The sequence below is a fragment of the Salmo trutta genome, chromosome 9 (genome assembly GCF_901001165.1).
Source record: "Salmo trutta chromosome 9, fSalTru1.1, whole genome shotgun sequence".
Taxonomy (NCBI): Eukaryota; Metazoa; Chordata; class Actinopteri; order Salmoniformes; family Salmonidae; genus Salmo; species Salmo trutta.
Window position 1 is genome coordinate 34,979,608 of NC_042965.1, and position 71,941 is coordinate 35,051,548.

The 71,941-nt window shown below is 44.1% G+C and overlaps 3 protein-coding genes across 5 annotated transcripts; 2 read left to right on the top strand and 1 right to left on the bottom strand.

Annotated features, from left to right (window-relative positions):
- Positions 1-4,342: 4,342 nt before the first annotated feature.
- LOC115200467 (regulator of G-protein signaling 7-binding protein A) lies at positions 4,343-11,508 on the bottom strand. 3 transcript variants are annotated; one of them, XM_029763562.1, is made up of 6 exons: positions 10,560-11,508; positions 9,215-9,381; positions 6,717-6,847; positions 6,353-6,494; positions 6,078-6,148; positions 4,343-5,952 (listed from the first exon to the last, which is right to left on the bottom strand). In XM_029763562.1, the coding sequence occupies exons 1-6, from the start codon at positions 10,707-10,709 to the stop codon at positions 5,861-5,863; spliced, it is 753 nt and encodes a 250-aa protein (XP_029619422.1). In that variant the 5' UTR covers positions 10,710-11,508; the 3' UTR covers positions 4,343-5,860. The 3 variants fall into 3 exon arrangements, with proteins under 3 accessions (XP_029619422.1, XP_029619423.1, XP_029619424.1); XM_029763563.1 differs by lacking the exon at positions 9,215-9,381 and having other exon boundaries at positions 10,560-11,500; XM_029763564.1 differs by lacking the exons at positions 9,215-9,381; positions 10,560-11,508 and adding an exon at positions 7,584-7,941.
- On the top strand, positions 11,483-16,823 carry LOC115200466 (trifunctional nucleotide phosphoesterase protein YfkN-like). The gene is made up of 8 exons (XM_029763561.1): positions 11,483-11,591; positions 13,171-13,261; positions 13,472-13,964; positions 14,081-14,228; positions 14,408-14,573; positions 14,705-14,852; positions 15,101-15,284; positions 15,426-16,823. Exons 2-8 carry the CDS (start codon positions 13,224-13,226, stop codon positions 15,545-15,547), a joined length of 1,299 nt encoding a protein of 432 aa, XP_029619421.1. The 5' UTR covers positions 11,483-11,591; positions 13,171-13,223; the 3' UTR covers positions 15,548-16,823.
- A 37,019-nt stretch (positions 16,824-53,842) lies between these two features.
- On the top strand, positions 53,843-56,080 carry LOC115200468 (5-hydroxytryptamine receptor 1A-alpha-like). The gene has a single exon (XM_029763565.1). It carries the CDS (start codon positions 54,158-54,160, stop codon positions 55,436-55,438), a length of 1,281 nt encoding a protein of 426 aa, XP_029619425.1. The 5' UTR covers positions 53,843-54,157; the 3' UTR covers positions 55,439-56,080.
- Positions 56,081-71,941: the final 15,861 nt, after the last annotated feature.

The following is a 71,941-nucleotide window of genomic DNA, read 5'->3' on the forward strand; positions in this document are numbered from 1 at the left end:
GAAAATATCCGAAACTTTGAACATCCCATGGAGCGCCACTAAATCCATTATTAAAAAATTGAAAGAATATGGCACCTGCAAAGAGAGGGCCGCCCACCAAAACTCATGGACCAGGCAAGGAGGGTTTTAATCAGAGAGGCAACAAAGAGACCAAAGATAACCCTGAAGGAGCTGCAACACTCCACAGCTGAGATTGGAGTACCTGTCCATAGGACCACTTTAAGCTGTACACTCCACACAGCTGGGCTTTACAGAAGAGTGGCAAGAAAAAAGCCAATGCTTCAAGAAAAAAATAAGCAAACATGTTTGGTGTTCACCAAAAAGCATGTAGGAGACTCCCAAACATATGGAAGAAGGTAGTCTGGTCAGATGAGAATAAAATTGAGATTTATGAACATAATGGAAAACGCAATGTCTGACGCAAACCCAACACCTCTAATCACCCCGAGAATACCATCCCCACAGTGAAGCATGGTGGCAGCATCATGCTGTGGGGATGTTTTACATCAGCAGGGACTGGGAAACTCGTCAGAACTGAAGGAATGATGGTGCTAAAGACAGGGAAATTCTTGAGGGAAACCTGTTTCAGTCTTCCAGAGATTTGAGACTGGGACACGGAGGTTCACCTTCCAGCAGGACAATGACCATAAGCATACTGCTAAAGCAACACTTGAGTGGTTTAAGGGGAAACATTTAAATGTCTCGGAATGGCCTAATCAAAGCCCAGACCTCAATCCAATTGAAAATCTGTGGTATGACTTAAAGATTGCTGTACACCAGCAGAACCCATCCAACTTGAAGGAGCTGGAACAGTTTTGCCTTGAAGAATGGGCAAAAATCCCAGTGGCTAGATGTGCCAAACTTATAAAGACATACCCCAAGAGAGTTTCAGCTGTAATTTCGGCAAAAGGTGGCTTTACAAAGTATTGACTTGGGGGGGGGGGGGGGGGGGGGGGGGGTGAATAGTTACGCATGGTCAAGTTTTCTGTTTATTTTTTCACAGTAAAAAATATTTTGCATCTTCAAAGTGGTAGGCATGTGGTGTAAATAAAATGTTGTAAGGCATCAAAATAGGAAAAAAGCCAACGGGGTGAATACTTTCGCAAGCCACTGTATATTTACATTGCCAAAGGAAATGGAATAGACAATAAACAAAAGGGAAATAAACAATCTGTAAATATTACACTCACAATAGTTTTAAAGCATATAGACATTTAATATTATTGGCTATCTAGTGTTGTACAAATTACCTGGACTAACCTGTACCTCCGCTCATTGAGTGTCACATCCTGACCAGTATAAGGGTTAATTGTTATTGTAGTTTGGTCAGGACGTGGCAGAGGGTATTTGTTTTATGTGGTTCGGGGTGGTGGTTGTTGTAGAAGGGCATTTGATTTATGTATTCCGGGGTTTTTGGGCACTGTGTCATATTCATGTATTTCTATGTTTAGTCTAGTGAATCTGTTTCTATGTTTAGTTAATTGGGGTTGGGACTCTCAATTGAAGGCAGGTGTTGTCTCTTTGCCTTTGATTGAGAGTCCTATATATTAGGGTGTGTTTGGGTTTGTATTTTGTGGGAGATTGTTTCTTGTTTTGCCTGTTTCTTGTTTTGCGTGAGTAAGCCTTACAAGACTGTTTCGTTGATCGTGAGTTCGTTCTTTTGTTATTTTGGTGTTCACTGCGTTATTTCAAGAAACGTAAAGATGAGCATCCACATTCCTGCTGCTGTAACGCCCTGGCCATAGAGAGGGGTTTTTGTTCTTTATTTTTGGTTAGGCCAGGGTGTTACATTGGGTGGGCGTTCTATGTTCCTTTTTCTATGTTTTTGTATTTCTTTGTTTTGGGCCGTGTGTGTGGCTCCCAATCAGGCACAGCTGAAGCTCGTTGCTGCTGATTGGGAGTCACACATAAGGAGCATGTTTTTCCTTTGGGTTTGTGGGTAATTGTTTCTGTTTGAGTATTTTCCTAACAGGACTGTTTGCTGTCGTTTTGGGCATTTTGTAGTGTTCTCTTGTTTATTTGAATTAAAATTCTAATGATGAGCACATCCTCTGCTGCACCTTGGTTCCCTCTTACAGACAGCCGTTACAGCTGCATTTTGGTCCTCCTTTCCCGACGACAACCGTGACATTGACTCGGTACAGGTAGCCCCTGTAATAGCCTCGTTACTGTTTTTTTATTGCGTTACTTTTTTTACTTTAGTTTATTTGGTAAATATTTTCTTAACTCTTATTTTCTTTCAACTGCATTGTTGGTTAAGGGCTTATAAGTCACCATTTCACGGTAAGGTTGTATTCGGTGCATGTGACAAATAAAAATTGATTTGATTTGAATCAGAAAGTGGTTTGTTAACATCGAAATAAATACAATCCCGTCTGACTTCAGATGCAGCTCATGCAAGTTAGCATAAATGTAATCAGATGGTTATCGTCCACAACATTGCAGATGTCATCGCAGGATTTATTACCAAGCAATGTGAACATGATGTTTTCTTGTAAACATAAAATGTCTCTATTCTGCATGACTGGCATGGCAAAATGGAGAAACTGCATACTAAAGGATTGAATACAAAAAGTTATTCATACTGAAGTCATTGGGTGCAGGTTTGTAAATGCATAATAATAGATGACAATAGTCTTTTAATTTATGTAGTAGCTAAATGAGGGTATTCCCAATAGGTTTGCCAGTGTTTAATTTGAACTGGATGTCCCATGTTTTTTCTCCAAATACAGTGTATTTTTGTCCTGTAATTCACCAAGCCAGATGGTCCTTCTCAGGGGGCTTGGCTGTGATGTCCTCGGGCAGCACTTTCTCTCACTCAGACTTTTGCGTGTGTGTGCGTATGTGGGTGTGTGTGTGTGGATGCGTGTGCGTGTGTAAGGATGCGTCTGTGTGGATGCGTGTGTGTGTGTATGCGTGTGTGTGTGTGGATGCCTGTGTGTGGATGCGTGTGGGTGTGGATACGTGTGTGTGTGGATGCCTGTGTATGGATGCGTGTGTGTGTGTGTGGATGCGTGTGTGTGTGCATGCATGTGTGTGTGTCTGGATGTGTATGTATGGATGCGTATGTGTGCGGATGCTTGCGTGTGTGTGTGGATACGTGTGTGTGGGTGTGTGTGTGTGTGTGTGTGTGGATTCGTGTGTGTGTCTTTGTGTGTGTTTGGATGCGTGTGTGTGTTTGGATGTGTGTGTGTATGTGTGGATGCATGTGTGTGTGTGTGTGTTTGGATGCGTGTGTGTGTGGATGCGTGTGTGTGTGTGTGTGTGTGTGGATGCGTGCGTGTGTGTATGGATATGTGCATGCGTGTGTGTGTGCGTGTGTGTGTGTGTGCGTGCGTGTGTGTGTGTGTGGATGCGTGTGTGTGTGTATGGATATGTGCATGCGTGTGTGTGTGCGTGTGTGTGTGTGTGTGTGGGTTGCATCATCTCTACACTTGCACTCTTTCTCATAACATCCATTGAATTGTTATTCAAATTGATCATCTCTAGATGTTAACATGACATTACATTGCATGTTCACATTTTGCTGGCTAAATCTAAACTGAGCCTTTGAATATGGACGAGAATGATCTTGCTGATACTGAGATGTATGAGTCTGTCTCCACCCAGTGGATAGAACACTAACTTACAGGAACTTGGGCTTCGGCACCGTTTGGGGGAATTGGTGCATCATGGGACAATGCTCTAGGCAACAGGGAAACAATATCACAATGTTAATAATCTCATTGAGACATGGAACTAGACTGAAAATTGGTTCAAATGTGTATGGAAACTTCTAGACATGAAGCATTCCTATCAATTGATTTGAGCCAGTTGATCATTGTAGTATCATTTATGAATACTGCTATACTACTAGGAATTCTGTCTACAAAAAATGATTTGTCTAGGGCCGATTCAGATTTAGAATATTTGTATTACTTAAATCCATGTTAAGTCAAATTATCTCAAGTCTGAGTAGGGCCTATAGAGAACTAAGACAGAGACAAAAAAAAACACATCAGTCGGATTAAATAAAAAAGTTTATTAACAATGTAAAATGACATATAGCTTTTTATTTCAGCTTTGACTACAGTACTGTACCTTCTCCATGCCCTACACATATATCACTATTACTAATAAGCAAGACCCATGCTGAGTCCCCACTAACCGCACAGACTGTGCCTTACAAAGGGAGACATCACCTGCTTATGCCAACCAAGACTTCACCAATCTATCTCAACTTCGAAGATTTTCCAGAGCTCATCGATTGGAGAATATGTGTATATACATACATAGAGTATGTCTAATGTCTTAATTTATAGATAGATATTGTATGTGCAAAGAAGTTTATATTTTTTTAGTATTGTATAGTATATTCCTCCTTGAAGATGGAAATAAAAGTCGGGTACAGGTGTTTGGTTCATGGAAGACTAAATAAAGGTCAGTACAGGAAGTACAGGGTCAGCTAGAAATGGAAAACAGAGAGCGAAACACACAACAGACGTAGTGCACAGACTTTCTCTGCTCTGGAAAAACAGCTCTATACCTTTTATCTAGTAGTGTACATATACAGATCTGCTATCTTAATTTGACTAGTTTTTCACAGCAGGAAAATAATCCTGCAGCAACAGGTCATGTAAATTATTATGTGGATTATAATGAATGGCCATTTTTTTGTAGGGGTTGACACATTTTACATTAGGGTAAGTCAAGTCTGACATTTTAAACTGGAAATTACAAACTTTAGAATACTTAAAAAAATGTGAATACACTACAAGTTTTCAATTCCTGCGGAGCAGGAAAATTATCTGTGACAACAGATTATCAAATTAAGGGCTTTATTCAATTCGTATCGCGGAAGTTCAGCTTTAAAGCGTGATTGAAAAATCAAAGGCAATGTTAGCGGAGACGGCATTCACAGTAAACGCTGCGTATGTCAGTTCAATCGGAAATTACCTTTACATTTAAATTGTGCAATCTTTAACGCTTCAGCGATACAGATTGAATGGAACCCTAAAATAGCATATCTGTTTACTGCAAGTGTCTAACTTCAATGACCGGTCATATTGGAAAAGTATTGCCACATGGCAAGTGTCGTACTTGGTAATATTGTTTTTGAAACAAACTTAAAAATCAAATTGTGTCCTACACACAATTCATTAATTCATCAATTCAGCTTTATGGAAGAAACTAAATGTTGACATTGTTTCAAATGGTCTCTCTCTCCCAAAAACCTTTGACAAACGAAAAGGTTTGACTTCTGTACCAAACGAAAAGGTTGGACGTCTGTACCAAACAAAAAGGTTGGACTTCTGTACCAAATGAAAAGAAAAGCAGTTGCAATACATTTAAAATATATGTTTTGACTATTGGTTTCCTCTCAGTATTGTCTATTACATTGCAATTACAATTTATCTTTGTATTACAAAATAAAATGATAAAATGGGGTAGCCTTTTCAACAAAGAGAGAACTGTATTGGATATTGGAAATGGCAGTAATATAGTGGTGGGAGACACAAGTGGTGAAGGACTGTGGTTAATGGTGTCTTTGTTGCCACAGTAGCACTTTACATGCAGTGTTGTCCATGACACATTACAAAACATTTCATTCTATGCTCATTCCTTTATGGGGCACTGTTATGATAACTGTCAATATCTTATGACACCATGTCATAATGCAAATAAATACATTGGTCATGACATGCAAATACTGAATGTCATTCCAGTTGACAAAGCTTTTATAACTTTTGTGTCTTTTTTTTTTACATGTCTTATGACACTTGAATTATGATGTGCATAGGACACTTTTATGGATGTGCCATGAACAACACTTCAACTTAAGCATTACCGTTCCTGCCTTCAACCCAGGAGGGTAGGCCCCTTAGCTGGTTACCAGGCAACAGAGCCCAAAGAACCGTCTCTTCCTCTGTCGGACCAGTGGGTAGGGAGTTAGGTTCAGCAAGCTGCTGTCATCTGGGTACAAACAGAGATAAGCCCATTACATGTCCAAATTAATCTCGAAGTCATTTTAACTATGTATCTAACTCACATAAGATCCAAGCATAGAAACCATGTGAGCGCCCCTGTGGAGGCCCTACCTTGGTTCTTCAGTGGTAAAGGCATCGCCTCCCTGAGTTTACTGAGAAGATTCTTCATCTCTCTCATGTCCCTATGAAATCATATTCACTTGGTGTTCATGTGTGTTTTGCTAATGCACACAGAATTATAATAATAACACACGCGCGCACACTCAAGAACGTACACACACACACTCACAAACACACACACACACACACACACACACACACACACACACACACACACACACACACACACACACACACACACACACACACACACACAGTGGGCTCACCTCTCAGTATTGTCTATGTCTGTGGTGACCAGCCAGCAGAGCTGATGACAGTCCATGGGGGAGGACGTGTCTTCTAGAATGGGGATGTCTGAGCTCTCATCCACCTTACTGTCAATCCTGGGAGGCCCACAGCAATCCTTCCCTGGAACACACACACACACACACACACACACACACACACACACACACTATTAATAATAGTAATGTAATAGTCATTACATGTAAAACACAATAAACAGTGAATTGTAGCTCAAAATAGCTCAGTTAGGATTGTTTTTGATCCCATCAGGCTTCCTGTCTCTGGCTATAATTGTGATGTCAGGTTATAATGTTGCTATGTCATTTTATGTCAGGCATTCCCTACCTTTCCTGTGGAGCTGCAGGGATCCCAGCAGACAGACAGACTTGAGCATCTCTGTGATGTACATCTCCAGACAGCACTGCAGCTGGATGAAGAGCCTGCAGATCTCTGGGTGAATCTCTCCGTCCTCAGGCCTGTGGGGCCAACACAAAAATGTCAGTCAACATTGGGATTACCCATGAGATGGCATAATACTCTGTCTGCTTGCACAAAACTTTGCTTTACATCTACAATATTGCTTTACCACAAGGATGTGCATAAAAGTCCTACACAATTAAAAACTAGATGACATTTTTTCAATTGAAATAAGGTGACAGTACAACTACAACAACGTCTGGGAAGCCATGTTGAGTTCCTAAGGTTCAGCCAAAACGACAGACCTGAGGGAACAGAGAGAGTATTTCCACCTCTTCACACATAGCATCAGTCCATTTTCTACATGAAGATTCAAAATTGTTTGGATTAAGCTTGGGAAATGTGGGGACGTAGTTCTTTTTCTTGTTTTTTAGTCTTCAAAGGCCTAAAAAAAGCTATTTTTGTTGATTTTAGACTATTTTAATGGACTTTGATTACGGTAATGTACTGAATTGATTTTTAAAAAAAGGCTGCATTGGACCTTTAAGTCTTTTTCACATGAGACTTCTCCAATCAAGCTGACTTTTTGTTCCAAAAGCCTTATACTCCTATCTGTAACTAGCATGGTCCCAGATCGGTTTGTGCCATCATGCCACTCCTTGCCACTCAGCATGAAAAGGAGTGGCAAGGAGTAGCATGATGGCGCAAACAAACTGGTACCCAGACTAATCTGTAACTGCTGAGATAATGTTTTTGTGTGTTAATTGAATTTTTCATGCATTTAATGCTTCTTACATTTCTCACAAAAAGCAACTTTGCTCTCTCAATCAGCTTTGTGTTTCCTGCCAGAGTGCTGCTAGCTGGCTAAAGTACTGCTGTCATCAATACCATCCTTCTGCTTATCGGATTTCCTCTGGCATATTGGAGAGGTCCGGCATCACTCAGACAGACAGACAAACAGACAGACAATGGTGAGACTAGGGTTGTAGTTTGGGAGGGGGGGTCTAAAAAGGTATAGCTTTATGGGGAGGGGTCCAGTCATGCTGTATGATTCATGCTAACACAGCCATGTTAACAGTGTCTCTGAGTGTCTCCATGTGTCTGTGATCTCTGAGAGGGGCCCAGGCTGTCACAGGTGTCACTCACTACCCCAGCCAAGATGCACAGGCCCTGTCATGCGTGTGACACGCAATGAAAGATACACATTCTGAAATCACTTAAAAGACACTGCAAGAGGATTCATTATTAAATGGATAGGTTAAAGCAAGGGGTAGTACAAACATCCACATTTAACCACACAATTTTATCATATCGTAATAAAATGATGGGGAAGCTGAAGAGGCAATGCTTTATTTAGAGCTAGTTCATGCAGGTTAACATATAAATTGAGCCAGTTTGCTATAGCAGGAATACAATCCTGCAGCAAAAGTAAATGTGAATTATTATGTGGATTATAATTAATGAACAAAATAATGTAGGGGTTGATACAGTACATTTACCGTACGGGAAAATCAAGTCTGAAACTTCAAAGTGGAAATTACAAACTTCAGAAGCCTTAAACCTCAAATACACTACAAGTTTATTTGATCATTCTGTCGCAATTCCCCTGCGACAGAGTGATAAAAATCAAATTAAGATCTTACATCTGTAGGAAGACTAGAAACCTTCCACAGAGATCTATGTATAAGAGAAGTAGGATCTATATAATGGGTACTGAAAATATCTGAAAAGCTGGTCAATAACCTGTAATGGTAACAAGTCATGTTGTTAACAGCAGGTTTACAAAGTAAAATTAAAGCTAAATCCTCAAAAGAGGTAATACTGCTTTCTCTCAAAAATGTCCTTGGTCTGGCACTGCCCCAAGATCCACAGACCAACTCCATTAGTGTCTGAATCAACTCCAAGCTCAGTGGGACTCTTCTGCAATACTGTAGCCAAATATCCAACTCCCAAGCAGCAGGATTAAGTATAGCAGGTCAATATCACACTCAGAGACTAGGACAGCCCACTAAACTGTAGAAGTGCATGATTTAAAATGCTCTCACCAGCCTCTCTCTCTCTCTCTCTCTCTCTCTCTCTGTCTCTCTCTCTCTCTCGCTCTCTCTCTCTCTCTCTCTCTCACCAGTCTCTCTGTCTCTCTCTCTCTCTCTCTCTCTCTCTCTCTGTCTCTCTCTCTCACCACTCTCTCTCTCTCTCTCTCTGTAGCCTATTACTCCACGTTTCTCTGTTATATCCTTCATAAGAAAACAGAAAAAGACATGCAAATTACAACCCTGTACAGACCAAAAGATCAAAGCTCACACAGGCCACTCTAGACTGAAAGCAGAGGCTGAAACCTAAGTTAGTATTTATAGAAGCCTGTGGCCCATGTCTGTGAAATTGCCCAACGCTGTCTTTCAGCACCAAGGACAGCGACCGCTACTTACCCTGAAATGACTGACAGGCTCTGGTTTGCGGCTCTCGCCATCTCGCAGCCTTTTGTTCGGGTCTTGTGCATCTCGGCCCGTAACGACGGGCAGTCGACAGAGATCTCGCCAATGGAGATGACTAGCTCACGATACAGCGCCACAAGCGTGTTAAACTCCTGCACAATCTGAGAAATAAAAAGGAAACCAACATGATCTGGACCACCAATTTTCTCTGCCGCGAGCCCCAGCGAGACCTTGCGATGTTCTTCCATATAGGTTAACTAATGCGGGCTATTGCAAACATATGTGCCTTTCTGTTTGGGAATTGTTAGAATATCACAAGCAGACACATTTGCAATATAGGCCTATTTGTGACAGCAGTTGCCAGAACAACATAGGTTATCCGATACATTGTCATCTTATATTCACAGGTAGGCTGTCAATTTAGCAGCTTTAGTTTTTTTCATTGGTGCCACAATTAATATTTCGGCACTGCAAGTTCAAGAACGAGGCTACCCTAGCCATTCAGCAACATCCTGCTATGGACATCAACCATCTTTCAGTCGATCATTTCTCTATACTAGAGCTTGAATAAATTGACTGCCATTTCCAAAAAAGCATTGATCCCTGGACAGGGGTATTAGGCTATTCTAACCTCCACGATACAAAAGATAGGCTTTTCAATATTGATGCCTAAAAACATTACGATATGCATAGGATATGAAATGACAACTAGAATGTCTATTTTAAAACGAATCAATTAGTCATTGACGACAACCCCGTATGATAAATTCGGCTATGTGCATCGAAATAGAGCATAGGATCCTTTGGATGGGACAACGCTCGAGACTCAGACACGTTCTGCTGTTCTTCCCGTGATGAGACTTAGTGACGTTTACTGATGTATGTGAGGGGAGAGAATGTATTATGGACGTTTCTGCCAGCACCTGTCAAATCAGTGGCCGTCTTCGTCCATCAAACAGAGCCCGTTAGACAACTTTGTAATGTGAGCGATACTGGAGATCATCGCAAATCACCGTCAGCCAGGCTTTCAACACTTGATGCTCCAAAATGCAAATCGCACTATCGCAATCAGTGACAAAGAAGGGGTAAAAAAACATGAGCAGGTCAATTTGTCTTCTCTGCAACAACAGCAACGCAAGTGGATATAATTTTCCCTAGACAATTCATAGAAAGGTGGAGGGGGGGGGGGTCAGTTTGTTAACGTTTAAACAGCCAACATCAGTGCAAATTGATGAAATTAGTTAAAGAAAGAAAGGGTGAATGAATACACGACTAGCTGCATCATTTCCTGCAGAGGAAATACGCACTGTGGGCTACATGTCACAAGTTCCATACCCACCATTCTGCAGTCCGCCACGGCGCGCTGGGCTTTGCGGGTGCTCTCCGTGCTCTCCCTTCTCTCCGGGTCTCGGTAGGGAGCCTTGCCGATCTGGAAGATGTTCCCGGCGGATCTGGGGCGGTTCTTGCGCCCATTCGGTGCAGAACTCATGCATACACATCCACTAATAAAACAGCTCTAATACAGAACGTTGTTTATCTACGTCCCCCTAAACTCCACCACCACCTATTCGCCGATATCCTGTTCTATCTATCGTTTGTGGTGTCGAAACCTCTCCAGTAGGATATATCCTAAAACGGATAGGATATATAGTTTATCTGTGGTGTATTACTGCTCTATCTCTCTCTCTCTCTCTCTCTCTCTCTTGCCCTCTCTCTACTGTCTAAGAAGAAGAATATATTTTTGCAGGCAGCCGTCGGAGTGCAGAAGTACCGGATGAGCGCTTGCGACTCCACTCCGCATTGCCTCGACTGCAAAGGGGGCTCGAGTCACCTTCACTCCAGCAGTCCAACTGATGGTATACGGTAACCGTAGCCTATACACACACGCGACCCGGGGTCCAGCAAGCTGAGGCGTCCTTCCTCGCGCACCGCAGCTGTGATGGTCCGTAGAAAGCAATCACTGGTATTCACAAAATGTAACCATTTCTTATAATTGTGCGTTTCCATTAAACACGGAAAATGCGGCTTGAGGAGGGTATTCGGCAATGTAGCTATGCAAACATTCCCTTTTGGAAAAGCAAAAATGTTGCGAAACGTACAAATAAAAAAAGCTATGTCACTTCAGGCAATGATAACACTTGCTTCATTTCCAGGCCTACTTGGAACAGAGAGGAAAGCAATTCCCGGATGCCAAGATGCTGAATTTGTTCCCAAGGTCTTTTTCTTCGAGTGTCTCCAGCCGAGTGTATCTAACCTTGCCTTGGTGAGGCAGGAGACAAGCAGTTTCTACAGGCCTGACGTGGCTGGCAACACTGCACACCCATAGGACAGGAATACTAATAGGACCCAGCAAACCAGAGCCTAGACTCGGGTAAAATTCTCATTAAATGTATTCTCATTAAATAGCCTAGGCATAGCCTAGTCTAGCACTACCATGGGAAATGGTTACACTATGAAACAATTAATTATATTTGCAAAAACTCGTCAAAGGTATTAGATAAAATTGCGGTGTCCACAGTGTTACAATGCCGCTTGGACGTGGAGCTGTCCAGGTGCTGAAATCCCACGCCCAGTTTTTCGTAGGATAATTAGTCGTTTCTAATTTCTTATGTAACATATAATTAAACAAATTTAAACAAGACTCGCAATAGCCTAAACCTTTGCTATTTTGTAATATTGGATTACCGAGACCTGCTGTAGCCCTTTCCTGCAGTCAGTGACCAAAAGCGCCCTCTTTGGCCTCATGGGTGGAATGTTATTAATATATTTCATTATTTCATAATTAATAAATCATATTTTTTTTACTTCGAAAATCTGGTGTTTCTATGTCAAAGAGTTTTGTTATATTTCAGTCTTCTGTGATGTATATAAAGTGTAATATTGGGATGCAAACTCAAAATGTAATATATTTCAACTCAACAATTTGTTTACGCCAACAACCATGTGTGTGAGGTGTAAACTTTTGTTTAAGACTACCAATAATGACTCTATGTGACCCTGATTTAGCCCACTGCAGTAATTAACCAAATGGTAGAAATGCCCAAGGTTAGTTGTTCTTTGCGTTCGTGCTCTCCTCTTCAGGGTGCGCGACCGTTTATCTCCAAGGAGATACGTTCGAGTTCGAGTTCGCTTAACTGTGTCAACTGAGCAAAAAGGCGAAAGACAGCAAGTTCTGCAACAATCACTAACAGTAGCCTAATAAAACATGGATCAATATCTTTTACGTTTGGAAACAAATGTGACTTGTAACAAACCAGAAGTAGTTCTCACTATTTTACACTTTAATGATGTGTACGAAATAGAAGCAAGACCAGAAGAACCCGCTGGCGGTGCTGCAAGGTAAAGGTTAGCTAATCCTAGCAAGCTAACGTTAGTTAGCGAGTCTCGAAAGGAAATGTAGGCTTAACATTAACTTTAACGTCAGTTGCCTTGAGCCAGCCTTGTTGAAACTTCACTTTGTCTAGCTTTGGGCAATCTAACTAGTCTTTGTATAGGATACATTAGAATTTCACAAAACGAAATGTTGGCTATGGTTTTCTCCCCCCAGGTTTGCCACTGCTCTAAAAGTATTCGAGTCGCTGAATCCTTTACTAGTTTTCAGTGGTGACTGTTTGAGCCCTTCTTTGCTAAGCACAGTCACCAAGGGAAAGCACATGGTAGATGTTCTAAATAAATTAGGAGTCCATTGTGCGGTGTATGGTAAGTGCGTCTCTCCAACCATGCATTACCATTTCATTGTATACACACAAATAATCCAGAGAACATCCATTTATCCAAGTGCAAAACACATAGAGAACTCTCTCTTTTATGACCTTCTCTTTCTCTCTCTCTTTCTCTCACACATGTACACACACACACACACACACACACACACACACACACACACACACACACACACACACACACACACACACACACAACTTTATGTATTTTCATTGTCTTCTTCTCAGGAAATCATGAGTTTGATTTCGGCGTGGACCACTTGGAAGAGCAGACAAAAAACATGACCTTCCCATGGTTCCTCAGCAATGTGTACGACAGGTCAGTTTCACCTTGCAATACTATATGACGGTGGATTAACACACCGTCATATAGCACTATACTTCTCAATTTTCAATACATCTTCTGATGTACTTGAAGGACTATTGGTTTGCAGGACAATGAGAAGCAACACTACTTTTGTTCTATGTTGTTTTGCTTCTAGTGTACTATTTCAATGTGAACAAACAAATTTAAATTGTTCTCTCAAAGGTTCACCCATGAAACGTTGGGCCATGGCATGGTCAGCAGCATCCTGGAGTGGAACAGCCTAAAGATCGGTGTCATGGGCCTGGTAGAGGAGGACTGGCTGGATACCCTGGGCACTGTGGACAAGAACAACATCCACTACACAGACTATGTGGAGACAGCTGATCGCCTTTCTGCTGAGCTGAGGGACAAAGGGGCTGACCTGGTCATCGCAGTCACACACATGAGGTGGCGTAATGACATCAGGCTAGCATCCGAGTCCAACGGTGTGGATCTCATCCTGGGAGGACATGACCATGAGTACGGGGTTCTGGAGGTCAATGGGATTCTGATCGTAAAGAGTGGCTCAGAGTTCAGGTACCTGTCAAAGATTGACGTTGTGAAGGACCAGGATGGGACGTTCAAGTACACCTGTGAAAAGAGAGCTACAACGACAGACCTTGAGGAAGATGCAGAAATCAAACAGATTGTGAAAGGATACACTGATAATATGCAGGTGAGTATTCGCTTACAGCTTGATTAGCTTACAGTAGCCTAGTGTGTGTTTGTTTTAGTAGCCAGCCCAGATGCCACTAAGATTATGTTTTATGAATTTATGTCACTCTGTCTCAGCATATGCTTGGAGAGGTCCTGTGCCACACAGACGTGACCTTGGATGGACGCTGCGCCACCGTGAGACGAGCAGAGTGCAACCTGGGTAATCTGATCACCAACGCTATGCTGGAGGCCACTCATGCTGAGGCGGCGATTTTAAACTCAGGTTATTACACCTTCCATTCATTTTTTGTTTCATTCATCAGCATATTTTAGTTTTTTTAAATTAAATATTGCCTCCATATTTGATTTCAGAATTTAAAAAAAATTGTGCAGACATGTTCAATTCTGAAAAAGTTTGGCACCCAGGTTTGTCTGTTGAATCATGATTCTGTCCCTGTATAGGTACTCTGCGTTCTGACCGCTTGCACCCGGCAGGTCCCCTGACCATGCATGACCTGCTGCAGATCCTGCCACTAAAGGACCCAGTGCTGGTGGTGGAGGCCACGGGGCAGCAGCTCTACGAAGGCCTGGAGAACGGGGTCAGCATCTACCCTGATTTAGATGGAAGGTACCGCACTGGAACACACTGAAAAGGCATCAAAACCACATTATGAGTGAACTGGTTTTATTGTAGTTACTGCTTTATTCTCACAGGAAAAGCAATCGCAATAGTTTTTTACACAAGATGCCTTTTTCCAGATTTCCCCAGGTTTCAGGGATCCAGTTTGGCTTTGATCCCAATGGAAAACCTGGCCACAGAGTCATCGCTAAGACAGTGAAGGTTCAAGGCAAGAGTCTAGATAGAGACAGAAAGTATGCGGTGGCCATGAAAGAATTCTTAACTAAGGTAGGGTATAGTCTTCAGCTTCATATTAGCACACTCAGCCACAGCTACTGGAATAGTGCTGTACATTTTCCCTACGTTATATACAACAAATAAAGTCATCCATTAGTTAGCAGTGGAGGATGCAGTGTTTTTAAGTGGACAAGTAAAACTTTCTCCTCACAACAGTATAGCAAGCAGCCATGTTGGCATCAGAGCGAAATAAACATTGACAATATTCTCCTTTATATCCTCTCTTGTTTTGTCCTCAGGGCAAAGATGGCTACACTATGTTCAGTAGCTGTCCTCACAGGCACGACATAGAGAATGCTCAGATCCTGTCGACCATCCTCATCAACCACTTTGAGTCTGGCCAGATCGTCAGAGGCACCAAGAGGTGCATGTCTGGCCACAGGATGGGCCTCATCAAGGTGTCCAGCAGCCCCTCTGTGTCTGGTGAGCACAGCTGCCTCATTCATTCGTTAATTCATTCAGATAAGGAATCTCTTATTCAATATGTCCTGCTTTTCATTGTTGTGCTGATCACATCTGTGAATGACAGCTAACCTGGAGTATGTATTGATGGTGTTTCGGCAGCCATTGAAAGTACCAAGAGTGAGAATCTGGAGGGAGAGGAGGTGGGAGTGGCTGTGGTGCCCGGAGTGGAGGGCAGGATATTCCATGTCCACCCTGAGGGCCAATCAGAAACAGAAGGCTAACAGTGGGTAGGGCTGTTCCTCATCAGAGAATTTCACAGAGCAACTCAGCCATGACTCTATAGTCACAGTGTAAGCCAAGGGAAATTACATCAAGTTTCACCTCTCTCATCTGCCTCTTGCTTTTTATCAGCCTTATAAACAGGCGGACTGTCAATGAACGCTCAGACAGCAACATGAGATTAAGTAATCCATTACTTGTAGTACTGTTGAAGCAATCCAGCAGCAAGCAGTCCTTGAAGTTGTAAATACAATTTATTAACATGACTCAAAATTACACCACATTTTATCCCCTTGTCAATACAGTTGAATATTGACAACTAATATATTACAGAATCTTTATTTATTTTGAATGATCATTTGTGGCATATATGGTGGCGATGTATAAGGATTTGAACGGAGAAGGAGGAATAGTGTATATGTGTTCATGACAATATTATAGTAAAAAGGAAATGAATTGAAGAAAACTCACCACTGTGTTTTTGTGTTAAAACCACCCCTGACTTGACGTTTTCCTTTTAAATGAGATAGTCTCAGTCAATGTGGAAGGCCAATGTTCTTCATAGCCAATTCAATCTTGACAACATCCCAGTGTTGGGTGAATGAATCAGTGATTCCCTGCTTCTACTGTTGAAAGAACCCTGCTGTAACGGAGGCTAATGTGGGGTATTATATGGCCTATACTGTTTGGGGACTTTCTGTTCATGCTCCAGGGCTTGACATTATTTCTTTTTGCCACTTGTCCTTTGGACAAGTAGGACATAATTTGTAGTTGTCCAAAAGCTCAAGGGACTTGTCCAAAAATAAAAATACATCTGTAACACCATATTAATTGTTTATAAATACAAATAATTCCGTCAACATTTCTATGGTGGTATTTTGGCTAGGCTAGGCTACTTTGAAACAAGGAAAGACATGCTTCATAAAATTACATAAAACATCCAGGTTTTAAACAATCAAGTTTATGGTTAAGTAGTTTCAAAATGCTGACCGTCTTTGCTCAGATTCAAGGTGGGTGATGTGCAGCTTGCAACAGGCCCTGTTCTTCACTCTCTGGTTTTGTGACAATTTGATCTGAAGGAACCGTGTCTCAAGTATGTCGACAGAATCAAGCCTTTAGACGTTAATGCTAATTATCCTTTATTATATTTGTCAAACATGACTGGCCTTCTGACTATATTTCTGTATCATTAAAGTTGAATGACTTTTTCTGGCATTGGTTTGGACAATATGCATATCTAAACCTTGACATGTAGGCATTTTTATTTATGTACATGAAAAAAAATGTATTTAAATATTATTCCAATGTTGTCCTCTGATGTTGTCAATTTTGTGTTTGTTTTTTTACTTGTCCATTCGAACAACTTAAATCTATATTCTTGTCAGAAATGTTTTTGTTACTTGTCCTGGACAAGAGGACAAGCGTTAATGTCCATCCCTGGTTAGTCTTTACATTTAGGGACTCTGTGACATTCGTCTTTTTATTCTTTTGAATAAAATAAAACCCAGGAAAACCATGTGGCTGGTACAAATCAGCTGTACAATACTCTTAACAGCGCAATAGATGATTTCAACTGTACAATACTCTTAACAGCACAGTAGCTGATTTCAAGCAATGCCACTGTGAATACTTTGAATTGGAACGACTACAGACCCAAGGAGTGCTCTGATGCTGGAACTAAATAGTAAAAATTACACAATTACCATGAGAGGCATTCAGAGCAGAAGTGAATGAATTGGATTCACAATTCACTTCAAAGACACACTGCTGAGCAACCCATTTTCTAAATGGAGGAGTAGAGGAAACGCAGAATTCTATGTTTAAAAAAAGATATAATAATACAGTTTTCTGTAGATATCAGTGAAACAAACCATTAGAAAGGCTTGAGCAGAGTTCTACTTCTGTCAGGAGTGAAGGCGGCTTACAAATTATTTCTATTGCCAATCACACTGAAGACTTAGAATCAATCCAGGTACCTTTTTGTTGTTGCTTATTTCCATCAAACTTGAAGCAGTGCCTTAATGATATTATAGGTCGACTGTGTACAGATCATGTGATTCCCCAATGCCCATATATGGTACCATGTTTCCTCAATTCAATAGGGATCAGCTGGAACGCTGTTGGTTGTATTCTACCAAGCACATCTCCAATGTGTCTGTGAATTACTCTGCCTCCTCTCCTTCTTTAACCCCCTCCCTTCCTCTCTCCATCCATCTACCCATCTATCCATCCATTTTCAGAAGGCAGGGAAAAAGAAGTAGCAGAGAAAGTAGAAGATGATGAAGCCGATGACCCAGTTGACAGAGTAGATATACTGTATATAATGACCATGTCCATGTCGAAGCGCCAGCCGCGAGAATCGTTCTCAAAGTCCGTGGTGTCCCTCAGTTCCATGGGGGAACTGATGCCTGGCTATCACACTAGCCTTCCTTTGGAAACCTGGAGAGGGGTTGGAATGACAGGAGAAAATCTGGTTATTCCAACTTTTGGTCACACTTTATTCGGATAGTCCGGATTTCTATACTATCAACAAACTATCTGTTGATAATCAACTGCTTGGTAAGGTTAGGGATAGGTTTAGGGTTAGGGTAAGGATTAAGTTTAGGGTTAGGATAAGGGTTAAGATTAGGGTTAGAGCTAGGATTAGTAGCTCAGTCCTGTGTAGCTCTGTAACGATTGGCGTCGGGTGATGAGGAAGCGGACCAAAACGCAGCTGGGAGCGAACACATGTTTATTCTTACACTGAATTAAACACGTACACAAAACCAAGAAAATGCCTGATCATTAACTGCTCAAACAAAAGAGACACCAACCCACAAACATCGTGGGGGGAAAGGAACTTAAATGTGATTCCCAATCAGACATAACTAGCGACAGCTGTCTGATTGGAAATCACCCCGAGCCCAACATAGAAATAAACCACAAAGAAAGGCTATAACAAAACATAGAAAATAAACCATAGAAATACCACACCCTGACAAAAATAGCAGAGTTCCCCTGGTCAGGGCGTGACAGATATGTTCGTCAAGAGAGATCAGGGTCCAGAGTAACGCCGAGGTCCTTCACAGTTTTATTTGAGAAAAATGTACAACCATCAAGAATAATTGTCAGATTCAACAGAAGATCTCTTTGTTTCTTGGGACCTAGAACAAGCATCTCTGTTTTGTCAAAGTTTAAAAGTAGAACGTTTGCTGCCATCCACTTCCTTATGTCGGAAACGCAGGCTTCCAGCGAGGGCAATTTTGGGGCTTCACCATGTTTCATTGAAATGTACAGCTGTGTGTCATCCACATAGCAGTGAAGGTTAACATTATGTTTTCGAATGACATCCCCAAGAGGTAAAATATGCATTTGGCTTAGGTGTATGTAAATTTCCGACTTCAACTGTACATACATACATACAGTGGGGGAAAAAAGTATTTGATCCCCTGCTGATTTGTACGTTTGCCCACTGACAAAGAAATGATCAGTCTATAATTTTAATAGTGGTTTATTTGAACAGTGAGAGACAGAATAACAACAAAAAAATCCAGAAAAACGCATGTCAAAAATGTTATAAAAGGATTTATATTTTAATGAGGGAAATAAGTATTTGACCCCTCTGCAAAACATGACTTAGTACTTGGTGGCAAAACCCTTGTTGGCAATCACAGAGGTCAGATGTTTCTTGTAGTTGGCCACTCAGGAGGGATTTTGTTCCACTCCTCTTTGCAGATCTTCTCCAAGTCATTAAGGTTTCAAGGCTGACGTTTGGCAACTCGAACCTTCAGCTCCCTCCACAGATTTTCTATGGGATTAAGGTCTGGAGACTGGCTAGGCCACTCCAGGACCTTAATGTACTTCTTCTTGAGCCATTCCTTTGTTGCCTTGGCTGTGTGTTTTGGGTCATTGTCATGCTGGAATACCCATCCACTACCCATTTTCAATGCCCTGGCTGAGGGAAGGAGGTTCTCACCCAAGATTTGACGGTACATGGCCCCGTCCATCGTCCCTTTGATACGGGGTGTCCCCTTAGCAGAAAAACACCCTCAAAGCATAATGTTTCCACCTCCATGTTTGACGGTGGAGATGGTGTTCTTGGGGTCATAGGCAGCATTCCTCCTCCTCCAAACACGGCGAGTTGAGTTGATGTCAAAGAGCTCCATTTTGGTCTCATCTGACCACAACACTTTCACCAGTTGTCCTGAGTCATTCAGATGTTCATTGGCAAAATTCAGACGGGCATGTATATGTATTCTTGAGCAGGGGGACCTTGCGGGCGCTGCAGGATTTCAGTCCTTCACGACGTAGTGTGTTACCAATTGTTTTCTTGGTGACTATGGTCCCAGCTGCCTTGAGATCATTGACAAGATCCTCCCGTGTAGTTCTGGGCTGATTCCTCATGATCATTGCAACTCCACGAGGTGAGATCTTGCATGGAGACCCAGGCCAAGGGATATTGACAGTTCTTTTGGGTTTCTTCCATTTGCAAATAATCGCACCAAATATTGTCACCTTCTCACCAAACTGATTGGCGATGGTCTTGTAGCCCATTTCAGCCTTGTGTAGGTCTACAATCTTGTCCCTGACATCCTTGGAGAGCTCTTTGGTCTTGGCCATGGTGGAGAGTTTGGAATCTGATTGATTGATTGCTTCTGTGGACAGGTGTCTTTTTTACAGGTAACAAGCTGCGGTTAGGAGCACTCCCTTTAAGAGTGTGCTCCTAATCTCAGCTCGTTACCTGTATAAAAGAAACCTGGGAGCCAGAAATCTTTCTGATTGAGAGGGGGTCAAATACTTATTTCCCTCATTAAAATGCAAATAAATTTATAACATTTCTGGCATGCGTTTTTCTGGATATACACTGCTCAAAAAAATAAAGGGAACACTAAAATAACACATCCTAGATCTGAATGAATGAAATATTCTTATTAAATACTTTTTTCTTTACATAGTTGACTGTGCTGACAACAAAATCACACACAAATAATCAATGGAAATCCAATTTATCAACCCATGGAGGTCTGGATTTGGAGTCACACTGAAAATTAAAGTGGAAAACCATACTACAGGCTGATCCAACTTTGATGTAATGTCCTTAAAACAAGTTAAAATGAGGCTCAGTAGTGTTTGTGGCCTCCACGTGCCTGTATGACCTCCCTACAACGCCTGGGCATGCTCCTGATGAGGTGGCGGATGGTCTCCTGAGGGATCTCCTCCCAGACCTGGACTAAAGCATCCGCCAACTCCTGAACAGTCTGTGGTGCAACGTGGCGTTGGTGGATGGAGCGAGACATGATGTCCCAGATGTGCTCAATTGGATTCAGGTCTGGGGAACGGGCGGGCCAGTCCTTAGCATCAATGCCTTCCTCTTGCAGGAACTGATGACACACTCCAGCCACATGAGGTCTAGCATTGTCTTGCATTAGGAGGAACCCAGGGCCAACCGCACCAGCATATGGTCTCACAAGGGGTCTGAGGATCTCATCTCGGTACCTAATGGCAGTCAGGCTACCTCTGGCGAGTACATGGAGGGCTGTGCGGCCCCCCAAAGAAATGCCACCCCACACCATGACTGACCCACCGCCAAACCGGTCATGCTGGAGGATGTTGCAGGCAGCAGAACGTTCTCCACAGTGTCTCCAGACTGTCACGTCTGTCACATGTGCTCAATGTGAACCTGCTTTCATCTGTGAAGAGCACAGGTCGCCAGTGGCGAATTTGCCAATCTTGGTGTTCTCTGGCAAATGCCAAACGTCCTGCACGGTGTGGGCTGTAAGCACAACCCCCACCTGTGGATGTCGGGCCCTCATACTACCCTCATGGAGTCTGTTTCTGACCATTTGAGCAGACACATGCACATTTGTGGCCTGCTGGAGGTCATTTTGCAGGGCTCTGGCAGTGCTCCTCCTGCTCCTCCTTGCACAAAGGCGGAGGTAGCGGTCCTGCTGCTGGGTTGTTGCCCTCCTACGGCCTCCTCCACGTCTCCTGATATACTGGCCTGTCTCCTGGTAGCGCCTCCATGCTCTGGACACTACGCTGACAGACACAGCAAACCTTCTTGCCACAGCTCGCATTGATGTGCCATGCTGGATGAGCTGCACTACCTGAGCCACTTGTGTGGGTTGTAGACTCCGTCTCATGCTACCACTAGAGTGAAAGCACTGCCAGCATTCAAAAGTGACCAAAACATCAGCCAGGAAGCATAGGAACTGAGAAGTGGTCTGTGGTCACCACCTGCAGAACCACTCCTTTATTGGGGGTGTCTTGCTAATTGCCGATAATTTCCACCTGTTGTCTATTCCATTTGCACAACAGCATGTGAAATTTATTGACAATCAGTGTTGCTTCCTAAGTGGACAGTTTGATTTCACAGAAGTGTGATTGACTTGGAGTTACATTGTGTTGTTTTAGTGTTCCCTTTATTTTTTTGAGCAGTATATTTGTTGTTATTCTGTCTCTCACTGTTCAAATAAACCTACCATTAAAATTATAGACATATCCTTTCTTTGTCAGTGGGCAAACTTACAAAATCAGCAGGGGATCAAATACTTTTTCCCCCAACTGTACATACCATAAACAGACAAATAAATACAGAAGAAAAAAAAGCAACAGATGTCACTTGAACCCAGTCTGACACAAAGAAACAATTCATATGGGAAACAAGCCTATACACATTCTATATACACACACCATTAACCACATAGAAGATAAATATTTGTACTATTTAGTTAGAGTTAGCCGTTTTTCTATTATTCCAGGCTTTATGTAAATATTCTGCAAACGGAAATACACAATGGACCATTTTCTGTCCAAGAGTTTTTGTCCAAGAGTTCCACAGGAACCCAACTGATTATCTTTTTTTATCCTGTTCTTTTGAAATAATGATACAATGATACAACCCTCATGTTCTGTGTCCCAGAGTTCAACAGAGAACCCATCGAGCAGCAGTGTGGAGGAGGATGTGAGTTCTGGGGGCTAGGGGCAGAGAGGGCTTCGTCTGTGCTGTGTGTCTGGACACTTACTTCAGCCCTTACATGTGCCACCCCTGTAACCACATCTTCTGTGAGCCTTGTCTCCGTACCTTTGCCAAGAACAGCCTAACCACTGCCCACTCTGCAGGGACCACCATCACCCATGTCTTCTTCCAGAAGTGTGAGCACATTATCCAAACACTTTTCTCCGTGTCTCTCTCATGACCCCTGCTCTATAAAATACTGCTGTTGGAAGAGCCGTGGTGGACCCATCTAGCAGGCACGTGAACAGATAGGGGTCTCCTTCGCACTCCCACAGAAGTCACTCAATTAGCCCGTGAGCTTTTTTTTTTTTTATCGGTAAATTAGTCTAGTGGCCAACTATCTAAACTTGTAGCAAGCATGGTTGAATTACCGACCGGGGTGGGGCCCCTTGATAATCAGTTATAAACTGCAAACATTTGCCTCCACCCTGTGGCACAATGTGTGGAATTGCAGGAAATTTGCTGTAAAACTGCAAATTTTTCTCTACAGCCCATGGCAAAATTAGTACAATTGCATGAAATTAGTTAGAAAAATGCTAAATCTTCTCTCTGCCACATGGCAAAATGTATAAGTTCTGTTTTTTCTGTGGCCCCCAACCCCCATCAAAGTTGCCCATCCCTGATTTAAATACATTTGCCAAAGTTATAGAATTACTGCCGTCTGTTCAGAAATGAATTATTCAGAATACTACACCATGAGAAGGCCTATAATTTAGCCACAGAGGATCAATAGCGTCCTTTAAAAAATTGCCTAGCTGTGTTATTGTAGCCCAATAGCAAGGGCATAGCCTGCAGTCGGGAATACACGGCAAATCGGTCAGTGAACAGCACGCAGACAAAATACACCTTTCGCAATATTTCAAATACAATCGTGGAAAAACACAGGCTGAAAGCAAATGGCTACTGCTGAAAAGAGAAGACTCTAATCTGACTGCTGTAGGCTACCAACATATTTTATCAACTTCCAAATAGGCCTATTGAGAGAACATTGCTTTTTAACGTTAAACAAGAGAGATAGGCTTTTTGTCACTAGCGCATCGGCTGCAGTCAGTGAAACTGGAACGCTTTTATTTAGGACTATAATTTTCGACTCATATTGTACAATGTGTGTGTCTCCACAGAACTAAGCCAAGGCTATTGATGGATTCAAGACGGGGTTGCTTTTATTTGTCTCAGATTCCCAGTTTGGCAGTGTCAAAGAAGCCTGTCCTTTCAATGATTTGTGTGGCATGACAAATATTCTGCCAATGTCTCTTGTCATGTACAGTAAAATGACCTGGAATTGCATGAAATGTGTTTATAAAAGGACACGTTTTTGTATCCAAGTTCTGTAAGCGACTCTACTCTACTGTTCTATACCACTACGCAAATGTGATTATATGCATGCAATGCCTTATTATAGAGGGGAATTTTTTGTATCTGTACCTCAGAGCTCCCCAGGTCACCCCCCTCTCATGCTCACGTTTTGCTCCGGCGCCTCCCGATTTACAAATTTAGCACTGAACACAGGTAGTCGAGACTCTAGCTGACCACCGTGTACTAAAATATCCACACATGCCACTAGCCAGCCAGCCGCATACTGTATCATGAGTTAGAAGATTAGAAATATTAGGAGTTATTATTTAAAGTGAAGTTATTATGTAAGAACATTTAAGATAAATCACAATCAGTGAGCTAGCTAACTAGCAGACTTACATCAATCATCAACATCAATGATCAGCTGACAGACTACCCTCTGTTCCCCATGTCAATCATGTCTTTAGAAGGCACTTTAATTACCCACAGGACACATGCTGGTTGAATCAATGTTGTTTCCACATCCACATTGAACCAGCGTGGACTAGACAATGCATTGACTTCTGTGCCCAGTGGGTAGCTTGCTAACAATTTATGATGAGTGAGTGTGTTGTTGCAGAAATAGTCTTATGCTCAAAAATGTCAAAATGTTCACTTCAGAGGCAGTTAGTATGTTGTGAAATTTACAAAAAAAATCAAGAATGGTGCCCTTTTTTCATTTAAAGCACCTGCCACCTGAAAGGTCTGTGCACGGCCCTGCCATCTAGCCTGGATACCAGTCTGTTTAGCTGTCATTCCACCTGCCACCTGAAAGGTCTGTGCACGGCCCTGTCATCTAGCCTGGGTACCAGTCTGTTTAGCTGTCATTCCACCTGCCACCTGAAAGGTCTGTGCACGGCCCTGTCATCTAGCCTGGGTACCAGTCTGTTTAGCTGTCATTCCACCTGCCACCTGAAAGGTCTGTGCACGGCCCTGCCATCTAGCCTGGGTACCAGTCTGTTTAGCTGTCATTCCACCTGCCACCTGAAAGGTCTGTGCACGGCCCTGTCATCTAGCCTGGGTACCCGTCTGTTTAGCTGTCATTCCACCTGCCACCTGAAAGGTCTGTGCACGGCCCTGTCATCTAGCCTGGGTACCAGTCTGTTTAGCTGTCATTCCACCTGCCACCTGAAAGGTCTGTGCACGGCCCTACCATCTAGCCTGGGTACCAGTCTGTTTAGCTGTCATTCCACCTGCCACCTGAAAGGTCTGTGCACGGCCCTGCCATCTAGCCTGGGTAACAGTCTGTTTAGCTGTCATTCCACCTGCCACCTGAAAGGTCTGTGCACGGCCCTGCCATCTAGCCTGGGTACCAGTCTGTTTAGCTGTCATTCCACCTGCCACCTGAAAGGTCTGTGCACGGCCCTGCCATCTAGCCTGGGTACCAGTCTGTTTAGCTGTCATTCCACCTGCCACCTGAAAGGTCTGTGCACGGCCCTGCCATCTAGCCTGGGTACCAGTCTGTTTAGCTGTCATTCCACCTGCCACCTGAAAGGTCTGTGCACGGCCCTGCCATCTAGCCTGGGTACCAGTCTGTTTAGCTGTCATTCCACCTGCCACCTGAAAGGTCTGTGCACGGCCCTGCCATCTAGCCTGGATACCAGTCTGTTTAGCTGTCATTCCACTGCTTCTACTCTGTGTCATATGCCAAAGAATAGGCTAGGAACCATCCAGTACTTCCACCTATCAGTGATCACAAAGGGACAAAGATAAGGAAAGGAAATCATTGTAGAGAATTGTAACATACTGTTCTACTGTACTCAAACACAAGCCACAGTTATCACTGTCCACGAAATGAAATGTCTTGTCATGCTATTCAATTTTGGAAAACTGGTACTGCATTTATGACAATTCATGATGTATAGATGATGAACAGATCAAAACAAACTTGCTTGTGTGGTCATGGGGAATTAGTGAGCTGTTACTATCTGTGTTGTTGATCATGCAGTTATTACTCTGCGCATTGCTTCACTACCCTCCTGCAGAGAGTCCTCTAGGGAGTATTACACACCTTGGGTCTCGCATTGACCAGATGAGTCATTCAGACCAATGAGAGAAAATTAAACTGGGCCTTCTATTTACAACACATTAATATGATGGAGGGCTATGGACTGAATAAAGGCAGGTTTCAAAATGGGTCAAACCTGCCACAGCTAAGCTTATGTAGACTGGGCCTTGCTTGCTTCCTTTGCCCTACCTACATTAACATGAGTCAGAAATATAAACTATTAGCTGCTATACACTGATTACAGATGCATTGTGTTAGGTGATCGAATGCAGGTGATTTGTGTGCTGAGGGCTAACACCACAGAAAGCAGAGAGGCTGTACTGGTGAGAACCTCAAACACATTAAGGGTGCTTGACGATGATTAGACAGCATGGTTTCTAGATGAGATTCTTTTGCTGATTATCCAGGCCAAGGTCACAATGGGGACAACTGTAGCTGTCTGAGGGAAGAAACAGAGGGAGAAAGCACCTTGAACTACTTCAAATCAAACACTTATTTTGCCTCCAAATAAATGTTGATTCCTGTATGTATCACACATCAATAAAAAAGTGCAAATGTCTAACCAGAATCTACCCAAATAGCTAGAGATAAACTGTAATAGTGTTTGCTGCTAAGATAATCAGATAGTGAACAAGGAAGGTCCTTGTCCTGTGTCTATGTGTTGCAGAGTTGAACCACACAGCACCACACAGCACGGATATACCTCTCACGGAACAGACTTTCCAGAAGGCAAGCTGTGCAAAATGGTCGCTCCAGAGCTGCAGGAAACTTTTCCGTATTTTCGGAGGTGTGTTGTTAACTCTCTATAGACATGAATGAGAAAACAACATAATGGTTATACTTTATTTTACAGTCGTAAACAAAACGTAATATCTAAATAGAGATGACCAATAAGATAACCACATGGTAATGTATTTATTTATTACCAATATGCAATGATTATATCATTATTATTTATCACTTACTGTGTACTTGATTAACGTACATGCAGATTTATTTGGATAGTCCATCTGAAGATTCTCTACAGACTATCAGTGCATTTCAACTAACTATCTACATTTTTACATTTTAGTAGATGCTGTTATCCAGAGCGACATACATTTTAAATTGAACCCATAACCCTGGCGTTACAAGCGCTAAGCTCTACCAATTGAGCTTGTCACGCCCTGACTTGCAACTTGCAGACTTGTTTACGCTGCTGTGCGTTTTTGTTGCCGTTTTTACTTTGCTACCTGACGGTTTTTACTTTTTCATTACCGTATATTTTTACTTTTTCCCTCACTCAACTTTTTTTTTCATTCAACTTTCCTACCCCGGAGGTTTTATCTGGACATGGTTCGTCAGGACTTCAAACAGCCGAAGCTAAGTAACATTAACATGATGCCTTCTAATTGCAGTCGTTGTACTCATAATATACAGGAGAACGATCGCCTTACGGCAAGGATAGCTGTGCTGCAAGCCCAGCTTCAGACGCAATCGTTAGGCAAGGGTAATTTCAGTGTAGGAAAGGATGAAACAGCGTCTGTGCCACCAGCAAGTACAGATAGTAACGTTAGTATAAACCCCCTCGCACGGTCCCCGCAGCCGGACATCTTTCTCATGGCGTCTGGAGGGAAACGCTGTAGGAATGCTCAACCGGTGTCGCTTATTCAGCCGACAGAAACTTTCAACCGGTTCTCCCCGTTAAGCGAGTCGGAGTCGGAGGCCGAGACTTCTCTGGTCTCTGCTCCTCCCGTTGTGGGGTCTGAGACGCCGACGGCTCCCACCATTAGCTCTGACAAATTGAAAACCCTAGTCATTGGCGACTCCATTACCCGCAGTATTAGACTTAAAACTAATCATCCAGCGATCATACACTGTTTACCAGGGGGCAGGGCTACCGACGTTAAGGCTAATCTAAAGACGGTGCTGGCTAAAGCTAAAACTGGCGAGTGTAGAGAGTATAGAGATATTGTTATCCACGTCGGCACCAACGATGTTAGGATGAAACAGTCAGAGGTCACCAAGCGCAACATAGCTTCAGCATGTAAATCAGCTAGAAAGATGTGTCGGCATCGATTAATTGTCTCTGGCCCCCTCCCAGTTAGGGGGAGTGATGAGCTCTACAGCAGAATCTCACAACTCAATCGCTGGATGAAAACTGTTTTCTGCCCCTCCCAAAAGATAGAATTTGTAGATAACTGGCCCTCTTTCTGGGATTCACCCACAAACAGGACCAAGCCTGGCCTGCTGAGGAGTGACGGACTCCATCCTAGCTGGAGGGGTGCTCTCATCTTATCTACGAACATAGACAGGGCTCTAACTCCTCTAGCTCCACAATGAAATAGGGTGCAGGCCAGGCAACAGGCTGTTAGCCAGCCTGCCAGCTTAGTGGAGTCTGCCACTAGCACAGTTAGCGTAGTCAGCTCAGCTTTCCCCATTGAGACCGTGTCTGTGCCTCGATCTAGGTTGGGCAAAATTAAAAATGGCGGTGTTCGCTTCAGTAATCTTACTAGTATAAAGACCTCCTCCATTCCTGCCATTATTGAAAGAGATTGTGATACTTCACATCTCAAAATTGGGTTACTTAATGTTAGATCCCTCACTTCCAAGGCAGTTATAGTCAATGAACTAATCACTGATCATAATCTTGATGTGATTGGCCTGACTGAAACATGGCTTAAGCCTGATGAATTTACTGTGTTAAATGAGGCCTCACCCCCTGGTTACACTAGTGACCATACCCCCCGTGCATCCGGCAAAGGCGGAGGTGTTGCTAACATTTACGATAGCAAATTTCAATTTACAAAAAAAAAAACAATAACGTTTTCGTCTTTTGAGCTTCTAGTCATGAAATCTATGCAGCCTACTCAATCACTTTTTATAGCTACTGTTTACAGGCCTCCTGGGCCATATGCAGTGTTCCTTACTGAGTTCCCTGAATTCCTATCGGATCTTGTAGTCATAGCAGATAATATTCAAATTTTTGGTGACTTTAACATTCACATGGAAAAGTCCACAGACCCACTCCAAAAGGCTTTCGGAGCCATCATCGACTCAGTGGGTTTTGTCCAACATGTCTCTGGACCTACTCACTGCCACAGTCATACTCTGGACCTAGTTTTGTCCCATGGAATAAATGTTGTGGATCTTAATGTTTTTCCTCATAATCCTGGATTATCGGACCACCATTTTATTGCGTTTACAATTGCAACAAATAATCTGCTCAGACCCCAACCAAGGAAGATTAAAAGTCGTGCTATAAATTCTCAGACAACCCAAAGATTCCTTGATGCCCTTCCAGACTCCCTCTGCCTACCCAAGGACGTCAGAGGACAAGAATCAGTTAACCACCTAACCGAGGAACTCAATTTAACCTTGCGCAATACCCTAGATGCAGTTGCACCCCTAAAAATTAAAAACATCTGTCATAAGAAACTAGCTCCCTGGTATACAGAAAATACACGAGCTCTGAAGCAAGCTTCCAGAAAATTGGAACGGAAATGGCGCCACACTAAACTGGAAGTCTTCCGACTAGCTTGGAAAGACAGTACCGTGCAGTATCGAAGAGCCCTCACTGCTGCACGATCATCCTATTTTTCCAACTTAATTGAGGAAAATAAGAACAATCCGAAATTTCTTTTTGACACTGTCGCAAAGTTAACTAAAAAGCAGCATTCGCAAATGGAGGATGGCTTTCACTTCAGCAGTAATAAATTTATGAACTTCTTTGAGGAAAAGATCATGATCATTAGAAAGCAAATTACGGACTCCTCTTTAAATCTGGGTATTCCTCCAGGGCTCCATTGTCCTGAGTCTGCACATCTCTGCCAGGACCTAGGATCAAGGGAGATACTAAAGTGTTTTAGTACTATATCTCTTGACATAATGATGAAAATAATCATGGCCTCCAAACCCTCAAGCTGCATACTGGACCCTATTCCAACTAAACTACTGAAAGAGCTGCTTCCTGTGCTTGGCCCTCCTATGTTGAACATAATAAACGGCTCTCTATCCACCGGATGTGTACCAAGCTCACTAAAAGTGGCAGTAATAAAGCCTCTCTTGAAAAAGCCGAATCTTGACCCAGAAATTATAAAAAACTATCGGCCTATATCGAATCTTCCATTCCTCTCAAAAAATTTAGAAAAAGTTGTTGCGCAGCAACTCACTGCCTTCCTGAAGACAAACAATGTATACGAAACGCTTCAGTCTGGTTTTAGACCCCATCATAGCACTGAGACTGCACTTGTGAAGGTGGTAAATGACCTTTTAATGACGTCAGACCGAGGCTCTGCATCTGTCCTCATGCTCCTAGATCTTAGTGCCGCTTTTGATACCATCGATCACCACATTCTTTTGGAGAGATTGGAAACCCAAATTGGTCTACATGGACAAGTTCTGGCCTGGTTTAGATCTTATCTGTCGGAAAGATATCAGTTTGTCTCTGTGAATGGTTTGTCCTCTGACAAATCAATTGTAAATTTCGGTGTTCCTCAAGGTTCCGTTCTAGGACCACTATTGTTTTCACTATATATTTTACCTCTTGGGGATGTCATTCGAAAACATAATGTTAAATTTCACTGCTATGCGGACGACACACAGCTGTACATTTCAATGAAACATGGTGAAGCCCCAAAATTGCCCTCGCTAGAAGCCTGTGTTTCAGACATAAGGAAGTGGATGGCTGCAAATGTTCTACTTTTAAACTCGGACAAAACAGAGATGCTTGTCCTAGGTCCCAAGAAACAAAGAGATCTTCTGTTGAATCTGACAATTAATCTGGATGGTTGTACAGTCGTCTCAAATAAAACTGTGAAGGACCTCGGCGTTACTCTGGACCCTGATCTCTCTTTTGAAGAACAAATCAAGACTGCTTCAAGGACAGCTTTTTTCCATCTACGTAACATTGCAAAAATCCGAAACTTTCTGTCCAAAAATGACGCAGAAAAATTAATCCATGCTTTTGTTACTTCTAGGCTCGACTACTGCAATGCTCTACATTCCGGCTACCCGGATAAAGCACTAAACAAACTTCAGTTAGTGCTAAATACGGTTGCTAGAATCCTGACTAGAACCAAAAAATGTGATCATATTACTCCAGTGCTAGCCTCCCTACACTGGCTTCCTGTTAAGGCAAGGGCTGATTTCAAGGTTTTACTGCTAACCTACAAAACATTACATGGGCTTGCTCCTACCTATCTTTCCGATTTGGTCCTGCCGTACATACCTACACGTACGCTACGGTCACAAGACGCAGGCCTCCTAATTGTCCCTAGAATTTCTAAGCAAACGGCTGGAGGTAGGGCTTTCTCCTATAGAGCTTCATTTTTATAGAATGGTCTGCCTACCCATGTGAGAGACGCAGACTCAGTCTCAACCTTTAAGTCTTTACTGAAGACTTATCTCTTCAGTAGGTCCTATGATTAAGTATAGTCTGGCCCAGGAGTGTGAAGGTGAACGGAAAGGCTGGAGCAACGAACCGCCCTTGCTGTCTCTGCCTTGTCGGTTCCCCTCTTCCCACTGGGATTCTCTGCCTCTAACCCTTTTACAGGGGCTGAGTCACTGACTTACTGGTGTTCTTCCATGCCGTCCATGGGAGGGGTGCGTCACTTGAGTAGGTTGAGCCACTGACGTGGTCTTCCTGTCTGGGTTGGCGCCCCCCCTTGGGTTGTGCCGTGGCGGAGATCTTTGTGGGCTATACTCGGCCTTGTCTTCGGACGGTAAGTTGGTGGTTGTAGATATCCCTCTAGTGGTGTGGGGGCTGTGCTTTGGCAAAGTGGGTGGGGTTATATCCTGCCTGTTTGGCCCTGTCCGGGGGTATCATCGGATGGGGCCACAGTGTCTTCTGATCCCTCCTGTCTCAGCCTCCAGTATTTATGCTGCAGTAGTTTATGTGTCGGGGGGCTAGGGTCAGTCTGTTACATCTGGAGTATTCTCTTGTCTTATCCGGTGTCCTGTGTGAATGTAAATATGCTCTCTCTAATTCTCTCTTTCTCTCTTTCTTTCTTTCTCTCGGAGGACCTGAGCCCTAGGACCATGCCTCAGGACTACCTGGCATGATGACTCCTTGCTGTCCCCAGTCCACCTGGCCATGCTGCTGCTCCAGTTTCAACTGTTCTGCCTGCGGCTACGGAACCCTGACCTGTTCACCGGACGTGCTTGTTGCACCCTCGACAACTACTATGATTATTATTATTTGACCATGCTGGTCATTTACGAACATTTTAACATCTTGACCATGTTCTGTTATAATATCCACCCGGCACAGCCAGAAGAGGACTGGCCACCCCTCATAGCCTGGTTCCTCTCTAGGTTTCTTCCTAGGTTTTTGGCCTTTCTCAGGAGTTTTTCCTAGGGAGTTTTTCCCAGCCACCGTGCTTCTTTCACATGCATTGCTTGCTGTTTGGGGTTTTAGGCTGGGTTTCTGTACAGCACTTTGAGATTTCAGCTGATGTACGAAGGGCTATATAAATAAATTTGATTTGATTTGATTTGACCAGGGGAACTCTGCTATTTTGGTCAGGGTGTGGTATTTCTATGGTTTATTTTCTATGTTTTGTTATAGCCTTTCTTTGTGGTTTATTTCTATGTTGGGCTCGGGGGTGATTTCCAATCAGACAGCTGTCGCTAGTTATGTCTGATTGGGAATCACATTTAAGTTCCTTTCCCCCCACGATGTTTGTGGGTTGTTGTCTCTTTTGTTTGAGCAGTTAATGATCAGGCATTTTCTTGGTTTTGTGTACGTGTTTAATTCAGTGTAAGAATAAACATGTGTTCGCTCCCAGCTGCGTTTTGGTCCGCTTCCTCATCACCCGACGCCAATCGTTACAGAACAACCCACCGAACCAGGACCAAGCAGCGGGAGGATAAGGAGCGCGAGAGATGGGCTCGCGAGGGGAAGGAGTTCTGGACCTGGGAGGAGATCATGTCGGGGAAAGGACCCTGGCGGAAGGATTCCCAGGTCGAGGAGGTGATGCCAGCCGGTGGAAGGAGTCGCAGGCGGCGGTCGAGGAGGCCCGGAAGACACCCCCAAGAAAATTTTGGGGGGGGCTAATGGGGTGGTCCGGAAGGGCAGAGGAAGAGCCCAGACCACTGCTCTCGTGGGGGATAACGGCGAAGGGGGAGGCAGAGATGTGGCAGGTCCTGGAGGACCTGCGTAGGGACAGCGTGGAGGAAGAGCCTTGGGTGGCAGAGGTGCGCACGGTATCGCCAGTGCGCCTGCACAGCCCAGTGCGCTCTGTGCCAGCGCCCCACATTTGCCGGGCTAGGGGGAGTGTTCAGCGAGGACGTGTTGTGCCGGCTCAGCGCTCCTGGCCTCCGGTGCCCCTTCTCGGTCCGATGTATCCTGCGCCGAGGACGTGCACTGTGTCTCCGGTACGGCTGCAAAGCCCAGTGCGTTCTGTGCCAGCGCTCCACACTTGCCAGGCTAAGGTCGGCGTTGAGCCAGAACGGGTGATGTCAGCTGTGCACTCCAGACCTCCAGTGCGCCTCCTCGGTCCAGGATATCCGGCGCCACTTATGCGCACTGTGTCGCCGGTGTGCGGTCACGGTCCAGCATGTCCTGTGCCATCACCTCGCCCTTGCCGGGCGAATGTGGTGCGTGTCCACAGTCCAGTCCGGCCCATCCTTGCTCCCCGCACCAGGTTAGTGGTGCGTGTCCCCAGTCCTGTCCGGCCCATCCCTGCTCCCCGCACCAAGTTAGTGGTGCGTGTCCACAGTCCTGTCCGGCCCATCCCTGCTCCCCGCACCAAGCCAGTGGTGCGTGTCCCCAGTCCTGTCCGGCCCATCCCTGCTCCCCGCACCAGGCCAGTGGTGCGTGTCCCCAGTCCTGTCCGGCCCATTCCTACTCCCCGCACCAAGCCAGTGGTGCGTGTACCCAGTCCAGTCCGGCCCGTCCCTGCTCCCCGCACCAAGCCAGTGGTGCGTGTCCCCAGTCCAGTCCGGCCCGTCCCTGCTCCCCGCACCAGGTTAGTGGTGCGTGTCCCCAGTCCTGTCCGGCCCATTCCTGCTCCCCGCACCAGGTTAGTGGTGCGTGTCCACAGTCCTGTCCGGCCCATCCCGGCTCCCCGCACCAAGCCGGTGGTGCGTGTCCCCAGTCCAGTCCGGCCCGTCCCTGCTCCCCGCACCAGGTTGGTGGTGCGTGTCCCCAGGCCAGTCCGGCCCGTCCCTGCTCCCCGCACCAGGTTGGTGGTGCGTTTCCCCGGTCCTGTCCGGCCCGTCCCTGTTCCCCGAACCAGGCCCACGGCGCGTGTCCACAGTCCGGCACGGCCTGTGTCCGGTCCACCGGTGACCAGTCCTGTTCCGGTCGGCGGCTCCGCTCCGGAGCCTGAGCATGCCGCTCCACCGTGGTCCAGTCCGGGCCAGAGGGGTAGGGCTAGGGTGGAGGCAGGGGGAGAAACACGCCCGGGGCCAGAGCCTCCACCGAGGGTGAGGCGCCCACCCGGTCCCCCCCCTAATAGACTTTAGGTTGGTGCGCCGGGAGTACGCACCGTTGGAGGGGGGGTACTGTCACGCCCTGACCAGGGGAACTCTGCTATTTTGGTCAGGGTGTGGTATTTCTATGGTTTATTTTCTATGTTTTGTTATAGCCTTTCTTTGTGGTTTATTTCTATGTTGGGCTCGGGGGTGATTTCCAATCAGACAGCTGTCGCTAGTTATGTCTGATTGGGAATCACATTTAAGTTCCTTTCCCCCCACGATGTTTGTGGGTTGTTGTCTCTTTTGTTTGAGCAGTTAATGATCAGGCATTTTCTTGGTTTTGTGTACGTGTTTAATTCAGTGTAAGAATAAACATGTGTTCGCTCCCAGCTGCATTTTGGTCCGCTTCCTCATCACCCGACGCCAATCGTTACAATATCAAGATTGTTTCAAGGACAGCTTTTTTCCATCTGCATAACATTTGAAAGATCAGAAATTTTCTGTCAAAAATTAATGCAGAAAGATGAATCCATGCTTTTGTTACTTCTAGGTTGGACTACTGCAATGCTCTACTTTCCGGCTATGCGGATAAAGCACTAAATAAACTTCAGTTAGTGCTAAATAAGGCTGCTAGAATCCTGACTAGAACCAAAAAATTTGATCATATTACTCCGGTGCTAGCCACCCTACACTGGCTTCCTGTTAAGGCAAGGGCTGAGTTCAAGGTTTTACTGCTAACCTACAAAGCATTACATGGGCTTGCTCCTACCTATCTTTCCGATTTGGTCCTGCTGTACATACTTACATGTACGCTACGGTCACAAGACGCAGGCCTCCTAATTGTCCCTAGAATTGCTAAGCAAACGGCTGGAGGCAGGGCTTTCTCCTATAGAGCTCCGTTTTTATGGAATGGTCTGCCTACCCATGTGAGAGACGCAGACTCGGTCTCAACCTTTAAGTCTTTATTGAAGACTCATCTCTTCAGTAGGTCCTATGATTGAGTGTAATCTGGCCCAGGAGTGTGAAGGTGAACGGAAAGGCACTGGAGCAACGAACCACTCTTGCTGTCTCTGCCTGGCCGGTTCCCCTCTCTCCACTGGGATTCTCTGCCTCTAACCCTATTACAGGGGCCGAGTCACTGGCTTACTGGTGCTCTTCCATGGCGTCCCTATTAGGGGTGCGTCACTTGAGTGGGTTGAGTCACTGACGTGGTCTTCCTGTCTGGGTTGACGGCCCCTTTGGGTTGTGCCGTGGCGGAGATCTTTGTGGGCTATACTCAGCCTTGTCTCAGGATGGTAAGTTGGTGGATGAAGATATCCCTCTAGTGGCGGGGGGGCTGTGCTTTGGCAAAGTGGGTGGGGTTATATCCTGCCTGTTTGGCCCTGTCCGGGGGTATCATCGAATGGGGCCACAGTGTCTCCTGACCCCTCCTGTCTCAGCCTCCAGTATTTATGCTGCAGTAGTTTATGTGTCGGGGGGCTAGGGTCAGTCTGTTATATCTGGAGTATTTCTCCAGTGTCCTGTGGGAATTTAAGTATGCTCTCTCTACACAATCACCAACATGGAAAAACAAACCTAGAACCCCAATTAGAAATAATAAACTAGACTGACCCCCCAGTCACGCCCTGACCTAATCTACTATAGAAAATAAAAGCTTTCTATGGTCAGGACGTGACAGCACCCCCCCCAAGGTGCGGACTCCGACCACAAATCCTGAAACCAAAAAGGGAGGTTTAGGGGGGCGTGTCTAGTATCGGTGGCGGCTCTGGTGCAGGACGAAGAACCCTCTCATCCTGCGGATGCGCCAGCATCGGAGGAGGCTCTGGTGCGGGTCGAAGAACCCGCTCATCCTGCGGATCCAGCCCTGGACCCAGACTTGATGCTGTGCCTAGACTGGGCACCAATGCAGAAGAAGACTCTGGCCTTGGAGCTGGAGGTCCCGGACCGTGGACCGTCTCAGGAGGTTCCGGACCGTGGACCGTCTCAGGAGGTTCTGGACCGTGGACCGTCTCAGTAGGTTCCGGACCGTGGACCGTCTCAGGAGGTTCCGGACCGTGGACCGTCTCAGGAGGTTCCGGACCATGGACCTTCTCAGGAGGTTCCGGACTGTGGACTGTCGATGGAGGTTCCAGGCTGTGAAACGTCGTTGGAGGTTCCGGACTGTGAAACGTCGCCGGAAGCTCTGGACTGGAAACTGTCGCCGGAAGTTCTGGACTGGGAACTGTCGCCGGAAGCTCTGGACTGGGAACTGTCGCCGGAAGCTCTGGACTGGGAACTGTCGCCGGAAGCTCTGGACTGGGAAGGCGCACTGGAGGCCTGGTGCTTGGAGCCGGGACAGGTGGCCCCAGACTGGTGACACGCACTTCAGGGCGAGTGCGGGGAGCAGGCACAGGATGGACCTGACTGGGAACACGCACTTCTGGGAGAGTGCGAGGAGCAGGCACAGGACGTACTGGGCTGTGGAGGTGCACTGGAGACCTGGTGCATAGAACCGGTGCAGGATATACTGGACCGTGGAGGCGCACTGGAGGTCTGGAGCGTAGAGCAGGCACAACGCGTCCTGGACAGATGCCCACTTTCGCACGACAAGTGCGAGGAGCTGGCACAGAATGCACCGGGCTGTGGATGCGCACTGGAGACACCGCGCGTATCACTGCAAAAAATGGTGCCTGACCGGTCACACGCTCCCTACGGTCAGTACGGGGAGTTGGCACAGGACGTACTGGGTTGTGAAGGTGTACTGGAGACCTGGTGCATATAGCCAGCATCAATTGTACCGGAACTTTAACACACTTCTCAGGACGAGTACGAGGAGCTGACTCAGGTGGCCTCGGATGGCTAACACACTCCTCAGGGCGAATGCCGTGCATACTACGCCAAACCAACAGCTCTCTCTCATCACTCTCCTCAACTTTCGCCACCCATTCCTCGCTGAATCTGTCCCAATATTCCTCCTCGGTCTCTGACTCACTCCTCGGCTCCGCCGACCACTCCATGTGCCTCCCCCAAAAAAACTTTTTCGGGCTGTCTCTCGGGCTTCCGTCGTGGTTGCGAACCCCGGAGTCGTCGTTGATCCTCCTTTGCTGCCTCCGCCTGCTTCCATGCCAGGCTCTTGTCTCCTGCCATGATCTCCTCCCACGTCCAGGAAGTCCTCCACTCCCTTCGCTCCCGTGCCCAGGATCCCTGCTCCTCCTGGTCACGCTGCTTGGTCCTGGTTTGATGGGATATTCTGTCACGTTCGTTGGAATGAATATCGGACCGAGGCACAGCGAATGTTAAGTTCCACATTATTTATTAGAAAGTGAAACTAAGCATAGACAAAAACAAATAAAGAATAAACTAACAACGAACCGTGACTACAGAGAATGCTACGTGCACTAACTCAAAACAAACAATATCCCATAACCCACAGGTGGAAAATATGCTACTTAAGTATGATCCCCAATTAGAGACAACGATTACCAGCTGCCTCTAATTGGGAATCATACACAATCACCAACATAGAAAAACAAACCTAGAACCCCACATAGAAATAATAAACTAGACTAACCCCCCAGTCACGCCCTGACCTACTCTACCATAGAAAATAAAAGATTTCTATGGTCAGGACGTGACAGATACTCTTAATGATCGGCTATGAAAAGCAAACTGACATTTACTCCTGAGGTGCTGACCTGTTGCACCCTTGACAACCACTGTGATTATTATTATTTGACCATGCTGGTCATTTAGGAACATTTGAACATCTTGGCCATGTTCTGTTATAATCTCCACCCGGCACAGCCAGAAGAGGACTGGCCACCCCTCATAGCCTGGTTCCTCTAGTTTCTTCCTTTGGCCTTTCTAGGGAGTTTTTCCTAGCCACCGTGCTTCTACTCCTGCATTGCTTGCTGTTTGGGGTTTTAGGCTGGGTTTCTGTACAGCACTTTGAGATATCAGCTGATGTAAGAAGGGCTATATAAATACATTTGATTTAAACTCAGTTTTTCACAATTCCTGACATTTAATCCTAGTAAAAATTCCCTGTCTTAGGTCAGTTAGGATCACCACTTTATTTTAAGAATGTGAAATGTCAGAATAAAAGTACAGAGAATGATTTCTTTCAACTTTTATTTCTTTCATCACATTCCCTGTGGGTCAGAAGTTTACATACACTCAATTAGTATTTGGTAGCATTGCCTTTAAATTGTTTAACTTGGGTCAAACGTTTCGGGTAGCCTTCCACAAGCTTCCCACAATAAGTTGGGTGAATATTGTCCCATTCCTCTTGACAGAGCTGGTGTAACTGAGTCAGGTTTGTAGGCCTCCTTGCTCGCACATGCTTTTTCAGTTCTGCCCACACATTTTCTATAGGATTGAGGTCAGGGTTTGTGATGGCCACTCCAATAATTTGACTTTGTTGTCCTTAAGCCATTTTGCCATAACTTTGGAAGTATGCATGGGGTCATTGTTCATTTGGAAGACCAATTTGCAACCAAGCTTTAAATTCCTGACTGATGTCTTGAGATGTTGCTTCATTATATCCACATAATTTTGCAATCTATTTTGTGAAGTGCACCAGCCCCTCCTGCAGCAAAGCACCCCCACAACATGATGCTGCTACCCCCACGCTTCACGGTTGGGATGCTGTTCTTTGGCTTTCAAGCCTCCCCCTTTTTCCTCCAAACATAACGATGGTCATTATGGCCAAGCAGTTCTATTTTTGTTTCATCAGACCAGAGGACATTTCTCCAAAAAGTATGATCTTTGTCCCCATGTGCAGTTGCAAACCGTAGTCTGGCTTTTTTATGCCGGTTTTGGAGCAGTGACTTCTTCCTTGCTGAGCGGCCTTTCAGGTTATGTCGATATACGACTCGTTTTACTGTGGATATAGATACTTTTGTACCTGTTTCCTCCAGCATCTTCAAGGTCCTTTGCTGGTGTTCTGGGATTGATTTGCACTTTTTGCACCAAAGTACATTGATCTCTAGGAGACAGAACGCGTCTCCTTCCTGAGCGGTATGACGGCTACATGGTCCCATGGTGTTTATTGTTTGTACAGATGAACGTGGTACCTTCAAGCATTTGGAAATTGCTCCCAAGGATGAACCAGACTTGTGGAGGTCTACCTTGAGTTTGAAGGTAGGCCTTGAAATACATCCACAGGTACATCTCCAATTGACTGAAATGATGTCAATTAGCCTATCAGAAGTTTCTAAAGCCATGACATCATTTTCTGGAATTTTCCAAGCTGTTGAAAGGCACAGTCAACTTTGTGTATGTAAACTTCTGACCCACTGGAATTGTGCTACAGTGAATTATAATTGAAATAATCTGTCTGTAAACAATTATTGGACAAATGACTTGTGTCACGCACAAGGTAGATGTCCTAACTGACTTGCCAAAACTATAGTTTGTTAACAAGAAATTTGTGGAGTGGTTGAAAAACGAGTTTTAATGTCTCCAACCTAAGTGTATGGAAACTTCCGACTTCAACTGTATGTATGTGTATGTATGTATGTATGTATGTATGTATGTATGTATGTATGTATGTATGTATGTATGTATGTATGTATGTATGTATGTATGTATGTATGTATGTATGTATGTATGTATGTATGTATGTATGTATATAAATGCAGTATGTATGTATATATATTATTGTACTGCTCTAGGGATGTAATTATTGTTTGGATAACCTTGACTATTATGTATTGATGTTTTCTTTTTGTGATGCGCACTGCAGAGAACGCCAGAAGAAGAATTATCATTGAATTACCATAGTGAATTATTGTAATGTTTGTTAATGTGTCAATTAATCCCATAAGGGATGGGTTACCAATTGGCGGTTTGACACGGAAAAAAATCTATTCATTAATTCAACAACAACAAAGAATTAATTAATTCAGTAGAATAACATAACACAACCCATCCAAAATCAAGGTTAAGTTCAAGGTCAGGTCTTAATAGGGGTAGTGGCAGTCCTTTGACAGGAAAATTCAAATAGATGCTGATGAGTGGTACTCCTGAAGACTGAGAGAAACACCCTGCCATGTTAATAATATATCCTTTGACCTCTAAACTTAGAAAAAAAGGGTTCCAAAGTGGTTCGTTCTTCAGCTGTCCCCATAGAAGAACCCTTTTTGGTTCCGGGTAGAGCACTTCATTTGTGTCATTTGTCTATAATTTTTTTACATTTATGTCATTTAGCAGACACTCTTATCCAGTGCATACACATTTCATTTCATGCATTTTTTTTTGTACTGGCCCCCCGTGGGAATTGAACCCACAACCCTGGCGTTGCACACACCATGCTGGCATTGCAAACACCATTCTCTACCAACTGAGCCACAGGGAAGCCATATAATGTGTTCTATTCCCCTGATATTCTATTTCATGAAGCTCTATTTGATGTGTGGACAGGTGTACCGGTGCAGACCTGATTAAGGCGGGTGAGTTGAGGGTTTGGTAGATATGAAATACAATGGTGAAATCAGGTAACCAGTGAAGTAAGCCACTGTTTGTAACGATGCTAGGCCCATATTATCGTATAATTCCAATGTAGTCTTCAGACAAAAATGAATGTCAGTTAGTCAAGAATTTAGTTGCTACTGCATTATCACAAGTTTATAAAGTAGCATACTGATGAATCAAAGCTTTAATAGGGAATTGCTTTGAGCCAGTTTGCTACAGCAGGGAAATAATCCTGCAGCAACCGCAAATGTGAATTATTATGTGGAATATAATGAATGGACATTATTTGTAGGGGTATCATTTTTGGGGGATAAATATTAAATTTGGCCTTTACTACTATAGCCCATAGAAACTCATTGAATAACACATTTATAAATGGCAAAAAAGACAGTGAAAAAATGTATAATGAGGAATAAGGTCTGGAAATGTCTGTCCTATATCTAGAAGATGTACGAAAGCTCAGGAAATATGTATATATATATATTTTGCACATATTTAACCCCTTTTTTTGGGTAGGCACAAAACTATGTCCATACTTCAATAAATGTTTTAAACTTGCACATACCGGTTACCTTCAGACAAGTCCTGTGACACTTGTGGGGGTCGTAGAGAACACCACGGAGAACACAAGTGTGAACCTCCCTTTTCTACTGTGGGGTCACATTAGATTGTAGCCCAAACGGATCAGATGCTACAAACAGAAGTTGGCATATCAGATTACTGACTTCAGACGAGTCCCATGGCACTTGAGGGTTGTAGAGCAAAACAGAGAATCCCATCGTGTTTGTGAGAATAGAGCTAAACGGAGAACCCCATCGTGTTTGTGAGAATAGAGTTAAACGGAGAACCCCATTGTGTTTGTGAGAGTAGAGCAAAACAGAGAACCCCATCGTGTTTGTGAGAGTAGAGCTAAACGGAGAACCCCATCGTGTTTGTGAGAATAGAGTTAAACGGAGAACCCCATCGTGTTTGTGAGAATAGAGCTAAACGGAGAACCCCATTGTGTTTGTGAGAGTAGAGCTAAACGGAGAACCCCATCGTGTTTGTGAGAATAGAGTTAAACGGAGAACCCCATCGTGTTTGTGAGAATAGAGCTAAACGGAGAACCCCATCGTGTTTGTGAGAATAGAGCTAAACGGAGAACCCCATCGTGTTTGTGAGAGTAGAGCTAAACGGAGAACCCCATCGTGTTTGTGAGAGTAGAGCAAAACAGAGAACCCCATCGTGTTTGTGAGAGTAGAGCTAAACGGAGAACCCCATCGTGTTTGTGAGAATAGAGTTAAACGGAGAACCCCATCGTGTTTGTGAGAATAGAGCTAAACGGAGAACCCCATTGTGTTTGTGAGAGTAGAGCTAAACGGAGAACCCCATCGTGTTTGTGAGAGTAGAGCTAAACGGAGAACCCCATCGTGTTTGTGAGAATAGAGTTAAACGGAGAACCCCATCGTGTTTGTGAGAATAGAGTTAAACGGAGAACCCCATCGTGTTTGTGAGAATAGAGCTAAACGGAGAACCCCATTGTGTTTGTGAGAGTAGAGCTAAACGGAGAACCCCATCGTGTTTGTGAGAATAGAGTTAAACGGAGAACCCCATCGTGTTTGTGAGAATAGAGCTAAACGGAGAACCCCATCGTGTTTGTGAGAGTAGAGCTAAACGAAGAACCCCATCGTGTTTGTGAGAATAGAGCTAAACGGAGAACCCCATCGTGTTTGTGAGAGTTATAATCGTCTTACAGGTCAAACCGTTCAGACGCTGCAGACGTTTTTGTGAGAAGACCAATTTTAGGAATATCTCCTGGTCCGTTGTAGCGCTGCCACCTTCCACCACAGATGCGGAAGGCTGCAATAGGCGGATGTAGTGGATTGAGACGCGGCCCATGCAAAAAGAAACTAATCTCTAGCTTAAACCGACAGATTTTGATGGGGATTTTTGTATTATGTTACTGAGAATGATGCACCGGTGGATCAAAAGACAAGGGGATTTTAAACCTTGAATAAACTACAAGTTTGTAACAAAAGAGTGATCAAATTGAGATCTTACATCTGTATGGCTGTCACATAACTGCAGTTTGAACAGGGGCAGTAGAGATACTATTTTGCTCAGGGGTATGTCTACAGTGGTGTGCCTAAGATGGGAGATATTTGGCAGATGAAGCACAGCAGAAAATAGGAAGCAGACAGCCAGTTCGTCAGACTCTCTAGGGGACGACACAACACTGATAAAAACCCATTAATGCACACCTCAAGCAACCTGAATTTGTTTTTAAATGTATCTATTCTACCTTATTGTTACCAGGAAGTACTCTTTCTTTTTGTGTGAGAGAGGAAGAGAGGAAGAGAGAGACAGAGACACAGACAGACAGACAGACAGACAGACAGACAGACAGACAGACAGACAGACAGACAGACAGACAGACAGACAGACAGACAGACAGACAGACAGACTACAACTGTAGGGAAGTTTACTTGATTTGGCTCCACAGTCAACTCACTGAACCCTATCTGGGATTCTGGCTGAAACTTGCCCGACACAGATCTAGGATCAGCTTACCCTCTTCCAATCCTAACGTTCATCATTAGTTGGGGAAATGCTAGAGTCTGGATCAGCATCTGGGGACATCTTCATCCTATGCCCCCTCAGGGCTCCCATCCCTCCCTCGTCTTTACTCATGGGGTTCGGTCTGTATATGTAGCCTACAGGAGCCTGGAGGTCCTCCCATCGTAATTACCATTATCACACCCAGGGGGAACTCTAGGGATTTCACTGCTGCCGTGCAGCCGCTTCCCAAAGTGTGTCATTATCACGGAACACAACACCTAACACGGAACAGTCGTCTAATCACACACACACGCGCACACGCACACACACAAACACACACACGGTTGGAAGCAGCTGTCCCCAAGCTGAGCAGAAAAACACAGTAGTCAGCACTCCCGAAGTCAGAGCAAAATAGTAGAAACAGATACAGTGTGTTCTTATATCCTGACCCTGTAGAACCATGGTGTATAGTACATTTACATTTACGTCATTTAGCAGACGCTCTTATCCAGAGCGACATACAAATTGGTGCATTCACCTTATGATATCCAGTGGAACAACCACTTCACAACAGTACATCTATATCTTTCTTTTGGGGGGGTGGGGGGGTTAGAAGGATTACTTTATCCTATCCCAGGTATTCCTTGAAGAGGTGGGGTTTCAGGTGTCTCCGGAAGGTGGTGATTGACTCCGCTGTCCTGGCGTCGTGAGGGAGCTTGTTCCACCATTGGGGTGCCAGAGCAGCGAACAGTTTTGACTGGGCTGAGTGGGAACTGTGCTTCCGCAGAAGTAGGGAGGTGGATGAACGCAGTGCCCTTGTTTGGGTGTAGGGACTGATCAGAGCCCGAAGGTACGGAGGTGCCGTTCCCCTCACAGCTCCGTAGGCAAGCACTATGGTCTTGTAGCAGATGCGAGCTTCAACTGGAAGCCAGTGGAGTGTGCGGAAGAGCGGGGTGAAGTGAGAGAACTTGGGAAGGTTGAACACCAGACGGGCTGCGGCATTCTGGATGAGTTGTAGGGGTTTAATGGCACAGGCAGGGAGCCCCGCCAACAGCGAGTTGCAGTAATCCAGACGGGAGATGACAAGTGACTGGATTAGGACCGGCGCCGCTTCCTGTATAAGGCAGGGTCGTACTCTGTGAATGTTGTAGAGCATGAACCTACAGGATCGGGTCACCGCCTTGATGTTTGCGGAGAACGACAGGGTGTTGTCCAGGGTCACACCAAGGCTCTTTGCACTCTGGGAGGAGGACACAATGGAGTTGTCAACCGTGATGGTGAGATTGTGGAACGGGCAGTCCTTCCCCGGGAGGAAGAGCAGCTCCGTCTTGCCGAGGTTCAGCTTGAGGTGGTGGTCCGTCATCCACACGGATATGTCTGCCAGACATGCAGAGATGCGATTCGCCACCTGGTTATCAGAAGGGGGAAAGGAGAAGATTAATTGTGTGTCATCTGCGTAGCAATGATAGGAGAGACCATGTGAGGATATGACAGAGCCAAGTGACTTGGTGTATAGCGAGAATAGGAGAGGGCCTAGAACTGAGCCCTGGGGGACACCAGTGGTGAGAGCACGTGGTGTGGAGACAGATTCTCGCCACACCACCTGGTTGGAGCAACCTGTCAGGTAGGACGCAATCCAAGAGTGAGCCACGCCGGAGATGCCCAACTCGGAGAGGGTGGAGAGAAGGATCTGATGGTTCGCAGTTTCAAAGGCAGGGGGGAGAGGGAGGAGGATTCAGGAGGGAGGAGAAGGTGGCAAAGAGCTTCCTAAGGTTAGAGGCAGATGCTTGGAATTTAGAGTGGTAGAAAGTGGCTTTAGCAGCAGAAACAAAGGAAGAAAATGTAGCGAGGAGGGAGTGAAAAGATGCCAGGTCCGCTTGGAGGCTAGTTTTCCTCCATTTACGCTCGGCTGCCCGGAGCCCTGTTCTGTGAGCTCGCAATGAGTCGTCAAGCCACGGAGCAGGAGGGGAGGACCGAGCCGGCCGGGAGGATAGGGGACATAGAGAGTCAAAGGATGCAGAAAGGGAGGAGAGGAGGGTTGAGGAAGCAGAATCAGGAGATTGGTTGGAGAAGGATTGAGCAGAGGGAAGAGATGATAGGATGGAAGAGGAGAGAGTAGCAGGAGAGAGAGAGTGAAGGTTGTGACGGCGCAATACCATCTGAGTAGGGGCAGAGTGAGTAGTGTTGGAGGAGAGCGAGAGGGAGAGGGAAAAGGATTCAAGGTAGTGGTCGGAGACTTGGAGGGGAGTTGCAGTGAGATTAGTAGAAGAACAGCATCTAGTAAAGATGAGGTCAAGCGTATTGCCTGCCTTGTGAGTAGGGGGGGACGGTGAGAGGGTGAGGTCAAAAGAGGAAAGGAGTGGAAAGAAGGAGGCAGAGAGAAGTGAGTCAAAGGTAGACGTAGGGAGGTTAAAGTCACCCAGAACTGTGAGGGGTGAGCCATCCTCAGGAAAGGAACTTATCAAGGTGTCAAGCTCATTGATGAACTCTCCAAGGGAACCTGGAGGGCGATAAATTATATGGAATGGGCTAGTGACTGTGACAGCATGGAATTCAAAGGAGGAGATAGACAGATGGGTCAGGGGAGATAGAGAGAATGTCCACTTGGGAGAGATGAGGATTCCAGTGCCACCACCCCGCTGACCGGATGCTCTCGGGGTATGCGAGAACACGTGGTCAGATGAGGAGTGAGCAGTAGGAGTGAGCAGTGTTTTCTGTGGTAATCCATGTTTCCGTCAGCGCCAAAAAGTCGAGGGACTGGAGGGTAGCATAGGCTGAGATGAACTCTGCAACAAACTACCAATGGATAATTCGTGTCCGTGTCTAGTTCCTTTCATAACGCAGAAGTAATTAAAAGTTGGCTAGCTAACACAAAGTTGGCTAGCTAACACAACTCTACAACAAACTACCAATGGATCATTCGTGTCAGTGTCTAGTTCCTTTCATAACACAGAAGTAATTAAAAGTTGGCTAGCTAACACAAAGTCAGTCCTGCTAGCTACACAAGTGGACTACACATCTCAAATGTTCAGAAAGTTAAGCTTACATTGCAAAAATCTTGTTGACTAAAATGATACAGTACTGCTAGCTGGTAGAGTTGGCTAGCTAGCAGTGGCTGCGTTGTTGACTTTGTTTGAAAATGTAGCTGGCTATCTAACCTCGATAGTTACTCTGTACTACACCTTTATCCTTGATACAAAGACAACTATGTAGCTAGCTAACATTACACGAATCAAATCATTTTGTTGTAATGTATTTAGTTTCTACAGTACTACTAGTTGGTAAAGTTGGCTAGCTAGAAGTGGCTGTAGACACAGACACAGTGTTCTTAATTCAGTGTTCTTATATCCTGACCCTGTGGAACCATGGTGTATAGTAGACACAGATACAGTGTGTTCTTAATTCAGTGTTCTTATATCCTGACCCTGTGGAACCATGGTGTATAGTAGACACAGATACAGTGTGTTCTTAATTCAGTGTTCTTATATCCTGACCCTGTGGAACCATGGTGTATAGTAGACACAGATACAGTGTGTTCTTAATTCAGTGTTCTTATATCCTGACCCTGTGGAACCATGGTGTATAGTAGACACAGATACAGTGTGTTCTTAATTCATGAATGTGAAACGGGACCAAAGACACATGGTACCATGATGTAAACAGAGAGAAATCTGGCTACAGTGCAGTACAAACAGTCTGAGAGAACTGATCTGTGTCAGAGTGGGTGTCAGTCCTTCTCTGTTCTCAGCAAACGTGTCAGTGTCTTAACAAACAAGGCAAGGCAACACTTTATACAGAAGCAGGAACAGCCTGGTAATCAAAACTAGTACCCGTATTGCCACTCTATATTCTGTTCACAGTTATTTATTTTATTTTGCCAACCACTTCATTTAGACACACAGCATTCAAATCGGAATGTTCCAAGTAGCCATCTAGCCAACTCCATAACTCCCTCCATTGCCACAGCAAGTTATTCATAACAATTCACAAAACCAATCTAATAATCATATGGCCACAAAGATATCTACTAGGAGCATATTGTATGTTATGTAATGTGTATGGCAGCTTCTACATACGATATGCTAATTGCCATCATGTCCGCAAAGAATGATGGCAGAAACAAAACAACAGCCAGTCACAATCATTCCAGTCTAGCAATGTGCCTGTGGATCTGCATCGACCAATCAGACTGGAATCTGTTCTTTTGTTTGGGTGGTTTTGAAGGGCTCTCTGCCCAAGCCTCATCATGCAGCCCATTCAGATATAACCCCACCTTAACTGCACAGGCAATGGCTATTGAGACAAGCTGTCCGCTGATGGGACTTGTCGATAGTAAGCGGGACACTCACTCATACACACACATGCATACACACGCACGCACACACACATACACACACACTGACATTGATGGGCCTGTAAAGTCAATAATCAGCTAACCCAGTTACTGAATACACAACAGAGCAACAAACTGTAACCTAGTCCATGGAGAGACATTGTCTGTCTGGTAAGGAACTGATCCAATTTACATATGATATAGTATACAGTGGCTTGCGAAAGTATTCACCCCCTTGGCATTTTTCCTTTTTTGGTGCTTTACAAACTGGAATTAAAATAGATTTTTTGGGGGGGTTTGTATAATTTGATTTACACTACATACCTACCACTTTGAAGATGCAAAATATTTTTAATTGTGAAACAAACAAGAAATAAGACCAAAAAACCCCTGAAAACTTGGTAAGCTTGGCACATCTAGCCACTGGGATTTTTGTCCATTCTTCAAGGCAAAAAACTGCTCCAGCTCCTTCAAGTTGGATGGGTTCCGCAGGTTTACAGCAATCTTTAAGTCATACTACAGATTCTCAATTGGATTGAGGTCTGGGCTGGTGCCACCACCATGCTTCACTGTGGGGATGGGGTGTTCTCGGGGTGATGAGAGGTGTTGGGTTTGCACCAGACATAGCGTTTTCCTTGATTGCCAAAAAGCTCAATTTTAGTCTCATCTGACTAGAGTACCTTCTTCCATATGTTTGGGGAGTCTCCCACACGCCTTTTGGCGAACACCAAACATGTTTGCTTATTTTTTTTCTTGAAGCATTGGCTTTTTTCTTGCCACTCTTCTGTAAAGCCCAGCTGTGTGGAGTGTACAGCTTAAAGTGGTCCTATGGACAGGTACTCCAATCTCAGCTGTGGAGTGTTGCAGCTCCTTCAGGGTTATCTTTGGTCTCTTTGTTGCCTCTCTGATTAAAACCCTCCTTGCCTGGTCTGTGAGTTTTGGTGGGTGGCCCTCTATTGGCAGGTTTGTTGTGGTGCCATATTCTTTCAATTATTCTATAATGGATTTAATGGTGCTCTGTGGGATGTTCAAAGTTTCTGATATTTTTTTATAACTTTTACAACGTAGTGTTAGATGGTTCCTCACCCTGACAGTAGACTACGGATCAAAATAAACTGTAATCTATTGTTTGGTATTCTTTAAACAGCCAGTAATAACTTCAACTAACTTTAGCCAGCACTAGATAAGGGCATGCTGTCGCACCTGTCTATTGTCCTGCTGGCTCTGTCTCCATCTCTCTCTCCTTCTCTTCCTCCTCCTTAGACTCTTCACCCTGTTCCTCTCTTTTACTCATCCTCCTATCCATCACTGCTGGAGCAGGGGACAAGGGGTCTGCTCTTCGCCCAACGGTCCCCCCGCCAAGTTCCCTTTCCTCCATTGAAAATAAATGTTCTCATGTTAGCCGAGACCGCATTCACAGTGAACACTGCATATATCGGCTCACTCAGAAATCACCTTTATATTTAATCTGTAACATTTTCCACATTGGAATGACGTAGTGTACCCAGTGGGATAATGTCTGTACAGTAAAATAAAGCCCTCTCAACACACTGATTTCAAGCTTTATTCAGTCTGTATCGCTGAAACGTTACAGATTGCTTACACATCCAAGTGGGAATCGTGGTATTTACCACATACAATAGGGAGAAAAAAATTGTTAACATGTTTTTTTTTTACCTCTTCCACACTCATTTACGGTGAGACAGGTGAGTGAACCTGAAGCCATATTATTTCAAGAGTATTTGACAAGAGATCCTCTCTAAGCTTTACAGGAACATGACTCTGAATATATACAGCAACACCTCCCCCATTGGCATTCCGATCTCCTCTGTAGATATTATAACCATATATTGCTACCACTGTATCATCAAAGGAATTATATAACCTCTACAGGATTGGTGTCCCCTCACGGGATGGTTGAGCTAAAGTAGGCTAATGTTATTAGCATGAGGTTGTAAGTAACAAGAACATTTCCCAGGACATAGACATATCTGATATGGGCAGAAAGCTTAAATTATTGTTAATCTAACTGCACTGTCCAATTTACAATAGCTATTACAGTGAAAGAATAGTATGAGTAGTATGTATGAGGAGAGTGCAGAGTTATGAACTAATGTGTTAATAAACCAATTAGGCACATTTGGGCAGTCTTGATACAACATTTTGAACAGAAATGCAATGGTTCATTGGATCGAGGAAAACTTTGCATATACACTGCTGCCATCTAGTGGTCAGAATTGTGCCTTGAATCCTAAGTCATATATTGGCCTTTCTCTTGCATTTCAATTATGACGGAAAAAAAACAACCCATGTTTTTTTCTTTGTATTATCTTTTACCAGATCTAATGTGTTATATTAACATTAATTTCACATTTCCACAAACTTCAAAGTGTTTATTTTCAAATGCGGCTGGCTTGACCAAGTGTTGCTGATGGAGGAGCCAATGCGTCAGACACCTGAGGTCCATGAGAGATGGAGTGCAGTGGATCCGAGTCTGAGGCTGTCTTCCTGGAAAATTGAGGATCCAAGTCCGAGGCAGAATCCCGGGCGGAGTCCCAGGCAGAATCCCCCTGGGAAGAAGTCCGGATAGGGGATGATAGCGCAGGAACCTCTGAAGCTAGGAGGGCAAAGCTGTTTGACAAGTGGATTTGGGTCGGGCTTCCCAATGCCAAAGAAGCCCCATTCGCCATAGACCAAATGGAGGGAAGCGGCCTAAGGCGGGTAATGTGCTTCCATGATTGGGCGGCAGGATTGGTGACAGTATCTATCATCCATTAAATACACCAGAAGCCACGGTCCAGTTCCATTTTCCAGGGGAGTGTGAAACTTCTTTAGGGAAGGGTGCCTGGAAGGCATTGGCCTTTCACTCAAGGAGTGTTAACATGGTGGTGATACTCTCAACACACCTAAAAATAGCCACTTCTTCCCTATTGTCCTCAGCGAGTAAATAATTGTTGCATCAAAACTCAGAATTAATTCCACATTGTCCTGGAAGAGAGCATAGTAAATACAGCTCCTGCATTAAACACTCACTTTTTCCCCTGAACTGGGGAAGTGACCATGAAAAGAGACATAGCAACTGTAAAGAAATTGGGTTTTAACCATGTTTTGAGGCTATAAAGTAAATGTAAAAAAACGATATATATATATATATACATATATATATATATATATATATATACATATATATATATATATATATATATATATAGCAGGTTTTTTTTACATTTACTTTCTTTACAAACATTGGAGTACAACAAGCTTATATGTTGGGTTCTGATGGGGTATGACAGTTGAACTAAGCTCATCAGGCATTTAGTTATATTCTTCAAGAATCAATGGGTAGTCCTACATATAATTAATTTAATTTGAAAAATTGATGTAGCAACTGCTGATTGCGCCTTTAAGGAAATGACGTCAATAATAACATTTGCGGCAGTTGAACGCAACAATGTTTTTTAACACTATAATTTATTTACCGGCATGATAGCTGTGCTTTTAAATGATGGTTGATAAAGCTTGTTGGCCATTAGCCTCAATGTGTGGTAGGGGCCTGAGGGCACACACTTAACTGAGTGTGTTGTGAAATCTGTTATGAATGCATTGTCATGTTTTTTAATAATAAAAAGTCAAAGTCGTAACAGTTTTAGTTAAAAGCCCATCTTTTAATTAAGCAGACTTTAACAGCTCTACACTTGACCAGGGGGTCGGGAGGGTTACCCGGCATTACCCGGCATTTCTAACGCCTCCTACGGCCTCCTCTCCTGCGACGCCGGGACGCCCTGGGACGGCGGCGCCTGCGGACAGGGCGGCTGCTGGATCTTCTGCGTCTTCTTGGCATTGTGATTGATAAGTAAGACTATGAATGGATTTTAGACGGCCGGGAATCCCTTTTATAGGGCTGGAGGTGGCAGGCGTGACGTCATCATGTGATAAATGATGATGCAATAATTATTAATAACATTTTGAATTTGGAAAACTACTAGTCTTCAGTGACGTCATAACATAGCAGGATGACGCAATAGTGATATTTTTTTGTTTAGCGAATTTAACTTATGTTCTGTTGCTTTGGCCAACCCAGTGAACCGTGGTAAAAAAATAATAACAATTTCACTCTGGCCTTTATTTAATATAGATGATTTCCATAACAATTTGTTGCAATTTAACAATAATACTGGGTTAAGGTGCACATTTGACACGTTCTCAAAACTCAAGCTTTTCTTTTGAATGTTTATTTATCCAAGGTGGTAGGCTAATCCTCTTCACTGTCTTTTGCTTTGTAATTTTCAGCTATGAAGTCGTAAATACCAGTTGGATGCATTCACCGGCTTTGAAGTCATTTGTATTTGTATTTATTATGGATCCCCGAGGCAGCAGCTAGTCTTCCGGGGGTCCGGCATAATTCATAATATATAAATAGATAATAATAGCCAAATCTGTTATGAATAGATACAATTAAAACATTGAATCTTGTATCTGTCCCAAAAAAACTTAAAACAATGTAGTTTTTATTTTAAACATTTACACATTCAAACATCAAGTTAGTCAGAATAGGCTTGCAATAATTTCTTAGGCCTACAGTAATTTATTGATCCAACGGTTGGATTCCAAACAGCAAATAATTAATTAATACACGTTTACTATAGCTATAACATCCCACAACAATTAAAGACAACTAAGGTAGAGAATTGACACAGGAAAATAAATTGATAGGCTATTCGTTTAAAACGTTTATAGAATAATTTCAAGATCCAATTATTCTAAACGGTAAATCTATATTATAATACCGTGAGCTTCTCAGCTGCGCGAGGGTCAACTCCTATTTTGGAGCAGATTTTCTTCATTTTAAGATAAAAAGAAGCTCATGCCATTGGGTTTTGTCTTTTCGTGAATTTTTTCACGGTGTTTGTGTTTGGAATGGCACGGTTACTATGGGAGATTCAAAATGCTGTCAAAATGCAAGTTATGTAAGCGTTTGTATGCCAATTTTAAATCTGTAGAATGACTTTTAACCATAATGCTAATCGACTGACTGGACAAATGACTTCTTCGGCAAATGACAGGAGTGGCAAGGAGTGTCATGTTAGATAAAAATGCTTGTACCTAGGCTATTTCTAAGGTGTAAGGCAGACAGACCAGTAACTTTTATTGCCACACAAGGTGCCACCGGTGGATTCAAAACGAGTAGCCTAACAATTATTTACATGGCCGTAGTTGCATTTACAAACATATGGGTTTTTTTCTGTATGAAATCAATAATATGTCAACAAATGGTGACAGTGAGCAAAATAACCTTAGACGGGAAGTTGACAATGGCTTATCAATAGGCATAAACACAATGTATTTCTATGTTAACAGTCCTCAAAGATTGAATTGAATCAATTGAATTGCATTGAATCAAATTAATTAGATTGACCTCAGCCGGCAGTGCCTCTACTAAGTAATATAGACCAAATAGGCTAATATAAAACAATAGTCTATCGTTGGTTAGGCTATTGGGTTGTTCGGGTGTTTCTTTCTTATAGACGACCTTGGCATGGGATTTTAATGAACTTGCGTGAGCAAGCTTCTCACTCGCACTTTGACTTTTTCCTCATCTGTGCTTCAGAAAACCACACGTTCTTCCCCAATGTGTGCAGCCGTAGTTCTCGTTCCGTACAGCAGATGGCAGCATATTTCTGTTCTGGACTCGAGCCCTTAAGGAGCTGTCCTTGGTTCTGAAATACCGCATACAGGCTCCACTCACTTTGGGAATGAGCTTATTTGTCCATCACATTTCGAATGACATATATTATGAATTAAATACCATTTATACTTCAATTATTTTATATCACATTGCTAAATAATATTCGTTTTTGTACTTTGATAAATACATATTTTGTTGTCATCATTTGAAGAGAATTACTCCCCCTCTATGTCCAATGAAACGCGTTTTCAGCTTGCAATTAATTTCAAACAAAATATCAATCGACTGAAACAGAAAACGTTTATTTTTATTTGATAAAGAAATAGTTACTCACAATGCAGGAACCTACTTTAGTTTATTGCACAATTTGATTAGGCTACAAGAATATATCGCAAATAATGAGAAAATATTTGTTTTAAAGTAGAAAAGAAACAGAAGAGGGAGAAGCTCCGCTCTTTATCTTTATTATGCAGCTATCGAAAGGACTCCACAAGGGAGAGCAGAGAAACACAACTCCGCGGCCACCTCATGCAATGGCCGTCTGACGTATACCTACTGCTGCTGGTAGCTTATAAATGAATTCACGTCGTCACCAGGCGCAGATCATTTGCAGGACCAGTGAGCGTCCCGACCGTCAACAAACACATGCGCACACACACACTGGTACCAGTACGCGTCATGCGTCCTCGGAACGAGGGAACAGGCACAGGAACTCCGATGGACCCCGGTAGAACTCACACCGGCGCCAGCACGAAGGACTGACTGAGCCTCCAGGTTTCCCATTTGGTTACCGGGTCCAGTCCTACCGGGTCCAGTCCTACCGGGTCCAGTCCTACCGGGCGTCCCATGCCCCTGACGCACTATGGATTTTATAAACAACATCAGTGACAACAGCAATTCGACCACAGACTTCCCCGACGTCGTGGATGTCATTCCAAAGTGGGGAGACAATGAGAATTCAACGGGGTCTAGAAGTGTGCCTGAGGTAGAGCTGAGTTACCAGGTGGTCACCTCTCTGCTGCTCGGCGCGCTCATCCTCTGTTCCATATTCGGCAACGCGTGCGTCGTCGCCGCCATTGGGCTGGAGAGGTCGCTCCAGAATGTGGCCAACTATCTGATCGGCTCGCTAGCCGTCACAGACCTCATGGTATCAGTTCTGGTACTACCCATGGCAGCCCTCTACCAAGTCCTGAACAAATGGACTCTGGGACAGGAGATATGTGATATATTCATCTCCCTGGACGTGTTGTGCTGCACGTCGTCCATTCTGCATCTGTGCGCAATTGCCCTGGACAGGTACTGGGCTATCACGGACCCTATAGACTATGTGAACAAAAGGACACCCAGGCGAGCCGTGCTGTTAATCAGCGTGACTTGGCTGATTGGGTTTTCAATCTCCATTCCTCCAATGTTAGGCTGGAGGAAAGCCGAGGACAGGGCGAACCCGGACGCCTGCACCATCAGTCAGGACCCGGGTTATACCATCTACTCCACGTTCGGAGCATTTTACATCCCGCTTATCCTCATGCTGGTCCTCTACGGGCGGATATTCAAGGCTGCCAGGTTCCAGGTTTGGAAAACTGTAAAGAAATCGGAAAAGGCAAAAGTGTCGGACAAGTGCTTGGCCGTGTCGCCGGCTATTTTCCACAAGAAGATCAATGGAGAGGCGGGGGGCAAGAATTGGAAGCGCAGTGTGGAACCTACATTCAACTCCCCGTGCGTAAACGGCTCGGTGAAGCACGGGGAGGACGGCGAGTCGTTGGAGATCATAGAAGTGACCAACAATTGTAAGAACCACCTTCCTCTCCCCAACACTCCACAGTCCTCACAAGGGTTTGAGAACAGGAACGAAAAGAACACGGAGGCTAAGAGGAAAATAGCTCTGTCCAGGGAGCGGAAAACGGTCAAGACGCTCGGTATCATCATGGGCACTTTTATTTTCTGTTGGCTGCCGTTTTTCATCGTGGCGCTGGTCTTGCCTTTCTGTGCGGAGAGTTGTTACATGCCAGAGTGGCTGGGCGCCGTCATCAACTGGCTGGGCTATTCGAACTCTCTCCTAAACCCCATCATTTATGCCTACTTTAACAAAGACTTCCAAAGTGCTTTCACTAAGATCATAAGATGCAAATTCCACAGACCGTGAGACATTTAGTCGAAAAGTGTTAGCGTTAACTTCATTCCAATGAGTTAATAAAACACAAAAAATAAACATGTTATTTTCAGGGACAGTCTCTAGCCTACGGTGTGAATTAGAAACAGAATAGCCTACGGCACATATACAGTGAGACGTGGAGAGAGACAGGAAGTATATTTGCATATGCTGTGTAAGCTGCTCCTGTCTAGCATATTCGATATTGTAAATATCTGAGAGGCTTCGTATTCCCATGCAAGATGTGTCATTCAAATACTATGTTCTGAATTCATACATTGCCATCCACGAGACACGCGCGCTGCGTTGCGACTACGACGCAGGGTTTCTGTCCTAGATCACACCAAGCTTTGTAGCACTGAAACAATAAAAAACTATCGAAAACTACAACTTCTGATTGTAACTTCTACTCTTTGCGCACAAACAGAGGAAAGCGTTCAATGACATTTGTAAAAAGAAAGAAAAGGAAGAAAATACATATGAAGAGTTTATTTCCAAAACGCTATATTGATATATTTTCCCACATGTGTGTTTTTGTCATAAAAAAGGATTGCGTTCTGGCACCATCATGTGTGTGTAAAATATGACTGTTCTCTGGATTATTGGATTTTAAATGTGTTTTTTGCAAAGCGCTATATATCCATCCATTGTTTAGCTGGAATGGAATGTTCGTATCCTGTATATTTGATTGTGATATGTGGTTGTCTCACCTAGCTATCTTAAGATGAAGGCACTTACTGTAAGTCACTCTGGATAAGAGCATCTGCTAAATGACAAAAATGTCAAATGTAAATGTTTTACATACAGATAACATATTACTCTATTGAATAATTTGTAATTTTTTTTTTAATATTGATGTCACAAATGTATCATTTGTACAGTCCTTTATTAAACATGTGGTTATTTGTTACATTTGACTGTGTACAACCTAGCAGTACTACTTATTTCTGAGAGTGAGGCAGATATATAGCGTTTAAAAAAAGCATAATTATTTGTCTCTTTGAAGTGAAACCACCAAGCGATAAAAGATAAAGAAATACATGTCTGTCATTGAACAACCCCATGCCATGATTACATAATGAAAAAATACACCTATTTCTTTCATATTTTATTTCAACAATAAAAGCTCATTTACAATCTTTTCTGAAAATGGATATATAGCGTTTTGGATGAAATTTCATATTTTGAGATTAAATTATCTGAGTATAATTTGTTTTTCTGGAATTATTTAATTTCACGAATGGAGAGGCAAACTCTTTACGCAATGTTGAATGAATCATAGATCTAATACAGACACAGACAGTATAGTATATGTTGGACTGAATATGAAGTGGATTTGGGAGGTGTGAGATATTTATGTTAGTGGGCGAGAGAGTTATGTATTGATCTGCACAGTAAAGAGGTATTGAGTTAAACAGTTCCAACTTCTATCAACTCTAAGGCAGAATGAGATGTGCAATTTTCAAAAACGGAAACAGTTAAGATATGGTATCAAGGACTGGATCTTTCTGTCACGCATGCACGCACACGTGCGCACGCACACACACACACACACACACACACACACACACACACACACACACACACACACACACAGTGGTTACAGAAGAAGGCAGGGGCTTTGGTTCAGAGGTAGCTGTAAATGGAAACAAAAGCTCGAGGCACCTTGAAATGCATTCCAATAAAGATTCTAACCACATATGGAAATGCATTACATGGATTCTAACCACATACAGAAATGCGTTACATGGATTCTAACCATACATGTAAATGCATTATGTAGACCAGAACCTTTCATATAAATATTAAACAGATCCTAGTTATCCAGAAATGCATTGCTTTCAAATCGCAAACTCTATGGCACCTAAATAAAATACAACAGAGAAAGACAGAAAAAGAGAAACAGTGGGATAGGTTACTCATTATCTTACAGAACCAGCACTGACTCCCAGCAGGCATCACAGCTGTCAGGTCTAGAAGCAGTGGTCATGACGTGGGTGTAGGAGGTAGAGTGGAGAAGCATGGAGCATGTCTATTCTCCCCTGATGCAACCTGAAGAAAAGGAAGACAATTGACATAATTGCAGGCAATATATATGAGATATGAGATATGGCATGACTTGCTCTTTTAATTACGGGCTTATTTTGTCATATGTTAGCTGTCAGTCAAACTAACCTTAACCATAATGAAAATATACACCTGACCTCAGAACAGTGGAGTAACTTTCCCTAACTTTGGGGATATACTATATCAAATCAAATCAAATTGTATTAGTCACGTGCTGAATACAACAGGTGTAGAACTTACAGTGAAATGCTTACTTACGAGCCCTTAACCGACAGTGCAGTTTAAAAAAATACAGATAAGAATAAGATAAAAGTAACAGGTGTTTAAAGAGCAGCAGTAAAAAAATAACCTTATATACAGGGGGGTGCCGGTACAGAGTCAATGTGCGGGGGCCCCGGATAGTTGAGGTAGTATGTACATGTAGGTAGAGTTAATTAATGAATTAAAATGACTATATGTCCTCATCATGTTGCCACCAGGGTTTAAACTACTCTAAGGGGTACCCTGCAATGGTGAGCTCTCACGAACTTTCCTGGAGGTGCCTGCTTATTGAAAAACATATCCAAGTTCAACTTTAATGACGAGAGCTGGCTGTCTTCTCCACAACACTCATAGAAGTGCCACATGGTCTTAGTTATTATGGGGTTACACTGATGTGTTCAAATCCAATCCAATTTTATTCATTACATACTTGGTAAACAACAGGTGTAGACTTGCAGGGAAATGCTTACTTACGGGCCCTTCCCAACAATGCAGAGAGAAAGAAAATAGTGAAATTATAGAAAAAGAAAACACATAATAACAAAAGTAATAATAAATACATTATGTACAAAAAAAGTTAAGATCAACGCAAAACACACAACACAGCAGAATTGGTCAGGAACCCGTAAAATGTCTGCTATCCATTGCAGCGCCATTCTTTTGCTTTGGGAATGTCCAGCAACCTTAGCTACTCCATGGACGTCGTTGTCGGTCTTTGCTTACTGGGGTGTAGCCTGCAGTGTCTGCCCACAATGGAATTTTATGAATGCCCATCCATGTGGTAGGCCTACCATTTGTAAAACAGGCAGTGTATTATATTTGTGTCTACATTGAACTGGTAAAAGTAGATTTTGATATGATTAAGGGGAAAAATGACCCTATGAGGGTGTTGTGCCTGACCTTAGTGGATTTGGGAGGTATGAGATATTGATGTTAGTGGGTGAGAGAGCTATGTACGGGTGTTGTATTGATCTGACGTTAGTGGGTGAGAGAGCTATGTACGGGTGTTGTATTGATCTGACGTTAGTGGGTGAGAGAGCTATGTACGGGTGTTGTATTGATCTGACGTTAGTGGTTGAGAGAGCTATGTACGGGTGTTGTATTGATCTGACGTTAGTGGGTGAGAGAGCTATGTACGGGTGTTGTATTGATCTGACGTTAGTGGGTGAGAGAGCTATGTACGGGTGTTGTATTGATCTGACGTTAGTGGGTGAGAGAGCTATGTACGGGTGTTGTATTGATCTGCACAGTAAAGAGGTATTGAGCTAAACAGTTCCAACTTCTATCAACTCTATCTAAGGCAGAATGAGATGTACACACACACACACACACACACACACACACACACACACACACACACACACACACACACACACACACACACACACACACACACACACACACACACACACACACACACACACACACACACACACACACACACACACACACACACTGGTTGCAGAAGCAGGCTTTGGAATGGGTTTAGAGGTAGCTGTCAATGGTAAGAAACATTTGAGGCACCTTATTGTACCAGGTAATATGTAGAATATCGGAGGACCATGAATGTAAGAAGAAACCTTAGGTGCTGGCTTAAGGCCCATAGCAACTGCTACAGAATGTCCGATCAGAACAAGAATGAGGCGGATGTCCAGGTTAAGGGGGGTTTAAATGGATCTAGTCCATGGGAGGAAATTGTCAGCAGGAGGAAAAAACGGGTAGTGCTCATCAGGATGGGAAAAGCATGTTTCTGACCACAAGGTGTGCTGGGGTCCTACACTAACTGGAAGCTAGGCCGCTGATAGGCTGAACGAGATGTGGTGATAAGTAATTGGCATGACCTTGACCAATATGACACTAACAAAAGTGGGGGTCCTCTGAATAGGAGACTGAGCTGCCTGACTAGAACTAACTAGAAGGGATGGCTAGAATCAGCTGACTGATGTTGGCTGTTTTAACAGAAAGTGAGAGATGACATAGCTAGTACTCTTATCTGGAGAGTGTTCCATATTGAGGTTCAGACCTCCCATCCTCTCTGTAGGTGTTCTCAACCTGTCATAGTGCCCAACACCTGCTTTCTGCTCTCTTCCGCCCGCGCATCTCTTTGTTCAAACACGACACACACTCCTGACCATGTAACAACTTCTGACAGGCAGGAATGACAGACTTGGGTTTCACCAAAAACTATTTTGTCTCTGCAAAGGTTTTTCAAACTTCTAACAAAACACACCGTTCACTAAACTTTAGTTCAAAGAGCAGACTCTCTCTTTGTTGGTTGCCTTTTCAGTTCTTTAGAGGACGATTTAGAGGATCACGATATCTTACTTTATCTAGACAATGTATGTCAATCCCTCCCAAAATATCTGAAGATCACAGACATATTCAGCTCTCTCTCAAGTTATAAAGTAAATCTAACCAAATCAGCCCTACTGCCTCTCAAGACCCCGATGGAGGACTCCATCTCTACTTATGAATCCCAATCATTTCCCATTTTAAATATTTGGGAATAGATATATTTCCTTCCTTAGATAAAACCATTGCCAGAAACTTTAACAGAACACTCAAATCAATTACATTTGAACTCAGTAGATGGACTAATATCCCAGTTGCTTTAACTGGCAGAATATCTATTGTCAAAATGAATATAGTGCCACGGCTCAATTTCTGTAGTTCAATGCTTCCCTTGTTTCCCTCTTCTGGCTATTGGGATGAAATCCATAGTGCGGTTTCAAAATGTATATGGCAAAGTTAGCGAGGCTAGACAAAATTAACAAACTTGCAAAGAGGGAAATATGTAGGAGAATTATCCAAATATCCAAATTATCCACATTTTTAAAAATCTACATATAGCCAGGGATACAATCCAACACTCCAGTCTGCCAGATCAGAGGCAGTCGGGATGACCAGGGATGTTCTCTTGATAAATGTGTGAATTGGACCATTTTCCTGTCCTGCTAAGCATTCAAAATGTAATGAGTACTTTTGAGTGTCAGTGGATTAAAAAGTACAATATTTTCTTTAGGAATGTAGTAAAGTAAAATTAAAAGTTATAAAAATATAAAAAGTAAAATACTTAAGTACTTTACACCCCTGCCAATAAAGTTTTGTTGATTTCCATTGACTCTGATTAGGCCTTACTTCCTCATTCCTATTGCCTTATATTGCAGATGTCTAGCTCTCCATCACAGAAGGTGCTAGGTTTTGTGAGTGAGATCCTAAACTTCTATTCAAGCAGATGAAGGGGGCTGATGAAAGACATTGGTGTGATGAATGTAAAATCTATTGCCCAACAGACAGTGAAGGGAGAAATGAGGCACGACATTTCCTTAAGAGAATCAAAGAGAACTTTGTAAGCACAATCAGAAGCATTCACAGCTCATGGTTTCTGATATAACAACCTATAAGAATCCAACTGTATAAATGATGATGTATTATGCTCTGGTTACTAGAAGGATTTACTAGCCTATGTTACTGTAACTCTGGAAGTTTTCACTTTGAATTTAGATAGAGATCCATAAAGAGCGTATCTGTATGTTTCAAGCATGGTCAAAGTCAAGGATCAGGACCAACCTGCAAGGCATCTGAGTAGCACTCTGCAGCTAGAGGAACGATAAAGAGGAGGCAGATGATGAGTGTGTGTGTGTGTGTGTGTGTTGTTGTTGTTGTGAACCATGGGATGGATGTAACTCTCACCCCTGCTGAGCTACAGATGATCCTGGGCGGAGAGAGCAGGAGGCCAGAAAAACAGAGATTCGACGTGAGGGGAAGAAGAACAGAAGGGGAAGAGCTGAGTGACGTTGCAGCCAGCAGAGGATTGCAGAGCCAGCCCCCGTAGTGCCTACATCAGCACCCTTGTCACCGAAGACAGCGTAAGCAGGGCCAGAGATGTAGCCTGGCAAAGTACCGAAGTAAGTGGTCGAAGGATGGACCATGCAACATGAACTTCTTCCAGACCCCTCCTTTGACATCCTGCTAGAGGTCTATAGGTGCAATGAAGAATGGGACTGGGACTGGGGGGACTAGTAGGGACCAGATATAACTGGTTTTAATGGAGTGGTTGAATAAAGGGACATTTCTGTGTAGTATGAGCCTGATGTAAGGGGAGGAGTGTGTGAGGGAGGCATTACAGTATATACTGCAAGTATATACTGCCATATTTTTTACTGCTTTTTTTAAGTTCCACTTTTTGTAACATTGTGGTTGGGGTTGGAGTTTGTCACCTTTTCAGAATTCTTCTAGACATCAGTTAGAAGTAAGCCTCCTTTCTTTACTCACAGGGGCAAGGTCATATATTTGTACTTTTCTTAGCTGGAACAGGATTGGGTTTCCTCAAGGTTGGGAGCTAGGGTATTCATAGGGTAGTAGACTCATTGGAAAGGGTTTTTGCTTTAATAAAAAATAGGCGGTGGATTTCCTCTTGAGGGGCTACTGCTCAAAATAGAACAGAAAGCTTCCTCTCTTTGTCACAGTGAAATAGAACAGAAAGCTTCCTCTCTTTGTTACAGTAAAATAGAACAGGACGCTTCCTCTCTTTGTTACAATGAAATAGAACAGAAAGCTTCCTCTCTTTGTCACAGTGAAATAGAACAGAAAGCTTCCTCTCTTTGTTACAGTGAAATAGAACAGAAAGCTTCCTCTCTTTGTTACAGTGAAATAGAACAGAAAGCTTCCTCTCTTTGTCACAGTGAAATAGAACAGAAAGCTTCCTCTCTTTGTTACAGTGAAATAGAACAGAAAGCTTCCTCTCTTTGTCACAGTAAAATAGAACAGAAAGCTTCCTCTCTTTGTTACAGTAAAATAGAACAGAAAGCTTCCTCTCTTTGTTACAGTAAAATAGAACAGGACGCTTCCTCTCTTTGTTACAATGAAATAGAACAGAAAGCTTCCTCTCTTTGGTACAGTGAAATAGAACAGAAAGCTTCCTCTCTTTGTCACAGTGAAATAGAACAGAAAGCTTCCTCTCTTTGTTACAATGAAATAGAACAGAAAGTTTCCTCTCTTTGTTACAGTGAAATAGAACAGAAAGCTTCCTCTCTTTGTTACAGTGAAATAGAACAGAAAGCTTCCTCTCTTTGTTACAGTGAAATAGAACAGAAAGCTTCCTCTCTTTGTCACAGTGAAATAGAACAGAAAGCTTCCTCTCTTTGTTACAGTAAAATAGAACAGAATGCTTCCTCTCTTTGTCACAGCGTGGGTTCATGCTTGGGGTGTCTATAGAAGGTCTTAGGATATTAGACTAAGACTGACATGGTGAATATACCTTTCATCTTGTGGGACACTAAGGCCCATCACGGTGAGTAACTCCAGGTACACAGGTGAAGGGTTTCTGGTGTGCACCCGTGGGTGTAAAGACAATATTTATTTAATGATAACAGTTGCAGAGCAGAGAAAGTATACTCACCACTCAAGTTCCCCGGTTTTTATAGTCCTAGGAGAGCCTGATAAACTATGGGTCACCCTACCCCTGAGCTGGACATCCCGCTGAGTGGTTTAAAAAAAAAAGGTTTCTCCCACCCCAGCTGTCGGCCGCCGAGTGCTAAGCCGGCACCGCGGTTGGTATCAGCGGGTCACTAGGATCGGGACTGGGCCTGAAGGGCAACATCCGTAGGTAATAGGCCTGAAGCAGGGGGAACCTAGGCTAACTCATTAATCTCAAGGGAGAGGCGTACTGTTGAGTAATGTGAATGGACAGCAGCAGTGCAGGCTCTGTGGCAGAGTCCAAGTCTGCCCATTAGTCTCTGTCACAGACGGGCATAGGCCTGCTGATCCAAAGGATAAGAGCTGCTTCACACTTCATCATCCACATACAGGCCTTGCAGAAGAGCCTCATTAGATAAGCACCACTCAGATTGCAGGCTAAGGAATATGCAATGTTTATTTGACCACTCCACTTTAATAGATAGATCTACACTTACACATACAGCGAGGGAAAAAAGTATTTGATCCCATGCTGATTTTGTACGTTTGCCCACTGACAAAGAAATGATTAGTCTATAATTTTAATGGTAGGTTTATTTGAACAGTGAGAGACAGAATAACAACAAAAAAATCTAGAAAAACGCATGTCAAAAATGTTATAAATTGATTTGCATTTTAATGAGGGAAATAAGCATTTCACCCCCTCTCAATCAGAAAGAGTCAAGATCACTTTCAGAGTCCAGATCACTTCCTGAGTCAAGATCACTGTCAGAGTCCAGATCACTTCCTGAGTCAAGATCACTTTCAGAGTCCAGATCACTTCCTGAGTCAAGATCACTTTCAGAGTCCAGATCACTTCCTGAGTCAAGATCCCTTTCAGAGTCCAGATCACTTCCTGAGTCAAGATCCCTTTCAGAGTCCAGATCACTTCCTGAGTCAAGATCCCTTTCAGAGTCCAGATCACTTCCTGAGTCAAGATCCCTTTCAGAGTCCAGATCACTTCCTGAGTCAAGATCCCTTTCAGAGCCAAGATCCCTTTCAGAGTCCAGATCACTTCCTGAGTCAAACACACACTTACAAATCTATATACACTGTGTGTGTGTGTGTGTGTGTGTGTGTGTGTGTGTGTGTGTGTGTGTGTGTGTGTGTGTGTGTGTGTGTGTGTGTGTGTGTGTGTGTGTGTGTGTGTGTGTGTGTGTGATAATGCAAAATATGATGTGATGAACAGTGGCAGAGTCAGACTTTTGAGGAACAATTTGGCTGCATAAGTCTAACAAATGGTATTGCTAAACTCATGTGCTCAGTGTGACAGTAATCCAGCCCTGCTGTGGACCACTGTCAGTTAAAATAGCATATTAAAAACTCCACGGGGAGAGCGCAGTACGAAATCAGATTCAAAACAGCTTACTCTCTCTCGTATCACGCTCTCCTCTTTGGTCCTCCTCTCTAACTTTCTTCCCATTGATTCACTCTTTCCTCGATCTCTCCATCCTTCTTTCTCTCTCCCTCCTCTCTGCACCTTTCGCATTCACTACCCTTTTAACAGGCTCTCTCTTTCTCTCTCTATCGCTATATATTTCTAGTTCTCTCTTAATATCTCTATATTTTTCTAGTTGTCTCTCTATCGCTATATTTTTCTAGTTGTCTCTCTACATCTCTATATATTTCTAGTTGTCTATCTATATTTTTCTAGTTGTCCCTTTCTCTATATCTCTATATTTTTCTAGTTGCCTCTCTCTATATCTCTCTATTTTTCTAGTTCTCTCTCTATATCTCTACATATTTCTAGTTGTCTCTCTCTACATCTCTATATATTTCTAGTTGTCTCTCTCTACATCTCTATATATTTCTAGTTGTCTCTCTATATTTTTCTAGTTGTCCCTTTCTCTATATCTCTCTATATTTCTAGTTGTTTCTCTCTACATCTCTATATATTTCTAGTTGTCTCTCTCTACATCTCTATATATTTCTAGTTGTCTCTCTATATTTTTCTAGTTGGCCCTTTCTCTATATTTCTCTATTTTTCTAGTTGTCTCTCTCTATATCTCTATATATTTCTAGTTCTCCCTCTATATTTCTCTATTCTTCTAGTTGTCTCTCTCTATATCTCTATATATTTCTAGTTGTCTCTCTCTATATCTCTCTATATTTCTGTCACGTCCTGGCCAGTATAAGGGTTAATTAGTTTTGTAGTTTGGTCAGGACGTGGCAGAGGGTATTTGTTTTATGTGGTTCAGGGTGGTGTGTTTGTTTAAAGGGTGTTTGATTTAGTATTTCTGGGTTTTTGGTTGATGGTCTATGTTTATGTATTTCTATGTGTAGTCTGGTGAGTGTGTTTCTATGTTGTGTTGATTGGGGTTGGGACTCTCAGTTGAAGGCAGGTGTTGTCTATCTGCCTTTGATTGAGAGTCCCATATATTAGGGTGTGTTTGTGGTTGTTATTTGTGGGTGATTGTTCTGTGTTTCGCCTTGTGCCTTACCAGACTGTTTTTGTTGATCGTTCGTGTTTTTGTTATTTTTGTACGTTCATTTTGTAGTTAATAAAAGTCAAGATGAGCCTGCACATGCCTGCTGCGTTTTGGTCCTCCTTAACCGACGACAACCGTGATAGAATCACCCACCAACTATGGACCAAGCAGCAGAGGAAGGAGCAGAGGGACTTCGAGTTGGACTGGCGGTAGAAGTGGACCTGGGAGGAAGTTCTGGACGGGGCCGGACCTTGGCACCAGGCTGGGGATTATCGCCGCCCGCAGTGGGAAATTGAGGCAGCCAAGGCAGAGAGGCGGAGGTACGAGGCCATGGACGCGCTGAGGGAGAAGCACGAGAGGCACCCCCAATAATTTTTTTTTGGGGGCACACGGGTAGTTTGGCTAGGCGTAGGAAGAGCCGGAAGCCAGCTACCCGTGGTTATATGGAGGAGCGTATGGGGTGGAGAGCGCTATGTTTCTCTGAGAAGCGCACTATCTCACCCATACGCACGCACAGTCCGGTGCGAGTTATTCCAGCCCATCGCAGGTGCCGTGCTAGAGCGGGCATCCAGCCTGGTAGGAGGATGCCTGTGCAGCGCATCTGGTCGCCGGTACGCCTCCGAGGACCAGGCTACCCAACTCCCGCTCTACGCACGGCTACCATCAGGCCCCTGCACAGCCCAGTCTGCCCTGTACGAGCACCCCGCTCATACAGGGCTACTAGTTCCATCCAGCCAAGGCGGGTTGTGCAGGAGGTAAGATCTAGACCGACTGTGCGCCTCCATAGCCCTGGGTTTCCAGCTCCTGTCTCTCGTGCGGACCCGGAAGTGCGTCAACCCAGTCTGACTCGTCCTGTTCCCGCTCCCCGCACTAGCCTTCAAGTGCGTAAACCCAGCCCCGCCAGTCAACAGTCGTCGGAGCTGCCCGCCAGTCAACAGTCGTCGGAGCTGCCCGCCAGTCAACAGTCGTCGGAGCTGCCCGCCAGTCAACAGTCGTCAGAGCTGCCCGCCAGTCAACAGCCGTCGGGGCTGCCCGCCAGTCAACCATCACTAGAGCTGCCCGCCAGTCAACAGTCGTCGGAGCTGCCCGCCAGTCAACAGTCGTCGGAGCTGCCCGCCAGTCAACAGTCGTCGGAGCTGCCCGCCAGTCAACAGTCGCCGGAGCTGCCCGCCAGTCAACAGTCGCCGGAGTGGCCAGACTGCGCTGAACTGCCGGAGTGGCCAGACTGCGCTGAACTGCCGGAGTGGCCAGACTGCGCTGAACTGCCGGAGTGGCCAGACTGCGCTGAACTGCCGGAGTGGCCAGACTGCGCTGAACTGCCGGAGTGGCCAGACTGCGCTGAATGTCCCGAGTGGCCAGACTGCGCTGAATGTCCCGAGTGGCCAGACTGCGCTGAATGTCCCGAGTGGCCAGACTGCCCTGAATGTCCCGAGTGGCCAGACTGCCCTGAATGTCCCAAGTGGCCAGACTGCCCCGAGCGGCCAGACTGCCCAGACTGCCCCGAGCGGCCAGACTGCCCAGACTGTCCCGAGCGGCCAGACTGCCCAGACTGTCCCGAGCGGCCAGACTGCCCAGACTGTCCCGAGCGGCCAGACTGCCCAGACTGTCCCGAGCGGCCAGACTGCCCAGACCGTCCCGAGCTGCCAGACCGTCCCGAGCTGCCAGACTGGCCAGACTGTCCCGAGCGGCCAGACTGCACCGAGCTGCCAGACTGCCCCGAGCGGCCAGACTGGCCAGACTGCCCCGAACTGCCAGAGTGGCCCGACTGCCTGGAACGGCCAGAACCGGAGCCACCTCCTGATATAGGTGGGTTGGGGAGGGGGGGTGTAGCACAGTGCCGTCGTTGACGGCAGCCACCCTCCCTTCCCTCCCTTTAGTAAGGGGGAATTTTTTGTTGTTGTTGTTGTTGTTTGGGGTTGTTGTTTTTTTTGTTTTTTTTAAGGTGCTTCCGGGGTTAGCACCTTTAAGGGGGGGGGGGTACTGTCACGTCCTGGCCAGTATAAGGGTTAATTAGTATTGTAGTTTGGTCAGGACGTGGCAGAGGGTATTTGTTTTATGTGGTTCAGGGTGGTGTGTTTGTTTAAAGGGTGTTTGATTTAGTATTTCTGGGTTTTTGGTTGATGGTCTATGTTTATGCATTTCTATGTGTAGTCTGGTGAGTGTGTTTCTATGTTGTGTTGATTGGGGTTGGGACTCTCAGTTGAAGGCAGGTGTTGTCTATCTGCCTTTGATTGAGAGTCCCATATATTAGGGTGTGTTTGTGGTTGTTATTTGTGGGTGATTGTTCTGTGTTTCACCTTGTGCCTTACCAGACTGTTTTTGTTGACCGTTCGTGTTTTTGTTATTTTTGTACGTTCATTTTGTAGTTAATAAAAGTCAAGATGAGCCTGCACATACCTGCTGCGTTTTGGTCCTCCTTAACCGACGACAACCGTGACAATTTCTAGTTGTTTCTCTATCTCTCTATATTTCTAGTTGTTTCTCTATCTCTATATTTTTCTAGTTGTCCCTTTATCTATATCTCTCTATTTTTCTAGTTGTCTCTCTCTATATCTCTCTATATTTCTAGTTCTCCCTCTATATTTCTCTATTTCTAGTTGTCTCTCTCTCTCTATCCCTATATTTTTCTAGTTGTGTCTTTCTATTCGCCTAATTCTGGAATGTCACAGTGATCGTGGTGAGTTAGTTGCAATTGTGTTTCTATTTCTGGCAACATTTGTGCGACGCTAGCGCATGCTAGAGGCGGGAGGCAAAAGAGGCAAAAGTGGTACTTTTAGTTGAGAGTTTGATAGTTTTACACTGACAGAACTGCACAAAATCCTAAATTCGATCAACATGACAAGCATTGTATGTTCAGTACGAGGCTGTCACAATAATTGGATGAAGAGGAGGCAGTTTTTACAACAAAAATGTTTTGAACACCAACCTCTATGACCTCCTAAAGAGACATAGTCTTTGCGGCTCTGGCTCAAAGCGTTGAACCTAAAGAAACCACCAAAACGTCTCTTTGTGTGCTCCTACCACTTCTCTGACAAGAAGCCTACAGTGGAGCATCCTTACCCAGAAAAATGGCTTGGCTACGATGCTCCACTCGTGAAGAAGCGTCGGGCGTTGGTCAGGCGTTGGTCAGGCAGTCATCAGTGACAGGTAAACGCTTGAGCAGTTTGCCTGCTCTCATTGTGTGTCTTCCTCTTGCTCTTGTATCTAAGCAGTCTCATAATAGCATAATTTATCTCCTCTACAGCTCAATAAAAAAATCCCTTTTTATATATGCTTAATTATTATGATTATTAAATATTATTAGGAGCGTTCATGCAGTTTTGTGTTTTATTATACGGTTTTGACCACTGACAAGTTTAACAAGACATACTAATTTCTTAACAGATGACAGGCTCAAGTGTTCACCAAATTGAAAATGGGAATTGGCCAACACAGATAGAAGGAATGGATATGCCTTCAGACAACTACAACTACAGCTCAGGTGATCATGTAAAGCCCACTACCTGTGAGGCAGGGACACAGTGCCCAGCAGCACCTCTACAAAACCCTGCTAAGGAACGAAGCACTCTGTCAACTGCATACAGGCTTGTCTCTTGCTGCCTTTTCTACCCTGGCGGAACATCTTCTACCCCTCTACAAAGGCAGCTTTCAGTTAGACCTGACAGACCAACTTTCGATGACACTGATGAAGCTGAAGCTCAACTTGCTGCAGCAGGACCTTGCAGAAAGGCTTGGTGTTTCCCGGAGTATTGTCAGTCGAGTGATTAGTTATTGGATTGACGGAAGAGAATCTGAGGGAGTACATTCCATGGTTGCCAAGGGAGACCATCCGTGCTACAATGTGACAATGTTTTAAGGACCACTACCCAGGAAATCAAATCAAATTTTATTGGTCACATACACATGGTTAGCAGATGTCAATGCGAGTGTAGCGAAATGCTTGTTCCTCTGGTTCCAACTACGCAGTAATATCTAACAAGTAATCTAACAAATTCACAACTACCTTATACACACAAATACACACAAATGTAAAGGGATGAATAGAATATGTATATATAAATATATGGATGAGCGATAGCATGCGGCATTGGCAAGATGCAGTAGATGGTGTAGAATACAGTATACACATATGAGTTGAGTAATGTAGGATATGTAAACATTATTAAAGTGGCGTTATTTAACGTGACCAGCGATACCTTTATTAAGTCCATTTATTTAAGTGGCCAGAGATTTGAATCTGTATGTTGGCAGCAGCCTTTCTATGTTAGTGACGGCTGTTTAATAACAGTCTGATGGCCTTGAGATAAACAGCTTCTATCAGTCTCTCGGTCTCAGCTTTGATGCACCTGTACTGACCTCGCCTTCTGGATGATAACGGGGTGAACAGGCAGTGGCTCGGGTGGTTGTTGTCCTTGATGATCTTTTTGGCCTTCCTGTAACATTGGGTGCTGTAGGTGTCCTGGAGGGCAGGTAGTTTGCCCCCGGTGATGCGTTGTGCAGACCGCACTACCCTCTGGAGAGCCTTGCGGTTGAGGGTGGTGCAATTGCTGTACCAGGCAGTGATACAGCTCGACAGGATGCTCTCCATTGTGCATCTGTAAAAGTTTGTAAGTGTTTTAGATGACAAGCCAAATTTCTTCAGCCTCCTTATAGTTGGGAACATATCCCAACTATAACTGAAGAGAATTCTCTTGGAAGATAATGCGGTCGTGATTTTTTTGTAAGGAATTCTAGGTCAGGTGAACAAAAGGACTTGAGTTCCTGTATGTTGTTGTGATTACACCATGAGTAGTTACTCATAAGGCATACACCCCTGCCCTTCTTCTTACCAGAGAGATGTTTGTTTCTGTCGGCACGATGCGTAAAGGAACCGGGTGGCTGTACCGACTCTGACAACATATCCTGAGTGAGCCATGTTTCTGTGAAACAGAGAATGTTACAATCTCTGATGTCTCTCTGGAAGGCGCTCATGCCCTAATTTCGTCCACCTTATCTAGACACCTTATCTAGACATCTAGACACCTTATCTAGACATTGGACATTGGTGAGTAATATGCTCGGAAGCGGTGGATGGTGTGCTCGCCTTCTGAGTCTGACCAGTAGGCTGCTACTGTCACGGTGCTGATAAGAGACGGACCAAGGCGCAGCGTTTGTTGAGTTCCACATATTTATTTAAAGTGAAACTTCTTCAACCAAAACAATAAACAAGCAACACAACGTGACTACGTGGTGTAACAAGAACCACCACAAACAAACAATATCCCACAAAGCAGGTGGGAACAGGGAACCCTTAAGTATGATCCCCAATTAGAGACAACGAACATCAGCTGCCTCTAATTAGGAACCATACTAAGAGCACCAACATAGAAATAGAAAGACTAGAACACCCCCCTAGTCACGCTCTGACCTAAACACCATAGAAAACCAAGGGCTCTCTATGGTCAGGGCGTGACAGCTCTGTCTGCCTCTCCTGTGGCGACAGAGTTGTTTTGGGTCAGCCTCTGGGATAAGATCTCATGTCCAGGGTTCGAGGTCCGGACAAAGCATCCGCTTCGGGAAAGACGTATTCCTGGTCGTAATGATGGTAAGTTGACATCACTTTTATATCCGTTAGTTCTTCCCGGCTGTATGTAATAACATTTGAGATTTTCTGGGCTAACAATGTAAGAAATAATACATAAAAAAACAAATAACTGTATAGTTTTCTAAGGACCTGAAGCAAGGCGACCATCTCTGTCGGCGCCATCTCACAAATGCAACTACTACGCCCAGAACACTATCAAGTACCTGTTTGGCCATTGCACCTTGTGGTCTAGTGATGTTCATCTCCTCAGCATATGGAGGTAGATGTAGCAACAAATATATAACATCGGATTCTGGGTTCCTGGAGTACCTCTGTCCAGGTGATGAGGTCATGGCTGACCGGGGCTTCACAATCCGTGATCTGCTACACGAGAGGAAGGTCAAATGAACAATTCCAGCCTTCACAAAAAGAGGTGCACAGCTGTCAGAGGAGGACACCACATGTACAAGACAGATAGCTAACGTGAGGGTTCATGTGGAACGCGTAATTATAGGCTCAAACGGTTTAGAATCATCTCACAAACAGTGCCAATCAACCTCTCATCTAAAATGGACAAAATACTTTGAATCTGTGCTGCCCTGTGTAACCTGCGGGTGTATATCAATCATGAAGATGCTGAATTAACTGACTAGTCAAATGTAATTTTCAAGGTCGATTTCCCAATATGAATTAAAGTTGTCAAAAGTTATGTTAAGTAAA

Excerpts from the sequence above, each read along its gene's own strand:
- LOC115200468 (XM_029763565.1), top strand. The coding sequence starts at position 54,158 with ATGGATTTTATAAACAACATCAGTGACAACAGCAATTCGACCACAGAC.
- LOC115200467 (XM_029763562.1), bottom strand. The coding sequence starts at position 10,709 with ATGAGTTCTGCACCGAATGGGCGCAAGAACCGCCCCAGATCCGCCGGG. Across the intron at positions 6,848-9,214 it reads AGCCTGTCAGTCATTTCAGG|GCCTGAGGACGGAGAGATTC; the intron begins GTAAGTAGCGGT and ends TTGGCCCCACAG. Across the intron at positions 5,953-6,077 it reads TTTACCACTGAAGAACCAAG|ATGACAGCAGCTTGCTGAAC; the intron begins GTAGGGCCTCCA and ends GTTTGTACCCAG.
- LOC115200466 (XM_029763561.1), top strand. The coding sequence starts at position 13,224 with ATGACCTTCCCATGGTTCCTCAGCAATGTGTACGACAG. Across the intron at positions 13,262-13,471 it reads CTCAGCAATGTGTACGACAG|GTTCACCCATGAAACGTTGG; the intron begins GTCAGTTTCACC and ends GTTCTCTCAAAG. Across the intron at positions 13,965-14,080 it reads GATACACTGATAATATGCAG|CATATGCTTGGAGAGGTCCT; the intron begins GTGAGTATTCGC and ends ACTCTGTCTCAG.